Here is a 72089-nt window from a genome sequence, read left to right on the forward strand (position 1 = left end):
TTTTTTCTTTCTTCTTTTCTGCGGTTTTCTTTTTTATTGATGTTGTTGGTTTTTTTTTTTTTTTTGTTGTTTCTTTTTTATCTCGCTCTTTCGATATCCTATTTTTCATCTTCTTCTCGTTAGTTTCAATTTTTTTTTTTTTCTTCTTCTTCTTCTTTCATTGCGTTTGTCGCTTATTATACAGCAGCAGCAAATCCTGCGGAACGAGTTCATTTCATTATATAATTCCAAGTATTTCTTATTCTGTTTATTATTTACACGCGGTTTACACGTTTATTATTTATTATATCAGCTCGTTAAACGGTGATGTGTAACTCGGAATGTATATATATATATATATATATATATATATATATATATATTAAAATTTATATATTTACAATCGGCAATCGCATACCTACAAGATCCAAGACACATCGATAAAACGATGTGTGCATTAACTATTTGTACATTTGGTGTATAAATTATTATAATTGCCAATGATCAATCGATTCATTTAGAGTATTGCTGGACAGTTTTATGTACCTACCTACAGGATATTAAACGCACACACACACACACACGAATACACATATGCATTTGTACGTATTCGTATAAGTAGGCATAACTAGTATACATATAGAGTGCAGCAGATATAGCAACGCCATAACTCTTCAATATGCCGTCGATGTTCTCATTTTTCTCTCTTTTTTTTTTTTTTTTTTCTTCTTCCATTGTCTTTTCTCTCTTACTATATATTTTTCTTATCATTCAATCTCGTTTTTCTTTCTCTTTCCGATATATTATAATACATGTATTACTGGGTAATTATTAATTAAGTCGATTGATCGCGTGTCGGTCGGCAAAAAAATTTCAAAATCTGCAACGTTTCACGGTGTACAACGTTTTTTTCTTTCCATTTTTTTTTTTTTTTTTTTTGTTTGTCTGTTGTTTTTTTTTTTATATATATAATCTCTCTAACGTCTATTTTTTCTCATTCATATATTATTCATTTAAGCTCCCGTACTCCCGGATATTACGCGTGTATATAGGTACATATATACAAGCTGTTTTTGACACTTGTATTTATATATAGATGAAATTCTTTAATCAAACAGATTCGCGGACGCGATGTAAAATATCAAATCAAACAGTTTATTATGCAGGTGATATTATGCCGTTAAATTTATTTCTTTCGTATTTATTTTAAGTTGATATAATAAAACTAACAAGTTTATACACTTTATTGTATGTATATATATCGTTAATGTAATTAATGATCTTATTGCATAAATTTCAATCTGTTATTTTGTATTTTGATCTTATTTTGAAATCACGCTGTTCTTGTATATACATATATGCATAAATTTTCGAAACTTTCGTGGATTTATTATGATTATTATTATTATTATCATTGTTATTCAAGATTGATCCAGAATTTTACGTTGTAGGTATTTCAGGTATATCTAGTTAATCATGAAATATTCCATCGAATATTGATTAATTTAAGCATAAGCTCAGGTATATAGAGGCACATATTATAATACATAATATATATTTTAGAGATATATTTTGTGCATTAATTAAATTTTATGGCTATTTTATAAATTATATACGGTGATTAATCTTTTTTTCGTCTGCGTCTCCGTCTGCTGGCGATTTTAGGGTATTGAACTTTCACCCACATTCCGCGCCGAGTTTTTATATAATATATTATACAGTAGATTAAGTTATTACGTCATATATATATATATGTGTGTATAGATTCAGTAGCCTTATTGAATAGAAAGAAAAAATTAGGAGGAGAAGATTCAGCGTGTATAGAGAATATATCTATTACAAGTCTGTGCCAAAAAGAAAACGAAAAAAAAAAAAGAAAAAATATCGGATAGTTGAATTTGAAACTAGTCATTCGATGTATGCAGATTATGTTAGAGAACATAAAATAGGTATAAGAGCTTTTTTTTAAGAGGTTTCGTTTTAATCGGTTCGTATTTTCGGATTTACGAAACATGAAATTTTTGTCTTTTTAAAAGATTCGTGAGATTTTTAGATATTGAAATTTATTGCTTCATTATATCACATATCGTTATTACGCACCTAATTTGTTTTTCAAAAATTAGTAAAATACTTAACAGGCAATATACTTGAAAGCTTTTAAAAGTTATATATATTCAATTATGATTTTGAAATTTACTTTTAACGATTTGTGTTTAGATAGTTTATATATAGAAGTCAAGCTATCTACGATAGACAAGAAATAAAAAAATTAAAATCTCTACATTTTTCGACTAATTTTTTTACACGCGTTATTTAAATAGAAAATGAAATAAATAAAATAGGCTTCTCTAAATATCAATATTAAGAGCTCATATTCAGCTTAGATATTCTATTCGAGGTGAGCTCCACCGAAATTTTGATTAGCTTTTGATAAAGTAAAAAAAAAAATTCACTTCCTTGGCTCACCCTGATACCTAAGTATAATATTTAAGTTTGGCTAGTTTATTTGAGCAATTAACCAATTAAGCAATAGGCGGTAATGAGCATCGAGGCTATATCGGCAGGTCATACCTACAACTAAACATATAATGTAATTGATTTTACACCTAATAGCCGTCGGAACGCGGCGCCAAAGTTGTCTGGTCACTCTTTCACGCATAGGTTATTGTAGGTTCCCCCTAATGTACAATGTTTTTATGTGTAATCTATGAATTAATGGTATTGCATACGAGAAAGAGAGAAAGAGAGAAAGAGAGAAAGAGAGAGAGAGAGAGAGAAAGGCGCCTGTAGCGATACTTTGCGTTTAGTTACTGCGTATAAAGAAACAATATCGGTAATATCTATTATTCTTTCTTATTTATATATTTCTGATGTATAAGACTATGGTGGTTACATTGGTTTTTGGTTTCGAGCGCCACCGATTGCCCGAGGAAATTACCTACCGACGGACCTTCAGGGGGTCTGGCTTTAGACCCCGAGGACTATACAGCGTGGGCCTGACGGCCAATTTTGGAAATGAGATATAATATATATATATATATATAATATGGCAATGATGAAAAGATAATTGGTCATTCGTAAGCTTTTAGAAAAGAATTAAAGAATAAGGAAAGAAGGGAAAGAAAACTTTTTCACAATTCTTCAAGTTCTTTTATTAAAACTTTTTTTTATTTTATCAGACTTTGCAGTGCAATGAAAATTATCGTCGTTTATTAATGGTGAATATAGAAATATTTTGTCATCGTAGCAGTGCAATTTTTTTTTTTTTTCTTTTTTTTTTTCTTTTTTCAACGAATTTTAATTGGGAGAACGAATTGAATTTTTCAATCAACAATTTTTCAATTTTCAAACAATCTTGAATTTTGGAAATCTGATCACAGTTTTATAATCAAGTCATCCCAAAAACCACGGAATACCGTCTTTTTGTAAATGATGACTCAGCACAATAATGCGAGACTCAAAGGGTTGAAACATGCATCGTTAACTTCAATCTCACCTAATTTTATAGTTTCTCATCAATTTTTGTACGTTCCGTTAACTCGAAATTGGTAAGCTTTGCAAAAACTGTTTTCTAACTCTCGGTCAATGAGCTCAGGATTCAGCTCAAGATCCAGCTCAAGATTCAGCTCAAGATTCAAGATGAGCTCAATCGTGTTGTTGTTCAGTGGTTGAAAATTGTTTTGATAAAAGTATTTTTGATTACCAACAGATTTTGAATCTCTGTCTTGAAAACGTCGTCGATGAGTAGATACAATTCGAAAATCACTCGTCTAAATCGCAAATTGTGAAAAAAATTCTCTTCTACCTATAATAATTACAAGATAATCGTGTCTGTGATTTTAGATCGTCGATGAAACGTAGCGATCGATAATAATCGAATATTATCACGATCTATGTGGAATAAAAGTATCGAAAAATTAAAACTTCGTCAATACTTTCTACTCTATAGTTAGTTTAAGTACATATCTAAACGTTATACATATATCGTATAATCGAAACACGAAAGATAAATAATAATTGTTGCACAATTTATGAATAATAATTTTCAACGATTTAAGACTTTTCGAAACAAGTATAAATTATACTTATATTTTACGTTCGTCGTGCAGGCTTAGAACAATTTCATCGACAAAATAGTAAGACTAAGCAGTCGCTACTTCATACAAACCTTATTCTCGTCATATTTTTTCTCCATCTTCTTTCAAACTTCGCAGACACCAAAAAAGGGGGAATCGCTTATATATCGGGCACCATACAAACCATGGAATGTCACAGTCGGGCGCGTCCATTGTGTTTTCATCATCATCATCATCTTCTTCTTTTTTCGTCTTCTTTTACTCCGCGAACACGACGACCATATATATAATATATAACATGATATATATATATATATATATATATATATATATATATATATATATATATATATATATATATATATATATATATATATATATATATATATATATATATATATATATAGGCACAGTTTTATGGACAAAATGTCGAAAAAACGTTTCGATTCTTCCTGCAAAAAGTAATAATAATAATAACATCATTATTTCCGATGTTTCGAAGAGTTGGAACTTGTAATCTTAAAAAATAAAACAACCAAAATGGAACTTTATTCTAGTTCATCATCATCACCATCATCGTTTTCTTTTCTTTCAAATTGACGCGTGTAATCGTCCACCTTGGCGATCAGTCATGGAGAGACGGACACGCGCACAATTACACAGATAAATAGGAACACAGGTGTCATGTAGATATATATATATATATATATATATATATATATAGCTAAGAATATGTCGCACGCATATAACTTATGTATACCTACAGACGTATAAACGGTCCGCGGTTTGGGTAATCAATATCTCGAGATATGAGGTACTTGAAGGTAATTTTCCATCGCGATTGGGAATATATATATATCATATATATCATATATATATATATCGTACTTACCTACATCATCGGCACGCATGGATCATTCATAGCTATATGTATACTTATACACGGTTTATAGCAGTGGGGTGGGGGTAATTTTTTTGAAAACAGAATTTACGAAACGTATAATTTTTGGAAATATTGTGTACAAAAAAAAAAAAAAAAAAAAATACGTGGATATAAGTGCCAGGGTGATATATATATATATATATGTATATCGGAGTTAATTTTTATCGCGAAGCGTAAGAATATTTCTCTAATTCACCGTGTGTGCAGCGAGATTATAATGCCTGCCTACCTACCTACCTACCTACGTATCGAATCTTGTATCGATAAGATAATGATAATGTATAAAAGGAAATACGTGATCTGATGTAGGTATGGAATAGATATATGTTATATACGTTCTTATATATATATATATCGAAAGGTTGATGGAGGTGGATTTAGAGGTTCGAGACGTTGATAAGGGGGGGGGGGGTGCGTATAACGTATAACGTCGAGCATCGGCTCCTACGTCAGGCCATTATTGATAAGGACAAAAAGCCAAATGCTCGTTTCAAATCACTGATTTAATTTAGTTTTAATTCTCTTCCGGTTAAACTCGTCGGATATACATATAATACAATAAGATTATTCACGTGAGTATAATAATACGACGGTATAAATAAATACTTATATACCTATACATATATGCATATGCCTATACATATATATATATATGTATAATATATATGTGTGTATATACCATGCATTCTATCACATATGTCATTACATATATATATATATATATATATATATATATATATATATATATATATACATATATATATATACACACCCCATCGTGTAACGTGCGTGATTTTATATAGACCTCTGTCGATCCATCGATCCATCGATCATCCTGTTCTACCCGTCAGAAGTTAAAAAAACACGCGTGAAAATATCAACGTCGATTATATTCCTCTACGATATTTTATATACAGTCCGTTCGACGTTGCAGTGAAAATATATCGTCATTCGATTGAGTGAAAATTTTGTTTTTACAATATGTATATACAAAATTCGTATTGAATGTAAGATTATCTCGGTTATATATATATATATATATATGTATATAAATGTTGACGTTGCGGAAATCGCTTGATTTTTTTTTTTTTCTACCCCAAATTTTTCATTTTATACTTTCTCTTTTCATTTCAAACGTGGCTATTTTCTTTTTTTTTTTTTTATTCAAGTTTCTTTTCTTTTTTTTTTTTCAGTCAATATCGTCAAATTTTCCACAAGTTTTTTTCATCAGCTATAGGCAGGCAGTGACGAGTTTGCGTAAGTGTATATATATATATATATATATATATATATATATATATATATATATATATATATATATATATGTATATATTGTAGTATTTTAAAAGTGTAAAAAATTAATGTTTGCAATTTTTAAATTGGCATTATACTCGAGGTGCGAAATTATAATCGTCAGACACGTCGAAATATTGTTGAGACTTTTTTTTTTTTTTTTGCATCGAGTTGATGTTGGAGATTGGAAGAGAAAAAAAAAAAAATTTGGACAGTCTTTTTTTTCTTTCTTTCTGTTTTTGTTTGTTTTATTTATTTATTTGCTGTTTCCTTTGTTTGTATTTACATGAAGCGACTTGGTGTTTTTTAATATTGGCTAATTGTAATTGAAATTAAGCAGTGCTGCTGCGGATAGATTCGTATCTTCCATGTCTATACGCGTAATTAGACAAACCTAGGCTAGGCGTAGGTATTACATATCTATTTTGATCGTTAGCGGTCTAGACCTCTAAGATTGTCACTCTGATTTCGCTAATTAGTTTCGTATATAACTGTATAATAATTCACTTTTGCAGACTCGAGCCGTCGCCGCGGGGCTGTGAGTTTGCGATACCTATCGTTGAAGAATATAGAAATTTCGTTCTCTCTCCTTCTCTTCTCAAATTTCTTTTACTTTTCCGTAGAGCCCGCGCACGGTTTGAATATTAATTAAATACCTAATATTCACTGGAATATATACGAACGGGGTTGAAAAAAAAAATCAATTTTGCTCATTTTATTTGTTTTTTTTAATTTTTTTCTTTCAAACAAACAAACAAAAAAAACTTGAAAAAGAGCGAGGGTAGTAAAAAAAAAGAACAAAAAAAAGATGAAAATATTCAGCCAAGACCGGAAGCGTACCTATATACACAATTGGCGTGTAATTTTGCGAACAATAAAATTTAAGAGGTGATGAAAAAAAGGAGAAGAACCTTCTCAATGTTTTTTTCTTATCAAATTAATTAACTGCTGCCGGTTGTGTTTCGTGTTTCATAATCTTATCGCGCTGAGCTGGTATACACGGTTTCGTATATCTTATCTTTTATTGTTTTCAAGTATTTTATTTGCCCTAAACCGTGGCTGCGACCAGAGAGAGAGAGAGAGAAAGAGAGAGAGAGAGAGTCAGATTCAAAACGAATTTTTGCAAGTCTTGATTACTCGGTGAACAATATATTTAGTTAATTCTGGCCGAAAGATTAGTCGCAGCGTTTTATAGCAGAAGGACTGAGCTCCCGGTTTTTTTTTTTTTTTATCATTCACATGTATACATATATATATATATATATATATATACGTATAATATAATTTTTAGCGTTATAATAACGTTTTTTTTTTTTTGATTTTTTGTTTCTTTCTTTCTTCTTCATCTCAATCATTTTTCTTTTGTGTTTTCATACTTTTTTATATTTACGTACATGTATATACTCGATAGAAAAAAACGAACGAACGAACGAAATAGAAAAATGAATTTCGCCGAGTTATCGAATGAGAAAAACTAAAAAAAAAAAAAAAAAAAAAAAAAGGATTCCCAAAAAAATCTCGCATTTTACGGATATAATATAACTCTAATATATATATATATATATATATATATATATGTTATTATACTTGACATGTTTTTTAAATCAAAGATCAAAGTTAAATGGTAATGATTTATTTTTTATCTATCTTATATTATTACACGTATGTGTATTATATCCATGCATGTATCTATATAATATTCAATATCGATAGAATCGAAGCTTTGTTTTAAGTTGCAATTCTTCTTATCACCGCGTTACATACCGCGATAACCTTGCGAGCTGTATTAGGTATATTTATGCGTATAGAAATACGAAATTATATCGTTGATAAATATATTATATATATATATATATATATATAATTTCAAGCATATAGCCTTGTTATTCTACATAAGTATACCTGATCTCCACTCGTTTTCTTTATACATACTTTGATTTATAATGAAAATTTTTTACGCAATTCGATGTATAATTAATTATTATCAATTGAGTTATTTCATCTTATACCTACTTGCAGTGAGGAAATAAGAAGAAGAAAAATTCTGTCTTTCTGTAATAATATACGTTTAGTTAATTTGTGAGGATAATAAATTAGCTTGAAAACAAAATGTTTCTAACTAACATTCGTTGGTAAACTATATACGTACGATAATTTAATTTTGAAAAAATTTAAACAAAACTAAGCTTAGCCGATTGAAGATGAAAAAGAAAGAAAGAGAAAAAAAAAACAAACCAAAAAGTAACAAGCGAAGAAAGAAAAAATGAAAAACATTTTCAATTAATAAATAAACAATAAGAAAATATATATATATATATATATATATATATATATATATATATATGTTTATAGATCGATACATCGATTATAATATGCATGCGTGTTTTCTATACCTCTAAATTACGTATATATATATACAGTGCAGGTGATGATGACGATGATGATGATGATGATGATGATGATGATGATGATGGTTAAGATCTCAGGCGAGTAGAGCGATATGGACAATCATCAATCACTATAGAAGCTTATTTTCTTAGAGGAACTGATACGCGATCGGTAAATCTCGGTGCAGCCTGGCCAGAGGTTGGCTTTGGTACTTCACGAGTGCCATGGCATGTGGGTTATATCATACGTGTCCATACGCACATACCTTCTCTCTCTCTCTCTCTCTCTCTCTCTCTCTCTCTCTCTCTCTCTCGCTCTCTTTTTTTTTTTTTTTTTTTTTTTCATTCATTTCTATCTACTCAGTAGCTACACAATCAATTAGAGCCTCCAGCTTTCCCGTTGATACGATTGTGTGAGTTTATATATCGTGAATCGTCCACCGATTCTCGATCACGAAGTCACCTCCTCCTCCTCCTCCATTTCCGATTAATGGAACCACATCCATAATACAGTTATTCGATAGGTATATACCTACTTCGTTTATAATCTATAGCATTGGTCAATATTATAAGTAGCGAGAGATACGTATTAATAATATAATCCCTACGGGAGTTATAGGTATAGGTGATAATAATAATCATTCTTCATATAATGTTATTATTATTATTATATATATATATATATATTTATACGTACACGAAGCGATGAATTTTATCTCCCGCACTTTTTTTTGTTCTATCATTTTTTTTCTCTTCGCAACACCTTTTCCATTTCTTTCTTTTTTTTTTTTCTTCTTTCTTTCTCATCGAATCCATCACAACTCGCGTACCTACAATTTTCGATAAATTGGTTGCCTTATTTTTTTTTTTTCTTTTCTTTTTATTCTTTTCTCGCTACATTTATTGATATTTGTATAAAATCAGAGCGTATAACGCATAAGATAAACCGCAATTGAAATATTGAATGAATATTTTGATCTTTTATGCAGATTGTTGTGTATGCTTTTTTTTTATTCTTACTATTTATAATGTATATAATTAGAAAATCAGAGTGTCCTACATTACATATGTATATATGTATATACCTACATGTATACCGTAACTATCCTACACGAACAACAAAATTCTACGAAAAATACATACTCAATAACACTGTGTGATAATTTTTGTTTCAGATAAGAGGAAAAAAAAAAAAAAAAAGGACAAAACTCGGGAGAGGAAATTCGGATCGGATTATAGATTCGCGTTATTATATATAATCGTTTATAATTTTTCGTTTCTCTTCGGTTCTTTCTTTAAATCATACTTGTATACTCCATAAGTATATTATATACTCTATATATCCTTCTCTGTCTCGGTATAAAACAAGAAAAAAAAAAAAAAAAAAAAAAAAAAAAAAAAATTCTCTTCGCCGCGTCTTTATACTCCAGCCAAAGAATAATAATAATAATAATAATACTAATACTAAACTAATAATAATAAAAAAAAAAAAGAGAAGAAACAATCTATCTTTCTCTCATCCCCTGTCACACTTTTCTATATATTCCACTCTGATTTTATCGGTGCAATCGCGAGTCGATAATCGTAAAATAGTATAAGCTATATCGGTAAAAAACTTGGGAGCACCGTCGTCGAGATCAGCAGCGCAAATTGTTTAAATTCTTTTATTCGTTCACCCCGAAAGTCGAGGGAGAAAAGCTACGAAAATTCTGGACATAATGGACATGAGCAGCGAGTCGAGCTCTACCCGGTGGTACGAGCCGCCCAGGGGATCCCTCGAACCTCCGACCGGCTCCGGGTCGTTGGCTGCGGGTGGGGCTGGCGTCGCGACGCCCGACTACAGGGGATACTACCCTCATGCTGCACCCACGCCTCACCACTCAGCCGCCGCGCACGCCGCCGCCGCCCACTACGCCCACAGTAAGTATACATACATACATACATATATATATATATATAACGCCTACCTCGTGACTCGAATTCGCCATTTTTTGCACGATTCTAAACATCCCGTTTCTCGCTTTATTCTCAAAGTGGCGAGAAAATGATATATATATATATATATCTTTCTATATATATATATACGTACCTGTCTAAGGGATGTTTTTACCTGATCATACTGAAAAGTGAAAAAATCATGGCTTAGATATACTGCTTGTGTGATCGATCATATGATCAATTTTTTTCACAGAAGATATTCTCTGGAGAAAGATCGATGAATGGATCTGGATGATTATTTTGGTCTCAAATGTTTTTTTTTTTTTTTACTTTTGTCTCTTGTCATGTTTTTTTTTTTTTTTTTTTTTTTTTTTTTCTTTTACTCTGGCTTTCGAGTTGTTCGATCGACGACATGGGGTGAAAAAAAAGTTAAAAATAAAAACGATGATCATGTAGGTATCGAGAGAATCGACGCTGCAGCTTTTTTGTACAAACTTTTAGAAAACGAATTAATTTTTGATTATATCGTTTGAGCGTTTCTAGAGTTGTTTGAATAACAAAATAGAAGAGAAAAAAAAAATAAAAAAAAATAAAAAAATGAAGGAATTACTATATTTGTTAAACGTTTTTTCTCAGCTCGAATCGCATCTCAGCGGAAAGTTATCAGGCTTGATCCATCTTAAGATCATCAAATATCTGTTTTCTTACGTATACATACGAACCAGAGCCAGGATAGACGAATTATTAGAATCTAACGAACATTAGTGTGTGTGTACATATTTAGAGAGAGAAAAAAAATATATGACTAATAGAAATAGATCATGGACACGGAGGGAAACTATTATTCGAGTCAAGTGATACCTATTCGTTTGATTCAACTATATAAATGCGACGATCAACACGATATGCTTACTTAATTCAAGAAAATCCTTTTCTTGATCTTATAACAGAATTGAGTTGAATCACCTGAACATTTCGTTAGACCGATAGATATTTAATTGAAACTAATAAATATATAATTCACCGTCTGTGACCAAACAGATTCACATAGTTTATTCAATGACTTTTTTCTCTCTCAGTGTCTGTACAATATAACACGAATCTTACTCGTATACCTATAAAAAATGTCGAAGTGTATAATAGGAAGGACCTAAAAGTTTGATCGAAAGATATTATAACCAAAAGAATATAAGAATCATAAAAATCATAAGGAAAAGAAACTCCGTAAATAAAAAGACAGTATATAAGACAGACAGCGAGAGAAAGAGAGAGAGAGAGAGAGCGAGAGTGATGGGCGGTGGGTAGAAGGGGGGGCACAGAAAACGAGGGAATAAGAAAGGGCTTGAGGAGATAAAACAAGTCAACGGACGGCCAAAAACCTGTGGTATATATAAAGAGAACGAAACTTGATCCGGTCGGGCAGATCTTGGGGCCCCAGGAACGCGATATCCCTGATTCGTGCCGACGTGCGTGGATCATACTGCGGCCCTCTGTTGGCCCGTGACGCGTATATGGGGGGGGGGGGGGGGGGGGGGGGAGGAGGCACCACATTCCTCTAATCGCACCACCGCATCATTTCTTGCCCTGACTTACTTGCGTTGGAACAGTATAAATATTACACACCGATATAGGTACTCCATACGTATATATGTGGACTCGTATAGCGTGTGCAACACAAAAATCATGTAGTTGCAGCTGTGAGTTGATTTTTTAACTTGTCGTTCGAAATCCTTATCACACGAGTCGTGAATCTTTTGTTGGAATCGAAAAAACGTGGTTGCAACTTGATTTGAGTTCATTTTCATACGTGATGTGTAGGTTATGTATATACGAGGTTGGTGTGGAGATGAGAGAACTCATTCATATTGCTTCTTTCTTTATTCGGTTCATGGATCGGCAACACTGTAACTGTTTTTTGATAATCTTAAATCCTATAGACGCAGACTTTGCTCATTGTATTAGGTTCTTGTGGTGCAGAGGAAGCTGGAATCTTTGTATGATACCTTCTTACCTATCGCTTAATTCTGTCATGGGAATACATCCGTTATATCTATACGTACCTTTCTATACACATCGCAGTCGTATATTGAGTTCATTAATTCTTAACGAACGTGTGACATGTGATAGATTCTACAAGTTAAATTGTGGCGTTTGCAACGGGCTGCCTGCAGGTCGGAGTATTTGTTTGGATCACTAATTCTACCTATAATAACGAGCATATCGATACGTCGTAGGTTTCCTATCTATATACTCAAATATTATACCTATCACCTATGTATAAAAGTATATTTGTAACTACTTATACTAGGTATGTACTTGACCACACGGTGACTTTCGACAAATACCGGTGGATCGACGATTAGAAATCTCTGTTAGACTCTCCGCCGCGTCGTCGTCGTCGTCACTAGCCTTATCGATATAGATTATTCTATGATAAACACAACCTATTATATGTACCTACCTTTAACGATATATTGTTAGAAACTTGACGTGTATACCTAGTAGGTATATATAAAGTATAATACGAGTGGGTATATGGTGACAGAATTAACTGTTATGCCACCTGAAAGTTATAATCTAATTATCGCCATGATGGTTTTGGACTTGGGAATTATCCACCCTCGAATCAAACTCACTGTGATAATAATCTTCTGTATATACCGCTGTTTCTAACGTAATATTAGGCACCACTTTTAGATACACGTGTACAAAGTGTTTCAATAGCAACCCATTTTCGAAAGCACACTTGAACAATCAACTCTAATCCAAGTATCTCATGTACCTACTGGCAAAATGCAGTATACTTGAAGAAAATGCGTGGATTCAATGATCCAAGGATCACGATAGATACCTTGTACAAAATGCTCCTGCATCTGCAACATGGAAGGTTGCAAAAAAGCTTTGGACTGTCCGTTCTTAACCGATCATCTCATACCGAATACCACGAGCTTGGCTTTCATCTCGACTTGGGTCTCCGTTTCTATGACTGCGACTCTTTGCTGGATTATAATAGTTCAAGTCAAGCTGATGTCTATGGGTGGCATCCGCCAGCTGATGGCAACACCTACCGAGATAGATTCACCAACTCGGGATTCGTAATGTAAGCAAGATGAGGTTAGGAGGTAGGAGCAACGCGGACCATATAACCTACCTACCTTCCTACCTTCCTACCTTCCTACCTTCCTACCTTCCTACCTGGCTGCCGCGTGTCGCGTCTCTCGTCTCTCGGATCTCTCACGCACACGGGTATCACACCCGGAGGGCTCCAGAAGAGACGCCATCTTGCGCGGAAACACGGGCCAACGGAAGGCGGAGCCAAGTCAATGTTGCGACTGCTGCTGTCCCGGCATGCCTCGCTCTGCTGAACCCGTCCTGAGGCTCTACCTATCTGTCGCACGTCTTCCGTTCCTCGGATCAGCGCTTCACTTCGAACCATTCGATCATTCTTGTATGGGTTTCATGGGGTTGTGTCCAAGTCTTCTTTCTATAGTTCTTATCATATCCCTGAAAGAAAAACGACGAGATTTTGCAACTGCGAATCCCATGGTCGATGGTAAAAGTTTGGAGATGAAGAAGAAAGTTTCGATTCTTTGATTTTTTTTTGATCGGGATCTGTCGGGGCTTCCACGACAAGGTTTCACTAACAGTGCCCGACTGGGGCCTGATCGGGTTTTAGTCGGATTTCCCCAAAAATTTGTTTCAAGATATTGACGCGTTTGGCAACATGCAGGGTCTTCTATTATATTCAGGTATTATTGTAGTATTTGAAAAAGGTGGGAAAATTCTCAGGTGCTTTCGTTGCACGTTTCTTTGGTTTATTTGTATCGCCCCAGAAGCTGCCGCGGATACGAGACGCGGGTTCAAGGCAGTTCACTCAGTCGAGACGAGGTGTAAGGTTCATGTAAACGTGGTCTATATAGGGCTATCTGCACACCTCGAACTGGTCGACGGACAGGCGCCAAACTGGGTAAATCATGACGAAAGGAAAAGAGAGAAAAAGAAAGGAAAGAAACAAAAGCTGCAACTCGTAAATTGCCTTTTTTATTGTCGTCATAAATTACAGGTTAGACATTGTAATTCAACAGGATTCTTTATCGGGTGTCGTACGCTAGTTGATTCTAATCTATTCCTCCTCACTGTATATATACTTTGAATTACACTTTGATTCTCTTCGCGGAAAAACAACGTTTCCATATACTGTCGCTCATTTATTTATTTATTTATTTTTCTCTCTTTAAATTCAATTCATACAACCGTAAAATTCGGTATTAAAATCGAATTCACACTTGTGTGCGTGTTACATTATCAGCACAAAAATCGCGCACGTGCTGCAATGATGGATGCACTAGATAAGAGAAACAGGTATTAGTTTGACGCGAATTTCTTCGCGAGAGAAGTCCATTGTGTATAGGTATATATACCTACTCAGGCAACTGCTACACACCAATATCCTCCATTATTCAGGATGAAACGAGCCACAAGGTCTATTCAGGACGAGGTGCCAGAGCAATTATTTAAAGTAGCTCCTGGTGCTTTGATCTCCTCTTCAATACACGCTTCCTGCATGTCGAGGTGCCAGTAGTAACCGATTATCGAAGACCCGTTGCAGCGTCGGTGCAGTCACAGTAGCCGAAACGCGGTCCAACGCGCATCCCTATTCACACAAACCATGCAAAACCACCCCCTACAGAGGGGGTGAAAAGGATTGCCAAATCGTCGCGTTAGCTTTATGAAATACGATCTCGTTAAACTAAAAGGAAAGACAAAGCTTTCAATGCAGAGTAGGAAGTTCCATGTACAGAAATGTTTAACAGTGAGGTGATCAATATTGCACCGCGATAATTTATAACTTGATTCGTCAAAATAGTTGCGAAATTGACGATAATCCCGTAAAGAAGCCTCACCACCGCCATGTTGGCGCGTGATTTTCATCCGTTTCCAGGTAGGTACGATCCGGCGGTAAAGATAAGCCACGTGGCAAAAATATAGCCCAGATAACGACGCCGAGAGTTGGCCTATACATATTTATACAACGTATGCCTGTTAACAAAAACGTTGGGAATATTTTACTTATACATTATATATCGGTACTATTTTAGTGAAACACAAGTAATTTCGAATATCATTTCGCGGAACGAAATATTTATAACAAATGTAACCCGAAACGTTAGAATTGTGTGCAATACAACCCATATAGATTAAACTCTGTTTACCCTACGAGCGAGACAAAATTGTGAAAAGGGTTTGAGAATAATGGTCTGAAATGGGGCGACGGGAGGGGGGAATAAAACGCTGTAGAGGCATATAAAACTGGACAGGTTTTTAAAAGAAATATTATGCTCATTAACCGGTGTTGTGACCGTAGATAACACGGGTATGATGAATCGCGGGTTTGGTGCCTTATTTAGCAAATCTATGCGAAATTTCATCGTGAAATACGCGAATATGCATATAATGCGCAAACTGTCCCTCTATTAGGACACGTGTGTGTGTATTAGGAGGGTAAAGTCCATGGTTTCAGGTTCGCGGGATATTCGAGGGGTGCGGTTTGAGTCTAAATTAATGTCGGTAATTCAGCGCCGTTGGTAAAACAGTCTTGTTATCAGCGTATGCCGTGAAGGTGGCCTCATGCTATGCGTGACTATACATGGACGACTTATAATGTTGGCGAAGGCAAGAAATGCAGTCGATATATCGATTCGATGCTCAGCCAACTTCACCGCGCGGCTCAGCTCGTGTCGTAATCGTCGTAGAGGTATACCTAGTCGGTAATAATATGTTGCATTAAATACACCCTAACGATTATTATATTCCATAGGTTAGGTTGATCCTAGATCGTGATCTGCAAAGCAGCGTCTAAAACTCGCCTGTATGCAGAGGGTTCGGAAATATATTTTAGTCGAGCGAGGTGCGAACCTGCAGAGTTAATATTTGTCTCGACGTGAAAGTTAAGGGCTTTTGGAAACTCCAAGGGGGTCGTGTAGAGGCGGGGAATACTGAATTAAATCGCCAATGTTCGCATTGAAATTTAATGCGATTTTAACAACGCCATTGCCGGCGATCTTCTCCTCCCGTCTCGAGTTTGCAATCAAACTAAGATTAACCGAAAAATTGTTCCACCCCTTCAGCCGATCCCGGTTTCTGGGTCGGCGTATGATTACCCAATTCTTTATCTCTTTCTCTACAGCTAGAAATTATCAAACTTCATTCACACCCAGTTTTTATCTACCGCTATTTAAGCAAAATTTTATCCACGGTTTTGAAATCAAAAGAAAATTTAAAAAATGGCGAGCAAAAGGACAAAGTTAAATGCCTCACTTGTACCTAAAACTTGTAAAGTTTCAAAATTTCTAACCTCTAATATGTCGTTTTACACGGGTAAAAAATTCACGGTGTTAATAAAAGTAAAAAACAGTCAGAATCAATGACGTAGAGAAATTGTTTCCATTGCGTCGAAATTGCTATACGTGAAACGTTGAAGAGGCATATATCTAAGGATGATAATGATATGGAAAAAGTATGGAATGACGAGGGGAAAAATAGACAACATCGTTATTATTCCGAGTTATTAGTTCACCGTATAATACCTGCAGCAATATGTATACCTACGCCGATAATGATCAGTTGGTTATATATATATATTATTGTCATCACTATAAGGTATACGACGGTGTTGTAGCCAACTTTTCGGAGAGCCTTGGGCCCGGCTCTTGACTCACGGTAGTTACGGTAACAGACCATTAGAGCTGGACGTAGCGCGTAGGTAGCAACGTACATGTGACGCGTATTGCACGGGATGTGGGGACAGGTATGGTGTAGGTTATACAGTAGGATGATTTGTGGCGTTATATTATGGTTGTAAGGCACGACGGAGGTACGTACGCGACTAGCGACGTATTTGATTCTTGAAGAAGAAGAAGAAGAAGAAGAAGAAGAAGAAGAAGAAGAAGAAGAGAGGGAAGACGAATGTCTGCAGCCGAACCGCAACCTAATCGCTGATCGTCCAGGAAGTCACTCTCTCGAATTCTTCTCACGTACTTTTTAACTGCCTATAAGTATGCTCCGTTATCGATGAAATTCTCGGCAGAAAACTCGGGTAGGATCTGAATCTCGAGTCGCCGAGCATCGTTGCACGATAAATGACAACTTAAATAAAGATCGCTATCCATCGTATACTGTCCGTCGGTTTATTGCGGAAGATGTACTCAGATATACACTCGATGAATTATATACCTACTTACAACTCTTATGTTATAGGTATCTACCAACCAACGTACGTCCGGCACGCTTTCACATGGGTACCCGCTCGTGCTCTTTGAACCTGAAAAAAGTCCCCCCCCCCCCCCCCAAATTTCCCGTGTGAAAATTGTCTTCGTTGTAGGGTTCCTGAAATTTCGAGGATTTGGTAGGGATTTAGCATGGCGTCCACTGTTACCGTAACGCATCTGTATTAATTCCCGACCGGGGCCAAGACGGGTATGACTTAATGGGTTTCCGCAAAAATGGACTTCGAGTATTGTGGCTGGGATCTTCAGACTGTGCTTAAAGCCTGAAAAGTCGAGGATTTAGTAAGGATTTAGCATGGCGTCCACGATTACAGGTATAATTTAATGGGTTCCCACAAAAATAGATTTTGAATATGATGGCTGGAATTTTCAGACTGTGGTTAGCTGAAGCCTGAAATGTCGAGGATGTGGTAAGGATTTAGCATGGCGTCCACTGTTACCGTAACGCATCTCTATTAATTCCCGATCGGGGCCAAGACGGGTATAACTTAATGGGTTCCCGCAGAAATAGATTTTGACTATTGTGGCTGGGTTTTTCAGACTTGGGTGAGCTAAAGCGATAAAAGCAACGCTCGTTTGCCGCACAAGTAAGACCGAAGTCTGTCATTATAAGTGCGTGAAATAGCTCGTGCGTGCCGAGCTCAACTATAAAGTGAACGAAGTGTGTGATGTGTGTATATATATGTATACACATATCTACACAGTTAAATTCATACCGTCTTATTAATAAGGTGGAAAATTGTTGCAAAGTTCCAAAACATGACAAAAAAAAAAAAAAAAAAAAAAATGGGGCCTGCAGAAAAAAGCAAATTGACGTTGTAATTTTTAGAACGCTTCTGAAAACAATGGAATGTGGGAATGAAAATCGAATTGAGGTTAGAACAGCACGTAGGTACTACGCGAATATCGTCCCAGCATTACACAGTCTAAAAGATTCTTCTACACGTTAAAGTTCACGTTAATAAATACATCGAATGTGTAAATGAAAACGCGTCCAAAGTCATGGTGATTGAAATCATGGTCAGAGGGTGGTAAGAGACTCTTGCGAAGACGAAGATCGGGTCTTCCGTTTGTAACATATTGCTGATGTATAATCGTGTCTTTGATTACAGGCAGAATGTCGAGCGGCGGAGTGACGAACGGAGGTGGCAGCCAAGTGTGCAGACCGCACTTCCACAGCTCGGTGTTACACCCATGGTTGTCGGGTTCGAGCGCGGACAGTAAACCATGGGGTTTCCCATCGACGACGGCTTCGACCGGAGCGACGTCAGGCTCAGGTGAAGACAAGCCCCAGAGTCCGTTAGGTTCGTCGCTGCCACCGACGTCGAGCAGCCTGACGAGTCACGGTGGAGCGGCGTCGGGTCACCACCTCTTCTCGTTCCCGCCAACGCCACCTAAGGATGCGACGCCGGACAGCATAACGACGAGCACGACCTCCAGTTCGAACAACAACAACAACACGAGCAACAACAACAACAACAACAACAACAACAACTCGAGCTCCCTAGGACTCGGGGGTGGCAGCAGCGAGTACCAGGCGGCGGTTGCTCACGCCGCTGTGATGGGGGCGTTCATCCACCACCAGGATGCCCTCGGCTCGACTTCCGGTAGTTCCTGCGACGTGAAGCCCTCGGTGATGCTGGGTCATCACCACGGTGCCTCGTCGCCACCACATCAGCACAACGGATCCGGGAACTCCGGGCAGGTCCAGAAACAGCGGGAAGGTAATAACCAATCTGCATCCGGGTCTGTCAATCAGGCTAACCAGCAGCAGCCTGGTGCGGCCGGTGGTGTCAACCACCAGCAGCAGCAGCAGCAGCAGCAGCAGCAGGATTACCAAAATCAGGGCGCTACCTCACCCCGGGATTCCTATTCCACTTCCCACCACCCATCGGCACCCTCCCAGTACGATCCCTCCGCTGCGTACAACATGTATCAACACCTTCAGTACTCCGGTCATCACTCCCACAATCCTCACAACGGGCCGACTATATTCTCGGGGAGTCACCATCCCACTACCGGCGTACCCGGAATTAGTCCCGATGCTAAACTTCTCGGTTCGCACGGGAACACGCCTAACTCGCCCGGGTCGCAACAGCAACAGCAGCAAAAGCCAAGGAACAAATCCAGAACGTCCGCCGGTAAGCGGGACTCTATCAGAGATTTTTTATTTTTTAATTTATTCGTTATTTCATATTATTATCATTATTATTATTATTATTATTATTGTCATTATTAATTGTTATCATCTTGGTCATGGGCTTTCATTCTTTCTTTTTTTCTTTCTTTCTTTCATTCGTTTGTTCTTCTTCTTTATTACTTGCTTTAGTCCTTTTCGGGATTCTTACCTACTTCTTTTTTTTTATTGGGTTTTTTTCTGATTGGTTATTATATGGTTTTTTGGTTTTCTACTCATCCTACACTATATGTTTCAATTTGTCATTATAATGCTCTTTGGGTATAGATTGTTTATTTTTAATAATGTCGTATCGATTCTTGAAATTTCACTTTTGGTTTTTCATTTTAAAAAGCTTTCGGTGGCGGTCATTTTTCAACGCTTGCTGTCAATGCAATGTTTTTTTTTTTTTTTTTCTCTTGTTATTTCACAATTTATCCCTTATGTTTTCCATTTTTTAGTACCATTCACACGTCATGTTACATACCTATATTTGAAAAATGTTAAAAAATTATTATTTTATTTTCTCTCACACACGAGCGTACCATCGATATTATTATTGGTATTATTGTTATGATCATTATTGTTAAATTTTTCTTTTTGTTGTTTTTTTTTTTGTTTCTCGTATCAAACGAAACATCATTTATTTTTCCGATTATTCTTTCACGTTATATTTCTTATTACCTTTGTTATTATACATATATATTAATGAATATGATATATATGGAGGGCACACGATTTTGTATTTTGGCTCACTGGTTTTTTGAGTGGCACCCACGAACGCGCACGACACGATGAAGCACTTTTTTGATGTGGTGTTGCTACAGTTTTTTCACAAGGCAAATTTCAAACCATATATTTATATACGTATTTATATGTGTTTTATTGATTTATTTATTTAATTACTTACTTACTTCTTTTGTTGCGTTAACACAAAGTTTTATATACCTACGTTAACGTTAGAAGTCGAATTTTCGCGATCGCGTTTATACATCATTAACACAGTATCTCACGCGATATAATAACTATATAAATAAATTCCTATACAAATAATTTACAAAGCGTTGACCAAAAAAAAAAAAAAAAAAAAAAAAAAAAAATCAGATTCGAGGTAATTAGTATCGTCGTGTTGTTTTTTTTCTCTTGTTGTTTGCTTCGTATTAACTTACTTTGAATTACCTACTCGGAATTTCCGGGAGTATTAATAGAGATGATCAATTATATCGAGGGGAGGGGGAAAGAGAAAAAGAAAGAAAAATAGTAATTGAAAAATGTAAAACTCGCAGTTTACAATAAGTGATATGAGATATATGTATAAACTATATACCAAGGAAAAGAAGAATAATAAGAAGATTATAAGATGAACGAGAAAAAAAAACAGAAAAAAATAACGCGTTTAAAATGCCGGATACCGCACGATTGCGGTAATTGTTCTCCTAGGTGTATGTATTATAAATATATATATATATACACAGGTATATACCTTATATAAATAGGTATAATATATTGTACCTAAGCTAGCATTATACCTGACGCGGTAAAAATCGTATATTTCTAGGAACAATGGGATTGACTTCACGCCATGTAGAAGAAGACCGCTAATTAAGTAACTTACAACACAAGTTACTAGTATATATATTGTAAGTGCTTGAAAACCGTGCTGCGTGTATCTAAGAGGCTAGGAGATAGTAGATTCTAATTCTAAAAAAGAAGGAAAACAAGAGATAAATTTAAAAAAAAATAAAACGTTGAATAAAGAAATTTAACAATGCCGACGGTTGTTTCGCTGGGAATACATATATACGTCATAACGTTTGAAATTTTGCTTCTCACTCGGAGAAAGAATTAAAAATTAAAGTACCAACGCAGGTTTTTAAACAAATCAAATTTGATGTATGTTCAGCGTTTATAAGGATATATTTTATTCGGAAAAATCGTTCCAATACCGCGTATAGTGCAAAATTAAAATTTTGTTTAAACATGGAACACCATGGGTACACAAGATAACAAAGAATTCATATGAATAGTGGAGTTACGATAATTTCGTGGCAAATATTTTGCAATTTTATTATACCTTCTCCTCTCGAGGAGGAGAGAAGTGAGATTATTATCGCCATGATGAGGGGGGTGGAGGCACGAGGAACCCGTGCAGAAGTGTGTAAATTACACGCAGAAGAAGCGGCGAGCTGCTGAGGGCGGTTTGAGAATTCCATAACGTCATTCAGGGTATACGTTATACCTGTTACTTCTTATTCTTATTCTTATTCTTATTCTTATTCTTCTCGTTCGTCTTGTTATTCTTGTTATTATTTTTTTTTTTATTCTTTTCTCTTTCTCTGTGGGAATTACTTTTGACGCTTTCGAATTGTTAATGACTGGTAAGCTAACTGTTATTTTTCACGCGTTACTATTTTAACGCCCTGGAGCCTAGCCTGTTGTACGATATACATATACATATATCAATGCGGCTCTTGTAGGGGTTCCTCCAACTGTCCGCCCATCTTATAAACGAAGAAGGTATACTCAATTATTCGAATCAACGATCGATAGTATATATATATATATTATATATGCTTTAGATACCCCTCCGTTCTACAACAGCCTCGCCTCCGAAATATACATAACCTCGGTAAAAATTATTATAGAACGATATTACACCGCGGGTTTGAAAAAAGAAAAACAAATTAAAAAACAAAAAAAAAAAAAAAAAAAAATACTAACACCATACAACGCGAAGTGTATTAATAATCAAGATATCTATAGGAGGACCTTTCAGACCGTAAAATATACATATAAATTTGATAATGTGCCAATAAAAGCGTGAAGAAAACGAAACGTTTATTTATTTATTTATTTATTTTTTTTTTTACAACACACTTCGAACGCTTGTAGAGAAAAAAAAATTCGCACGGGTTTGAATATATGTATATTCGGGTGAAAAGATGAAAATTTTGACATATTTAAAACGCTCCCGAGTTCCTTTCCGTTCCAGCTAACCTTAACAATTTATATATCTATCTATATATATATATACACTTCACCCTATGGTTTCAACGAGGTTACTCTCACGCAATATATGACGACGGTCTTTTGTCGTATAACCTGTGCGGATATATAGTGCCTGTAACTAACATCACATCCGTATACTCCGAAATTTGAATCGCGGTATACCTGAGCTAATCATCAAATGATCCACCTACGCACCTCACCTGTCCCGCCATTTGTCTACGCCTAAGATGCCGCTTTGCTCTGGTGATCGCTTTTGGTATGTCTGTCTGTCTGCATGCTACTGGGACTGCTTTTTAACTATATATAATCAAGAGTGGTGAAAAAAATAAGGGAGAAAGAAGGGAGAGGGAGAAGAAACACAAAATAAAATATAAAATCATTAAGGCTTATTATTATACTGTAGAGAACACTTTGTCGTTTTATCGCAAATATTATATATATACATATATACGCAAAAAATATACCATAAAAGTCAGAAAACCAATTTGATACAAAACAGTATAACTCAGTTGAAAACTTTGCAAAATTATACTTAAAACTGTTTTGTAGAAAAACGGTTAGATATATTCGTTGCTCTCAGAACTTTCGTATCGAGATATGTTTTTACTCCGGAAACTTGAATCGTATCTCTTGAAAGTTTGCGGGCAGCGATTGCTGACAGGTGACAAAAAAAAAAAAAAAAAAAAGTAGAAAAAAGAAAAGAAAGAGCCCCGTGACGATTAACCAGATCTTTTCTTTTCCTCGGCATCGTTTCGTCCAGAGGGTCGCGAATGCGTCAACTGTGGGGCGACCTCAACTCCTCTTTGGCGACGAGACGGTACGGGACACTACCTGTGCAATGCCTGCGGCCTCTACTACAAGATGAACGGACAAAACCGGCCACTGATTAAGCCGAAACGCCGCCTGGTAAGTACCTAAGCCTATAGATCCTTAGTCGGTAAGATATTCTGTAGGAATCTTGAGAAAAAGTTAGTAAAAGGTTCAGTCAAAGCTTCAAGGATCGATCGATACGCGTCTGCAGGACCTCAGAGCTTTGGAACACTTGAGTGAATTGAAACACTCACTTTTCGTAGGGAAACGTCCTGGAAGCCAAGATATTATTAAACCATGCAGGATAACGTTAGTTCAGCATATGTACTTAGGTATATACCTACTTGCGGGGAGTCGAATGGAGTTCGCCAACTGTTCAGAGGGAACTCGATTCGCCAAACGGGTAGAATTGCACCACGCGATGTTCGACCCTCTTCCTTATTCCACCACCACCCCTTCAAAACGCAATCGGGAAAGTCGATATCAGTTTTGGTTGGTGTTGAAAGGTGGTTACCGAATTCAATTCTCGCTTTTGCATCGCGTTTGCATTAACGATGATCCATGAAGTGGATATCCTCTTCCGCACTGAGTTCTTTCTTCATTATAATTTCATGAGAACTTTTCTACTTCTGGTATACAATATAGTATGAAAAGCAAGTAATAAACGCCACTGAAGAAGAGACGAGTTTGCATACACATATGTGTGTATCACATGCATTTTGTGCTACCGGGGTAAAGAACCGATTCGACCGGTTTATGCAACCATCAGTCAAGTTTGTATCGATCGACGATGTGTACCCGTGTCGTTTTATTCTTCTTCTTTCTCTTCTCTACTCTCAATTCTCGCTCTCTTGTGTATACCACTGTAAACTGGAATCTAAAGTTATTCAGAACCACTCGGGTCACGAGTGTCTCATAAAAAACATTGGCAATTCATCAACGTCCAAAAATTCCGTCCGGTATATATGCCTATAATAGATATAGTCGCGTAAAGCGACGAGTTCGTTGCACCTTCGAACCTCTGAATGGATTAGAGATGCTTTGACCGATCTTCAACGACATTATCACGTCTTCCGATATACCGATCCTCGCTATCTTACCTTATTTTTACATTTATTCTACGAAGCTATGATAAACCATAGAAATGGAAACGTTACTGTAACGACGCATGTTTAGTGAAAGTCGTTACTTTGCACCACTCAGCAATATATTTTGAAAAAACATTCTAATAAAATTGCGCAATATCTAATGATTTTTTCCTCATTTCTCGTTACGTTAAGTACTTTATCGAGTCGTCAGTTCTCAAGGGTTGAAACTCGATCGACTTACACACACAAACACACACTTTGCACGGGGAACGAATGTGTAGCAATATGTAGCACAAATATTTCGACGTGCGTGGTGACGAACTGGCCCGCCCACACGTCACTCATCCGCTCACATGGGCTTCGACTAATACGCGAAGATTGACCATCGGCCCCATCCATTTTACACGCGCACTACAGAGGACCGATGAAATATGTATATCGATTTAAAATAGCGGGTGCCTGCGACTCGCGCCAACGCAGCCTATAATTTCGACCACCCTCATTCTGGGGATGCCATTGTCCGAGTCGATTTTCTCTCTTCCGTTGATTCTCTCTCTTTTTCTCTCTCTCTCGTAACACCAGTTCGTATATCGTCTTCTCTTCCTTCTCGATTGGTTTATCAAAAATTTACCACCTCGCGCAGTGATTTCACCCCCCCTCCTCGAAGCCCTCCTGTACAACCACTTCAAACATTGTAATAACTGTAATCCGGATGCTTGCGTTAATGCAAGAGAAAATGATTGATGCGCATCCTCGTTCAAATGTTCTTCCGTATTGGGACACGTAAATCGATCTAGATCTAGATCCAGAGTAGACCGTATGTAATCAGGGGAAAATGCTCGTTTACTATAGACTCGCTTTTTTACTCGTACGAAGGCACCCTGTTCATCCACTTGGACAGCCTTCCATGCGCTTGATGTAACGGGTATTCCTGTCGAGGTGAAAGAATGTGTTTTTTTTTTTTTTGTTTTCTTTTACAGTAAAATAGTTAGATCGTTTTCGATCGATGCTCCAACGTCGTCAACACCCCTCGTGCATTGATCATAATATTCCTTGAACTAGGAAATCGTCGATGATGTGAAACCCTCGTTGAATCGAGGAATCGTGCACGCGCCGAGTGGTCGGTGAACTGTTGTAGGTACCTACTCTATATAGTACTGGAGAAAGGGTCTCGGTATATAAATCGATAGTGAAATGAGCTTAAAATCGTTGTATGTAAAAGTGTTTGAATGGCCCTTGAAATGAGACGCGTTGCGTGTATGCGATTAAACAAGCTATACGTAGGTAACCATATATATATATATATATATATAGATGATGTTTCGATGCATGCATGTGCAGTCCGAAAACTGCGTCGCGTCGCCACGAGTTACTGCGAGTCTGCTGCAGTGCGTCTATCGATATAATAATACCGCGACTGGGAACAGAGATGACAAACAATAGCTGCCTGTCGAAGGTAGAAAAGGAGACTTATGGGAGAAACGGCGAAGGGGAGAAAGAAGAGGGAGGGAACGACCTCACCTTCGTATGCCTTTCGCACAATATGTATCATTTTTATACTACCAACCATGGGAGCCCGGACGACGGGTCACAGATGTGTCGCCCCGAAAAATAGAGCCTGATACCGATCTGGAAAACAAAGCGGACACCAGGTATACATACCCTGTGCTGCACTCCATACGTGCCTCGATGCTCCCTATATGTATAGCTCTATATTGTACCCTCCTCCACCTTCGCATGTGGGTATCCTCCATTCGTATGTCCGTATGCAGCGTGATGATGATGGGGTAGATAGCAAGGGTTGAAACCCCGCGCCGTACCGGCCATTGCCGCCATTTTTGATTCCAGTCGAGATACCGAATGAACAGCTGGGAAATTTTCACTTTTTTTTTACACCCCTCTGAGAACTACCGACGATTTCTCTCTTATATTATACATGAACCAACGTTATGTTCTCTCCTTTATTCCATCGCGCATTTATACTGCATTGCGCAGAGTTTTTGGGAACCACGATCAGCTCTCGTCATACCTTCTACCAGCCTCTCAAAATGGCGCTTGTACTCTTTCTTCTTGCATGCATTTCTGAACTTGTTGTTGGTGGAAAAAGCTCGAAATTGTTACGGTCCATGATTAAAAATTTAAAACGATTGTGAATAAGGAAACGATTTAGTCAGTGTCCATTTTCTGTTTTCTAACCTTAAAAAATGATCCGATAAACTTGTAGAGTTCAATCAATTTCAAACGCTTATAGATACATGACTCGTTGAGGTTCGGGGAAAATTGAAATCACCTTGAATTAACGAGCTTTATTTGCCAAGGAATCACAGGTGTGAACGCGCGAGTAGGTACACGGACGCGGGTGTTGCATATGAAACGGAAGAAATACGTCTATAGGCATACATGTCCGTGTAAGTGAAAATGTTTTGAGGTGAGAAGAGAGGGCATAAATAGTGGTTTTAACATTTGTAACACGGATCGACAGAGCGTGCTTGAAATATTTAAATCCAAAAGCACGTACGTACGTACGTACGACGGGGTGCATGGAGAAAGAAAGAGAGAGAGAAAGAGAGAGACTCTCGTGTGCAAGAAGACAGACGCGTATCGAGCATGTAAAGAACCACCGAGACGTCAGGTAGGCACAGAGAAGAGAACAAGAGAGAGAGAGAGAGAGAGAGAGAGAGAGAGAGAGAAGGTGAAGAAGAAGTGAAGAAGGTGAAGAGGACAAGGAGGAGGAGGAGGAGGAGGAGGAGAGAGTCAAAGATCGGCTCGGAGACCGCGCCCCGTAGATGACACGGCGTCTTGTCATTTTTAAACGGCAGATGCTGGACGGCGCGAGTATATTTCGCGACAACTCCGAAGATGTTTATCTTGGCTCAGGTAGCCGGGAGGGTTCTCAAGGTTATCTACCTTGCATCTACCGGTATATATACGGAAAATTGATAGTTACTGCCTGGTTCAGGCTGCATTGTTTGCGACGCGACGCGCCTTCCACTTCCACTTCCACTTCCACTTCCACTTCCACTCTTCTACTTCGGAGGTGTTAAAGGCTTTGTGCTGGAGTAAGATGACGGCCGCTCCCGATCCGGAATAAATCTCGTCTCTCGCCTGAGGCTTAAGCCGAGCAGAGTATTCGGGACTGTTTCACCTCGTCGAGGTTTAACTCCTCCGAAGACATCGGCATCGACGTCGAAACGATCTCGCGGAATCTAATCAAACCTGTTCATCCCGAGGTTCGATGTCAAGACTCAAGGCCGTGTACGTGGCCGTCGGTGATGATAGTCTCTGGACATCAAGCTGAACGAAGGAAACTAGTGATTCAATCGACTTCCTGTCTTCACTCCTTACCGTCCTCGAGTTGGCTGATAGCTTGGTTGATTATGGAGACTGATTGAAATTTGATCGAAGTAAAAACTCCGTTCTTAGACTGATTTTTTCTTGTAATACTGCAACTGATAGGATAAAACAACGCGACGAGCTTGGACGACGTAATTCGTGTAATATACAGACCAGTAAGCCTAAACTCAACGACTGATCGTGGTTGTGAAGGAGTAAACAACGCCGGCTGAATTATGTACCAGATGCAAATACAGATCGTATAATCATTCACGGCCGTGTCGTGTCTACCTACGTCTTTTCGATTTCTTCAAAATTCAACTCACGAGCACCGGATTTACATCCCCCGACACTTATATGCGGATCACCGTATAACATAACAGATCGACCTATCCTTATGCTATCTTATGATCCTTAGGCCGGCGTATGTACTAGCGACGACTTCAAAGATCGCTTCTTGGTAGGTAAATTTATGCGTGTTACAAATTTATGCGCCCACCTCGGAGCTTACATCAGGCAAAAAGCTCGTGCGGATCTCACGCATTTTTACGAATACCTACCGAGCAGTGATTCAGTGAACTCTGAAGTTGAAATATCATTCAGTTTCGGCATAGCCGAGTAGCTACTCGCTAAAATCTCTTACTTCCGGTTTGTTTTACGTCACTCGTTAATCACGAGGTCCATTTGAAAAAAAAATACTCAAATGCAGATGGCGCTGGCCGAGAATCGTCGAGTTCTCGAAGATGCGTAGCTTCGTCGTATAGCTACTGCATAGAATGTTTAATGATACAAAGTGATTAGCTTGTCAGCTACCAGAATCCTTACCCTGGGGGCAAATTATTTCTCATATTTATGCGTTCCATTCGAGTTCGCTGGTGGAGTTGAAAAGCAATTTACAAGTTAATAGCTCGCCGCTCGCCTCTTGTGTCGAGGCTTATCCTTCGCACACAGACCGACTAGCTTCGGTGCTCTTCGCCTGGACGTGAGCCTAACTACAACACGCGTAGTTGATGCACGGCACGGTGCTGCAACCAACCATCTCACTCAACCTCCAGGGCGCATATATCTCGTGTACCTACCCAGGTTGCTGCCCATCCAATCGTCTCAAGGCGATATTTCTTACTTCCGTTAATTCCAGGGAAAACGACTCGCCGCCGCTACGAACAGTCATTCCACTTCCAACCGATGGGATCTTCACCTTTCCTTCCTTCTTTTATCATAGCTTCACTTCGGAGGTGTGAAAAAGGCCTGAATCTTCTGAACTTCAATGCGGGTGCAATAGACTTGGGACGATTGACTGATAGTAGTCCTAAGTTTTGTTTCCAATTCACGGCTTGCTGTGTATAAATCATGGACGTTGGATTCGAAAAACGAAAGTATTCCTCCCTCTCCGTGCAATTGTTTTTCAAACCAATGACGTGAACAACTTGGAAAAGTGATGAACCCTCTTGCATTCATTCTGACGCATTCAAGGCCCATTACAGCGATAGACAGTCTCGATATTGGACAACTGCTATTCGGAAAGCTTAATTACCGTTTCGTTTCGTTTCGTTTCTGTTATTGTAATTACAACACGAGTCCCCCGCGTTGGAATAATGCATTGATACCTGCAACCGATGGTGCTTTTAGTACACAGTGTGGCTATTTGCGCGACGGCGTTAAAGATTTCGGAAAATCGCCCGAAGGGTCTTGAATGCGTGCCGACGAGGCGTAAGTAATCTGGTGAAATAATAACCGGCGAGTATTTCAGCCGACCGCTTTCCTCGCCCGGTTGTAATCGTTTTCCCAGGGAGAAGCTGCGAGAATAGTGTTTGGTGGGCAGGGAAACCCCTTCCAAAATCTCCTACCGTCGTCGGCCAAAGGCATTAGCTTTTTAGGGGCTTTTAGGGGTGCAGTTTTGGGACCGGATCCCAACTTATCCCAGCTGCGTTCTATCATTGGTCGCGATCTGGCTTGGCAACCCTCCCGTCCCCGGGTAGCAACCCCTGGCAATCAAGGGCCAATCCCATCTCCCTCGAAACGGCGAGGGGAGCGACTGCCGGGTTGGGATCGGATAGGAAGACGGGCACTCCTCCCTCCCTCCCTCCCTCCCTTCCTCCTTACCCCGTCTGGTTTAGTCTCGTTTAACACCAGACCAGCCTCGACGAGAAATTAAATTACTGCCATGGTCGCATTGCCGTGGATTACCGCGCTGCTTAATGTCCGCATCGTCGCCCCGAGCTGGGCAGCAAGCTCATCGATCGACAAAATCCGTTACCCCCAACGGGATAATCATGCATTCGATAATTACTCCGATCATGAAATTAGTCACCAGTCCATGGATTTGCTGTAGGTAGATACAATGATTGCTGCCGCGATCCGATCCTATCAATTTCAAAAAGCATTCACATGTGTAGGTACCTTAGACGAATCATCTGATTTCACGTTAACCTACTCGTTCCATTGTGGTTTCACAAACGGTTATTATCGAACGACGACTTGAATTCTTTTTGTTCTTGTTTTTCTACATCACACATGTCCGTGTAACCAAAGTCTTGGTTTTGTTGCAGAGTTGATTAAACGTTTCTAGTTTCGATTGCCTATCTTGTCTGGCTATGGGTATCGCTACGTAATGGGTTATACAGTATAATGATGACGGTTAAGAGCTGATATACCTGGAGTGTATTATACTGAGCTCGTTACAAATGGTGGAAGGTCAGGGTCGAGTAAGCGCGTGTTTGAAACTGGTTTTCAAATTACTGTGTCAATACACCCGAGTTTGTGCTAAAATTACATCGAACACCGATAGTCGGTTGCATGGTGTATCAGGCTTTTGTAACGGTTTCTCTTGCCGCTGCATGCCGGACTAGCTATGCACTTGCATGCAATTTCTCCGGAACTGAATGCGTCTGCCCTGCTTTCGAAGATATTTGAAACGTCTCAGTACAAGTACGTGTATGGAGAAAGACACCGTGTTCAAAAGCCAAAAAACCATCCCAGACCAGAACGGTGTAATAAGAATTGATCGAAGGTTTTATACAGAAGGGGCCAGAGTTTGCGCAGTGATGTAGAGTGGCTCTGAGACGGTGAAAAAGAAGATAAAGGTGTATGAAAAGTAAAAAGAAGACGAAGAAGAAGAAGATGAGGAGGAGGAGGAAGAAAAAGTGAGAAAGTCGAATAAAAAGAAACGGGAATGGTGAGCGACGACGGTGGCACGGAGGAATAAATCAGTTCGCTACGGGCGTGAAAATCAATTGCGAGACACCCTCTGCAGGGGTTCGAGGCTTGCGGGACCTCCCCTACTCCATTTTTCCTCTCATCCTACGTAGTCTGCTCCGTTATACCAACATCCTCGTATAATATGAGAGGGTATTCCTTATGCCTGAGCGTGTCGCGTAGAATTTTCGCTTGTAGTTACAACGGCCCGATGCACACACATCGTCTCTTAACGCCGATTTTCATGGGATCAAAACTGCCACCGGTGTTCGTTGTGCTACCATCGCACAAAGTCAATACCCACCTTCAACCAGAGCGCAAACTCCTCGCTCTGGCCAATCTCCGGCTTCCTACCTTCGCGCATGACCACGGCCATACCGTACCGACTTCAACGTCCCTTACAGAAGGGCGCAACTCCTTCCGTCCTTCTTCCTTCGACTGTGATTGGAATCCTCGTATGATGGGTAACGAATAACGCTTTCAGAGCACAAGACTCGAATGTTGACACGAAAATAGTATCTAATCGTGGATCTGAACGGTAGAAACATTTTCGCATTCGTTTATCCATTTCAGCATACATGATGAACCGAAATCGTTGATGGCCTTAAGGGTGGATTTGATGTACCTGATTTAGGCAGAATTGGTCTTCTTCGTTTGTATTTTATCTCAATTATCGTGATCTGATTCCAAGTCGAATTGCAATCTACTGGTTTAGCTGGAAATTTTCGCGCCGTTATGATTCTAAGGGTGTGGTTCTGGGTGTAGTACAGTTTATATCTCACGGTTCTGGAGGGTGAGTGACAAGTAATGGCTGCCGTGGATTTATTTATCGCCAGGAATCCCCGCCCGCGAGAATATCGCTTCGTTGAGGAAATGGCCCACACACGCATGTGGTCTTCTGCTGCTGGTCGTGGTTTCGACTATTCACGCTTCTCGGCTGGTGCAGCAGACGGAGTCCGATTACCAGTAAAACGGAATTGCACCGTTAAATCAAATTGAACAAATATCTTGGCCGCACGCCTTGCTGCAATGCTCGCACACAAGAAACGATTTATTGTTTACCCACACACGTGGATAACACCGTGGGTTACAGATGGGTATGTAAATCGCAGGACACGCAAGATTGATGGCGGTCCGTCGGAATGACGAGCCGTTGTACCATTAAACCATGTCACAAATTCGTTCGATTCATTCTCACAGCCATGTGTTCGACCAACGACAAGTGTCCAATATTAATTATCCTTTAACGAAAAATTCTGCGTAAACTGCACGACAGAACCACGTGACTTACTCTGTACGTACATATAAATTAGCGAACGAGATTGAGAGTTGTGGTTTGGAATGACGAGATACGAACTACTGATTCAAACTTGAATCCAGCTATAATATTATCCTGCGGTCCGCAGAGTTGGATTAAAAAATCTACAACAATAGAGACAACGTAATGACCCTATAAATAATTGATAATATGCTGTATGGTGGGGTACACAACGGCTCTCGTGCAACATCAGCGCATGTCTGGCGTACCAATTTGAAGCTTGTACGTCTGTCCATTTATTTGTATCTGTGTATGCAGGTGATATTGGCACCGAATGATGCAATAATACGCCCGTCTGGTTACCTGATTTATACTTGCTCGGGCAATTCGTCTGAATTCATTGACGTACGTAGACAATTTGTCGAGTTAATTGAGGAAAGATTGGATTGGATTCTGTTTCCATCCAAGATTCATTGGTTTAAAACGAGAGTTTTTAAAAAGAAGTTCTTCAGATGCAAGAGAGAAAGCGACAGAGATAGAAGCTTTTACTTCGAAAGAATGAGAGACAGAAGGGAAATTACTTTTAGGTGAAAAAAAATTCTATATACGAGGATTAAAACTCGTAAGCATGTGAATATAATATTTTGACGGTATAATAACTGTTTTTTATCACGTGTATAATTGAAGAGAGAAATATAGAGGAAAACAGAGAAGGAAGTAAAAAAAAAAACAACGAAAGACATGAAAACGAGATAAAAATTCCTGCCAACTTTCGCGAATGATTCAGAATTTCGAAACTGGTTCCGTTTGCTGGCGATTCAAAAGAATACCGACTTGACTCGGTTATAAAACTATACTATATCGATATTGATTAAGACAGTTATTGTGCTCAATACTACACATTTTGCCGTGTCCTAGATTTCGCGTCTCGAAAAACTTGTTATTAAATCTCGGTAGCAAGCTTGAAACAGTAATTGACTGAAATAGTAGCGATTAGTCGTAAGAGAATCACAATTCGGGTGACTAATAACAAGTATCAGATACAGCGTGTATTGTAGATTATCTCGAACCACATCAGCGCACAGGAATCGGACCGTGCAGCCTGCTCTTACCAGTCGATTGAAAATCTTGGCCAAAACATAAGTATGATCGCAACAATAGCACCGTCTGGGACAATGAGAACTGTAACAAGAATAACAACGGTGACAGTAACCATAATCATCCAAGTTGGAACGCTGCTGCAGGTATCATTGATACCGCTCGGCAGTATCAAAGTGGCAAGGCTGGCCACCTTGCCCTAATAAGCCGAACAGGATATCCATCGATAGGTCTCCCCGCGTGCCGTTATTGTCTCGGTATTGTGCCTGCGATCGTGAAACATACACAAAGACAAAGTCAAAGACAAAGACAAAGACAAACAAGACACGTGGACGGAACGTTGCAGCAGCGTGTGAATGCACCTTCACACTTGCGAGTCTTGTGGATAGATAGAAAAGTTGCACAAGACTCCCACGTCTCCCATACTGGCATGAAGGATACGTTGGACACCGTAACACATGCAATGCACAGTGTATAGACCGTAAAATTATTCAGGTGCTCGCCCAGCGTTCGTGTTGCGGTCGCATATTCGCATCAGCTGCGGGGACCGTACGTACCTACGGGTTATCGGTTGGCTAGAAAATAACTGCGCCATTCCGAGTCTTGGTTATGGTTGCAGACTTATGACCTGCTGTGCACCATTCATTGTCACACTCAGTTTCGTTGCTCTAAAGTCTGCAGCCTTGCAGACATTCGATACTTGACGAAAGTGTCTCAATTCATGAGGCAACTGAGACGAGTTACCTTGTTTTCGAAAACTCGCGATGCTTTGGATGAAAGCAAATCTCGACCAATTAGTCGCTGGACACTGAATTCGGGACAAGTCTGACTGTGGTCATTGAGTCACTTAAGCGACTTTACGATGGAATTGCATGTATAACTGCTGGTCACTTTGTAGAAAGGACGCTGTCCTACTACTCCAATTAAATGAGCAAATTTCAACGAAATAAGAATAGCCATTTTTACCGTATATCGATTCATGGTCAGTTCAGTTTCGAAACGGTACGGTTTACAACGTGACGTGGAGAATTTGTTTAACTTTATAACGTGTATAGGTACCTATCGTATCCGAGTGTCCGAGCAGCTGTATAATGAAATGTTGAAACACATGGTAGCCCTGAGATACCAGGTTTGGAATGCGGTTCGTGGATTCATTTGAATGATTGGAAACCGATTTGCCCCGCTATACTCATACGAACGATCTGTATTTTACCGAAATAACCTTAATGATAGAAGTAACAGTGCAACAGGAAAAATTCATAAAAACGGTCACGATTTATTGCGGTCACAAATACAGGGCGGATACTTTATAATTAAAACACGACGATTGGGACCAGGAACTCGTGAGCTCCTCATGGATTCTGAGGCTGGGTGTAAACTGCCTTGTTGACCACTAAACGGTCACCTTACCTATAATCAATTGCCTCACGAGTAACGAGTTCCGATTAAATCCTTCCTCGATTTTCCAAGTTGCAGAGTATAGTTTTAAAATCATTCGGAAGCATCGAAGTCTGATGTAATTACCTCGTGGCGTTAATTGGAAAGCAATTGATCGTGGTGCAGTATTACGACTAAAATAGTCAATTGATTAACCTACAACTGGCAACAAGTACTTTGGTATTGTAACATTTCTACAATTAGTCCAAGAAAAATTTTATCCGTAGAAGAATTATAGCGATGTAACCATTGATCACAGTGATCAGTGACGTCGTGTCACGTTTTCCTTGGAAGGATTCTTCGAGGTTGAGTCCGCACCCGCGGGGTGAAGGTGGCCTCGTTGAGTGAAGTGCGTTATCAGTGTCATTGACGAGCCGAAACCGAGATAGAGTATAATATAATGTTCGGAACACCCGTTGCGTGGATAGTAGAATATCAACCTTCCTCTCTTTCTCTTTTTATCCCCCCCTCCCCCCACCCGTTCTATCTGTGTATCACTCTCTCTCTTTCTCTGCCGGGTGTGGGTGCGTGCGAGTGGTCCAGCCTCGCGGACGGAGGCTGGGTGTGGCCGTGACGAAAAGTTCACTGGAGCAAACAGACGGAGCAGGCTCCGGTCGCGTCCCTGGTTGCTGGAGTGAGCTATACTAGTCGTGCCACGACGGCGTTCCAACACAGGTAATACAGGCGCCCGATAGCGAGACACGAAGGTATTCGATGTTTAGGTTCAGGTTCCTATCGCCGAGATGATAGCTTGACGGAGAAAGAGAGATAAAGAGAGAGAGAGAGAGAGAGAGAGAGAAGAGTGGTTGTTCAGGCATATGCGAACACACAGAGGGACGTTATTGGAACCCTCACGTGTGATACAGGATTTAGTTGTGCGCCGGGCGTGCAGAAACGAAGCATGGCATGGCATGGCATGGCAGGAGAGAATTGAAAAGTAAAACTTGGTCGACTTAAATAGGCCTGGCCAAGGTGAAAGTAGCTGTGTGTGTTTTTTCAATGTAAGTATATATCATGAGCCGCGTGTTCACGTACACCGCAAGGTGAATACTGACAACGAAACGGGACGCGATTACGTTTCGTCAATTTTTGTTATCCAACCCAGGCGGGAAACCGATTCCGAAGATAACGGATCTGATCTTCAAATGGTAAGGAACTGATGCAGGAAATGGTCCTTTTGGTTTAGGCTTGTTCCGGTTATTAAAGCGATGGTGATGTTAAGGATGTCATCGAAATTGCCTCCAAGTCATGGTACGTTTAATGGCGGAATCCTCAAGCTCGTAAAGTGGTAGTCCAACACTTGAACCATCCGTTCCGTAGATCAAACTTAAATCACGATCATTCCGTCGAATCGATGGTGTTTCTGCAATTGATATGTACATCAGATCCGGTTATTATGTCGTTATACACATACAGCTTTAGGGTTGGCGATACACGCAAGTTATGCAGCATTGCGCGTTGATTTAACTCCGATGATGCCTGTCATGCACGCGGCTTTACGCGTGTGGGGAAAATCATCAGTGAGGTAATGAGAATATGGTAATGAGAATGTGTACGCAGTGTTCGAATGACAGTCGGCTTATTACACGAGTACGAGTCCAGGTATACCGACAACTGGTATATACTGGCGGCCATTATCTAACCGGGCACTGTGATTGCGGTCTTTGTAGAATAATAGGTACACATTGCAATTATATACTCATGATGAAGATAGAGAGAGAGAGAGAGAGAGAGAGAGAGAACGCCTCGCGAGGCTTGTTATTTAAAGCTTTTCAATAATCCGACTATTTTATATGATCATTACCATCTTTATTACTGTTCAATGTTCACTAAATCACTCCTTGTGACTGTTTATCGCTCTCTTTTTCTCTCTCGCTCTGCTTGTGGTTATAGCCGCGTTTATTGCCGACCACGTAACGTCTTGGTATCAACAACTCATTTGTTATAAGGAATAAACTGTATACTATGTTGAAGTCCGCGACTGCCTTGAGTTACTGGATGTAGTTGCCTGATGCGAGTAAATCCATGTTACTTTTTCTGAAAACTGAAACTGAAAATTATGACAGTTAACTAATTCAACTCAACTCAACTCGTTTTCTCTTTCCGGAAGACAGCTTCTCAGGTTTTTAGTTTTGAATTAATCTGCTTGTCCCCGAAAAGTTGATGGGTAGGTAGGAGGTATAAGTACCTACACGCGCGATCCGATATATCCACCGACTCTGGGAAGTCGAACGGTAGTCTCTCCTCTCCTCTTCTCTCTTTTCCTCTCCCTTGCTCTTCTCGAGGACAGTGATCCATGGTCATTTCACTTTATAATCGCTCCACACGCGGCGCGACGCGGACCGTTGCCAGAGAGTGGAAGGCCTAATCTCAATATTCTAATCCCATTCCGTACGAAAACGGCTTTTATTCAAATACGATACCTCCGAGAGTTGACTCAGAAAGCTGCCTCCTCCGCACCCGCAACTTCGAACCCCCGCTTGCTTATATGCCAATTCGCATGACTGTGTGTTGGCTCTTGCTTCATGCCAGTGCAATGTGCAGCATCGGCATCGGCATCGGCATCGGCATCGGCATCGACATTATCGCAACAGCGCTCTTTCTTGCCTTGGATATAGGAAGGCCCCTGCTCTCTGCCTCGATACTCGCTATTGAAAGATCTCACCAATAGATTTATATGCACGCGCTGGCTAGGCTAGGCGATCCGAGATCCCATAGTCCCTGTAAACCCAACCAAGTGAATTATAGATACATACTCACTAGTGCATATCCAACCGCACGTTGTATTGTGGAAAATCAGCTCTTCTCGCTCGTTGCGTTACGTCTACCTACCTCATGCAGCCTTTGCGAAAATAGTAAATCTCTAGCCACTCTCATGATATGAGTTATTGCCTTGATACCGTGGCTTCTGCGACCACTTCTCAGATGTATCAAGTTGTAGTCTACAAGCACAGATCGCTAATCCTCAATTCCTAAGTCAAAGGACTTGAAAAAAATGACCTGCGAAAATCAAACCATTCTCGATGCTACCGCATAGTGGTCACTTGTTCTTATTACACTAATTTTTAATGCTTTCTCTCTACTCTCTACACGCGTGGGTTGATTCTTGACGTTGGGCAGCGAAGTGGTAGCAGTCGGCTGATCAAAAGGCGGCCCTATACCGAAGATGATATTTAAAACACCATGTGTGTGTGTGGGTACACATATGGTGGATACCATCCACGGTATCGGAAGTGTGTCGGGCACACAGTGGCCCCCGTAGGTACAGCCAAGTTGGCCAAAGTCATAAATCTAGCTTCGGAACACGTCCGAAACATTTTACACACGTTTGTAGAACGCACACAAAGACAGTAATGCAGATAGAGAGTCGGTCGGTCGATTCTCTCGATCCACCATGCAGAGCTCTTCTCATGAGTCCCACTCACTGCTACCTGACCATCCGAATTATACAAGCCCTGCATCGCCTCGGGGGTTACGATCTATATTTACGTAATCGTATAATGTATATCTAATGTAATCTCGACGGTGAACCTTGCCTCTCACAGACGCTTAGACCATCGTCGGCACACCTCGTGTCGTACCTCGTATCATCCATCGTATGGGATTCACTGAGTGCGGACCAATCTTAGGATCAGCCATTTAACGACGAGTGAATCAATCATACTTCTGTTTCCCAAAACATGTACGATAAAAAAAAAATGTTTTCCCTCAATTTAGCGATACTGAGGATGATATGTCGGATGGCAGAGAAGAGATGAAAAAAAAAAAAACAATATATGAAAAAGACGAACGACCGGATTCCGGGCGGTGACTACTAGCTGTTTGTCCAGCTTGATGAGGGTGCATGGACCCGCGTGATGATAACTAGATAGGAATTTCAACGGTAAATCGAACGTGAAACATCGGCATATTGGTCTTCTGTGCAAGTAGAAGATCCTTGCGGTGGCGACGCGTCCTTCGCGTCAAGTTTGCGAACTCGGTTACAAAAGAACGAGGCTGAAGCTGATAGCCATGGTAGTGAAATCCGAAGATCAAAAATCTGTTCAATATCTTGAACCCTCGATACTTTTATAGAATTATGAAGATGGAGTTGAACTGCGTTTTTCTAATTCCGAAAAATTTAACACGTGCAGTTGATAACTTTGACTGCTAGATTCAGAAATACGAGCCAAATACGGTGGCGCAAAAAAACAGACTATTTTTTTTTTTTTTTTTTTTGAGTCTCGTGTGACAAAATGTTACTTTTTGATGTTATAAGAGCCCACTCCAAAGGACAGCTCGAAAAAATTTTTTTTAAGAGTTCGCTCCGAATTTTTTCAAATGTCAAAAATCGTCAAAAAATTAAATTAAAAAAATTGTATTTTCAGTATTTTGTTTGATTTTTAATTCATATCGTGGTGTATTGTTATCGATTCTTTCTTACTAAATGAAAGAAAAAAATTTATGAAATTTTAATATGAATATTAAAAGGTCGCTCGAAAAGATCTAAAGAAATGCACGAAAAAATTGAAAAAAAATTATGAGCCACCTTTCAAAATTCAAATTTTGAACTGAAACTTTCGGAAACTTATTATTTTTTTTGTCTATAAAATTATACCGTGACGAGAAAAAAAAAAATCGATTATCGACGATTTCTGACGTTTTAAAAAATGTGGAGCGACCTCTTAAAAATTTTTTTTTAGAACTTCTGTTTTTTTGCGTCACCCTAATATATAAAATAATAACCATCGTCATCCGCGAATGCACCGATGTAGATATTTGCCGGTTAATATACTACATAATAGTATATTCCACCGAGTTCCACCTGGTTGTATACCTTGTACACTTAGATCAGACTATATAACCACCTCCTCGATCGTATATCTATCCGAACGAAATCGTTTCATGGACCATAAAATCGAACGGTTCCCCAACTCGAGGGGATAGGACAGCAGCCAACGGCGCTACTTCCTTGTTCAACAGCGATGGACGAGTTTGATCTGCAGAATTTAACGCCGGTACTTTTTGTTGTGTAATATCTGGGCGGATGAACTATAAAAAATTACAAGTCTGCAGGATTTTATCAGCCTCGCTGTGTGTAATGTGTACGTATTGTATGTACTTATATACATACCTAGTTCAGAGTAAACAGGTATCCTTTCTCCATCGAGAACGGAATCATGATCCTTTAAACCCAGACGTACCCAAAAGAGCGTGAAAAAAGGAAACGGCTGGTGAATATGAAAATTCATAAATTCGCTTGACGGTGTTAAACCGAGCGTAGTTCGAACAGTATAATACTTATCAGGCCGGGATGATTGTACCTTTGCACGCGGGATGGATCAGCAGGATCAGCAGGATCACTGATAGTAACGTAGTCGCAAGTTACTTAGTCGTTTTCTACGCAAACTTGCACCATGCATTCCTGTTAAATCTATATTACAGGCGTAAACGCCGTGCGATGGCGATGCTGCGCGCGCCGCGTATTTCCAACCATAAGAAGAAGAAGAAGAAGAAGAATAAGAAGAGGAAGAAGAAGAAGAATAAGAGGCCAACGCGTTTACGACATGGTCTGCATAGTGGGACTCGTTGAACTGCACCGCCATTGCTGTGTATAATACACAACCGTTGCCACTTTTCACAGCTCGTTAGCAGGGGAGCAAGTGTGAAATGGGAAGTTAAAAAAAAAAGGGAAAATATGAAAATAATTGAAACGAGGAAAGCGAAAGATCGCGAGTGAAATGACCAAAGAAAGTTATTATAATAGAGCTTACGGGCTCTCAAGAGAAAGAGAGAATGATTTCGTCTCCTTATACAGTATAGGCGTGATGTTATTTTTTGCACGCTAGTGAAATTATGTGCACTCGTTATTTTTAATTAATCTCATTCACTTGTGCAGACGGACTACATACCTACTCTTCATCATCCTCACATTAATTAATCCAAGGGTGGATTATTCCTATGCGTCAACGATCACCTGCAGGATTACAGTAAATGCATGACACGATGATAAATATTTAGTGTAAATGTGATTATAGGATGCAGTTCAATAAAATAATAAATAAATAATATTTTTCTTTATTTGTGCTACCGTTTTGGTAGCAAGTTCGAGTTTTCCTCCTCACGAGAGAAGAGAGATGAAATTGTGGCATTATTTGAAAAAGAAAAGTGATACACTGCAGCGGTGCAGGGTTGGATGAATAAAAAAAGAAAGAAAGAAAGAAAGGAATAAAGAAAAAAAATTAGGCGAAGATGAAAAAATCTGTGGCTTATGTAAGAAGAAGAAGAATAATAAGAGTGACAAAAAACAAAAAAAAAAAAAAAAAAAAAAAACAAGTAAAAAAGCAAAAAGGATGAAAATGAAATACCCGCTTCAGCGAACACCGATCTTCTCCTGCAAAAGCCTACAACTCCGCCACGGGAGTTGGTGGACCTCTTGTCCCACGCGACGCGGGCCAAGTGGTCCAGCAGAGAATAAGAATAAGAATAAGAATAAGAATAAGAAGAAGAAAGATAGAGAAGAAGGAGGAAGGAGAGCAAAGGATGAAAGTTTACCGAGGTCCTGTTATATATATCGCTTAAACTGTGCTCTCGTTGTGTGGGTACACGCATAATAAATACACGCTAAAGTCTCTCTCTCTCTCTTTCTCTCTCTCTCTATCTCTCTTTATCTTTATCTTTCTCTTTTCTCTGTTTGTTCGATTTTTCGTACGGCAAAGAAGCTGCTGAACACGAGGGAACATTGCTCGCAATTTAAATAAATTCACGAAAGGGGGGGATAAAAAAAAAAAAAAAAAAAAAAAAAAAAAAAAAATACAAGCGTCAGGGAAAGAGGAGCGAATCGTGGGTTGCGGAGGGGGAAGGGGGGGAGAAAAAGAGAGACAACGACGTGGCTTTCGATATGTATGCACTGGTAGTTATATCGGCCCGTCCAACGGCAGGCAGGCGAGAGAAACAAGAAGAAACTTCCGTCCTTCTTTACCGCGCAACCTGCACACCAGACACATGCATGTGTGTGTGTGTGTGTGTATCTGTATCTGTAACACACGAACACACCATGTGCTGGTGGTTTACAATGCATGAATATATATGTATATTGTATGCTTATATATATATATATATATGTGTGTGTGTGTGGATATATCGAGCGTACAACTCGAGTCCTGAGGAGTTTTGCTACGGGTGTCTCTGCTGCATTGCCGGTTTATCGAAATCAAGATCCAAGGCACGATTTCGAGCTAATAAAACTAAACGTATTGTGTCGCCGGAGATCCTAAATTGGTTTCTCTTTACAGAATTACAATTCCCTCGATTCTACGTATACGTATATACATACATACGCCTATATGCGTTTTATCTATATTGTGTATACTGATGTCTCTGTGTATTGAACCGAGATTTGGTTACATATATATATATGTATATATATATAATATACATATGCCAGTGATCAAAATTTACCTTACTAACCATTTTCATTATGGCAACTCTCGCGCTGACGTCACGCTAACAATTATCATCAATCGGATAAGACGAAATAAATAATAACTCGTCGATTTTGTATAGGCAATTATCGTGAAATCGTACAGAAAAAACAAAAATACCTAAGTAAGCGATCTTTTCGTATCGCTGTAACACTCGTCGTCGTCGTCGTCGTCACAACGAATTCTTTGCTTCTCGACGTTTTCTTGAAGAGGGCTAGGCTGTACAGATATTACCTACGTGACGCTGTCTAGCCAAGGCGAGGTCCGTTTCGTCCGAGCTAAAAGCTTAGTCGAGTCCACCTGAATCAAACCGGCCTGACCTAACTCAATCTAGCCAACTTAGTAACCGCGTACCTATGCCATGTATAGCATATATTATACAGCAGTTGGTCTATAGATAACTAGACTGTTTATCATATAGATTGGCTGGCTGCTGGTTCACTCTGCTCTCCTCTCATCGTCTCGTAATGGCCACTGCAACCTCTTGCTTTATCCTATCTCGATTATCCTTCGGTATGTGCCATAATCTCGCTCTATATTATACCCAATCCTCCCTGCCAAATGACAGTCACCTTTAATTTGAAGTTTTTCCTTCAAATTTTTTTTTTACCTCAACTAATACACTTCCGGACATTAAGTCTTCGGAATCTTCTCCAAGTCACTTTATCGCTATCGCATCTTACTCCCATGGATGTCACGTCAACTTCTTCAACTTCAGGACACGCGAGTCTCTTGTGTGGAACAAAGTACCGACGAAGGAATTGATGCGCAAATTTATCCTATCCTTGCAGGATATCCACCTTAAGTCGAGTTCTGGGTCCGGATGGGACTCAAGGCACACACGAGAAGTGTACAAAGCGAACAACGACACGCGCACCGAGCGGTTAAGTCGAACGTTATAGTGTTAGGAATGTGGTACCACGACTTGTCACAGTCGCACACCATGCCGATCGGAGTCTGGAAGTAGTAGGTACCCACCATAACCACGATGATATCGTTGCTTGGTTGTAGTCTGTAGTCTATAGTCCTGCGTCCAAGTGTTCCGCACGATTCGACTATCCGCGTGTCCTGAGGGAATAAACGAAATTCATGAGAGAAACGGTCTACGCCGTCGTCAGCGTTCCTTGGCTTATCGGCACGTCGTCGTCGGTGTGTACAACAGAAGCGTTTAGTCGCCGGTTCGCTTTCAAATTATACCCGACAATCGTCTCTCTTCTTTCTCTTTCTTTATCTCTTGCTTCTCCTCCCGATGCCGCGATCTCCTTGGACCAATTTGTATCTCGATTCACGAACAATGTACTCCTGGACTATACAGTGAATTTAATCCACCTCCTCAGCGTCACCCTGAGGAGTTTCGAAGAGGGTTTGGTTAGGTTAGGTTCGCATTGTGTGTAACCTTACGGCGAACGATTATTATTGCGCAGGTGATATATATATATATATATATATGTATATATGACAAGTGCCGAAATTGGGAACTTTCAGAGTAATCTTTTTTTTTTCGTCATTCGTTCGAGAATACTTGTTGTTGTACTACAGATTAATTGCCAAGGTTTGAAAACACCCGGTGGTGCTGCTGCTGCTGCTGCAGCTTTCGAACGGTACGAGAAAACCGGTGCTGGGCGGGTATGTAAGCGTTAGATCGTATTTGTACGATAAGATACGGAGCCCCCGATACACAAAGTGCGATTTAACGATCTGTATCCGCAAGTTATCGCGGGTACCAATAACACAACCACCTGTACACCGTCACGTAGGTACCTACCTTATACCTTATACCTTATACCTCGATGTATGTATAAGTGGGTATTGTGGGTCCGCATATCTTCATATCTACGAATACTTATCCGTACACTTATACACGCAGGCATGGCGATGTTATTTATATATATATATACACACGTACTTACGTGCCACCAATCTGTATTTTAGTTGGCTCATTGGTTACCGGCGAGTTGCACAATCAGATCGATTTAATTCCCTTTGTCCATAGTCATTGCTGGTAATTAACAATCGTCATCATCAGCCGCATAACTTCGAGTCAGGCTTGTTCACCGATTGTTGATCGGTAAAAAGAAGCACGGAAATAAAGAAAAATAAAAAGCATCGAAGCAAGGTTAAAATACTAGTCAAAAAGTAAACGAAAAAATAATTTTATTTATCGGTAATTGGTGTCGTTGCGTCTAACGGCTTTAAACTTGCGCCTTGAAAATATAGGAATTCATTCGACACAGATATATTCGAAGAGAGAAATTACAAGCCGAAATATCGATGAAGTAGTTAAATTCCCGATGGTGTAGATACTTGGATAGGTAATATATAGCTTAGGCGTGGGATGCTGTTGGGAGGAAATTTCAAACATGTCGGAAGATCGTGGCGAACGAATCTGAACAGGATGAAATCGAAGTTGGATAAAAACTATAAAAACTAGTTTCAATCAGTAGGTAATGTGTTGTACACGTATGTACATGGGTACATGACAGTGATTATTATATACCAACACATTGCGAGTTTCTTTTACTTCATTGATAATTTTTTACAGTTAATTAAACTTAATTAATGACTTACCGATCCCGAGTCGAGAAGAACGAACGAACGCTGGAGCTGAAGCATCTCTCAGCATCTATTATTTCGTTGGATCGAAGATATATGTACATAGACATAGGTGTGTAGCTACTATATATCGTCGGGATGTGTTTAATTTTATTTCAGACTCTTCTTTGTAATTTTTTTTTTTTTTTCTATTTTTAAATTCATTTTTTTCTCATCTTCCACTCCGTATTTTGCTCTGCTCCAGTTCGGTAGCGAAAGCCATGTAGGTGGTCACCCACACGAAGTCGGAAAACTCGCACGTACATGCAGGAACTTTGGCTATTAATCACCACATCGGACTAATTAATAATGGTTAATAGTCCAGCCTCGATGCACGTCCGCATACCTACCGATATGCTTAAGGTATCGGTATTATACCTTGTACAACACACGTGGGGCACGAGGTACATCGATATCCATCGGTAGCTCTCCCTGCTCTCCTTATCTTCTTCACATTTTCATCTCTTTCACCTCTCACGTGACCTGCGGACGAAGATCGCAAGAAAAATTCATACAATAGTGACAAATAAGCGAGATTGAACTTCCGGATTGGTGTGTATAGGTATAATTGTTGGAGAGTAGCGCGACATCGATCGTGATTAAACGAGAATAACTACTATAGCGAGAAGATAGAGTTTGGAAAAGGAAGGAATAGGAAAGAGAAAGAAAAGGAGCAAGAGTAGGAATTGTGAGGAATTAAAAAGGTGATGGCGGTTGCGGTGGCGGCGGCATCGGCGTCCTTCTTCTTGTTCATCTTGTACTTCTTCTTCTTCATCTTCTTCTTCTTCTTCTTCTTCTTCTTCTTCTTTTGCTCGTCGGCATCGCGCAAGGGTCAGGCGTGGCAGGAACGCACTCGGTATACGAATATACACTGACTTTTGAGGTATGTCATATCCGTCAGTGTCCCGAGGTGGAGGTAGATAGGTAGGTAGGTATAAGGTGGGTTTCTACCGTGCGTGGTATAGGCATGGTGGCAGTGGGCAACTTAACCGGTTCGGAAACTTTCTGTCGTAAAACAATTGACCGTTATGGTTATAATTAAAGCGGCCTTTGATTCGGCTCAACACTTGTATAAAAAATAGGAAAAAGATTTGCATCTTTTAAACGGTAGCCGTTTGTGTTAGTCTTATGGGAGTTTCAACCACCGCGAATTATCTAGACAAGTGCCAATTACGTGTCACAGGTCGTTCAATCCTCTCTTTGGATCCTATCGCCGGACAGAAATTTCTTCGCCTAACAATTTGTGTCGGTGATGAGAGAGAGAGAGAGAGAAAGAGAGAGACTTTAATCGCCCAGCTATGCGTACACAATGCCCTCGTTGGTCACTCGCTTGCGTAGAAAAATTTCTGACGGGCAACATATTGTTGGCGAGTCAGTTTTCTCCTCCTTCCCTTTTTCTACGTCCTGCCTTGTGCTCGATTTCTTCATCTACTATTATCATTATCCAAGTCTTTTTTTATTCTACAAATCTTCAGCATCCAGCTATCTCTCTCTCTCTCTCTCTCTCTTTCTCTCTCCGTGCCTTGTTGATCCCTTCAGGCTCGTTTCGTAAGCCGTTACTCTAAAATACTTGTAGTTTTATATTGCACTGGCTCTCTTATTTGTTATAATTACAAATACAAGATCCCACCACGCTGTCACCAATCATCGCAATCCTAAACTTCCGGCAAATCAAGATCATTGAGAGATCGTCGTTTTGCAAATATTTTCTGAAGGGAGGAAAACGTACCTTCCAAACTCACCACGTATGCCTTCCTATACCAACCTACCTTCGGGGCATCGGAGATCTAGAGCAGATAGACACCCCTCCCCCCCTTTTTTTTTCCCCATCCATTCCCCTCCCTCCTCCCCCCCTGCGTGGTATATTGATGAGGTGGCTGGCTACTGTATTGATTCGCGGTATGTTTAGGGGTTGGTCCGTTGTTCGTTGGTGCCCAAGTCCCAGGGCCTCCAGGGTGCCACGTTCACCCTTCGAGAATTCTGTGTAGCGTCTGAATACGCTAGAGGAGCATAGACGATGCACGAACACGGTCGACGGCGAACGTCGAGTAACGATAAGATCCTCGTGATAAGACATGATTACACACCGACGAGGTTCGAGCAACGCCGCCACCCTTCGACACGGGCCAACTTTCGCACAATCACTCGCCTAATGACACCCTTCGTCTTCTCTCCATTCTATCCTAGTAACACGAACAAGCGCGATTTGTTTTTGTTGTTTATTCGAAATTGGATAAATTTTTTGACACTAAATTTTTGCATAAACGAAAAAGTCTCGCGAACGATGAAAAGAACATCCTCGATGGAAATGAATGTATACATCGGTTGAACAAAGAGATTAATTTCGTCGTAGAAAAGCATCGGAACGTGGCGTTCGGATTACAAAGGGAAATTTCAATAACTTTACCATTATAGTCATACACACATACATACATACATATATATACATATTTCATGGTCGGTGTTACAACTGGCTACAAAGCGTATCCACAATGGACTGACTAGTATGCGGGGCCGCAGTTTGACAATAGTGGGCAAAGTTTTGTGTTGCTGAGCTGTTTCAGGGCACGGCGAATAAATACCGTGTCATCTTAGGGGTTAAGTGGCCCATAAGGAGCGGGTAAAGCGGACGACGCCAGACGCACACAACTACTCGTTCAACATTCGTTCACACAGATGTTACAGAGACTTCTCGCTATATAGTTGCCCCTCAGGGATAATAGACCTTTTTAGTTAAGTGTTTGGCACTTCGTGACGAAGGCACAGGTGCGAGGACCGTTCTCGGTCCCGGAGGAGGACTCGGGGCTGCAATGGGCCCCGCAGGACCCCGAACGAAGGATTAAATGGACCCGGAGCCAGGCGCTTTACTCTTCGAGTGAAACTGTCAGCTTGGCTTTTTGATCCTTGAAGCTTTTGACTGATTTTTATATAACCTTCGCCCCCTTCTTCGCCCTTCAAACGCGCTTCCCGAACCAGGGTGAATCGCATTTTTTTCAACCCCCCTGATACCTACTCCGTTTCTTTCGTAGGTTGAACGTATTCGTCGGCTTCCTTTTTTATCTTCTTTAAGTTATTTCGGGTTTTTTCTTTCAAGTTTTTCGTTTTTTTTTTTTTATAAAACTCTCTTTTTTTTAAACCGTTATTGTTTCTTCACGTGTAATGTACATTAAGCGACCGTTTTACAATATGCAGGTGTGATATCTTTTGCTTTCTTTTCCAAAAACTGTCCCTGCAGAGTGCTGCACGTAGGGCGGGTACGAGTTGCGCCAACTGTAAAACGGCCACGACGACATTATGGCGGAGGAACCAGGCTGGTGAGCCCGTTTGCAACGCCTGTGGACTCTACTACAAACTTCACAACGTGAGTAAAACATAATTTTTTTCTATAACAATATTACATACATCCATTTTCAAATCTTATCCCATCGATAAACGGAGTCCAAAGTGAAGCGTCAACGTTTCAAACAACTCCATCGACTTCTCATAATCGTTCTTTCCGAGCATTCCACTCACCGTATACAAAAGGAATAGCTAGTAAATCGTTAGTTCGACGATCTCACGGTGAAGCACAAGCGAGAAAATTCTTCCTTTTATCAAAATCGCAACGAACGAGCTAGGGTGAAAGCCTTGCAAAAATAATTGACTGTCCCTCCGCTTCGCGGTGACAGGCGACAATGGATCAGGATCCATAAGGATAGACACTCGATGTGCTGTTGTGTCAACAATGAAGGACGAAGGGTGTACGCACCTCGGTTCCTCGAGGATGGAGTCGTGCTCAACGGCGTGTGACACAGGAAGCGTCGCGTCGCGTCGCCACTAGCTGTAGCGTCGGCGTCGACGTCGCCGACGGCACTCCAGAACGCGCAAGGATGATGCAACGCTGCAGGCGGCGTCATTTTAGCCACTCGAGGCGTTCCTCCGACTCCGTGACAGTTCAGGATCCGTTATAAACGATTAAGCTTTCAGTTTTTGCCGACAATCGGCAAACAAGGGAGGCTATTTCACGATCGTTTTGTTCGACTTGCGAACGGAAAACGGAAGTATTTTACGATCTATTGACTGCATTCTGTCTGTGCAATGCCGACGCTCCCCCTGGTTGATCGCTTCAACCGAACACTGTTTCCCTCCCCCCTCCCCTCACTCTTCTTCTTCTTTTTTTTTTTTTTTTCTCTTCTGCAACTTTCCTAGCCGGAGACTGCAGTTGCAGCGACAATTTCACTAGGACAATTCGAATTTCGGACGGAAAGACCCACCCAACCAACGTAAAAGGTTGTATACAATAACGATTCTCCGTTGTATTATAATGGTAACGCGATACTTTCTAAACGATCCTTAAACGATCCCCCGTCCTCCTCCCCGCCTTTTGTAAACGTCGCAGTTCGCTTTTCCGTAATGACACACCGGCTTCTGCGACAACCTTTTCAAATCAAACGACGCTCGCCGAACTTGTACGGGTATATCGTTTACGCTGGGGCGGGTGCAACGAACAATGAGTAAAGAAAAATGTAGCCATTTGACCGAATAATGTTCGAAATCTAAGCAAAAAAAAAAAAAAAGAATAAAATGTTCATTTTCGACGATTTCATTGAATAGATTATACCGTTAAACCGTACAACAAAGATGACAAATAACAGCAATTATGACGAGAATATCACAGAATGATTTCATCTGTGACGTTATAAAGGAAAGAGAAGAGAGAAAAAAAAAATCATCAACAAAAAAATAGAAGAGATGGTGAAAAAACTTGGTGGAAGAAGGGAAAAAAAAAAAGTCAAGGAACAGATTACGGCGGATAGATAGTCGCGGTCGTTTGGTGGAGGTAGAGCTGAACGGACATGAGGTAGAGGGTTAATTTCTCGATGACGCTAATTGGGCTGCGCGTTTCCTCTCCGGTAGCAAGACATCCGTCACGCATTTAGACGTTGTCAGTGAGCGTTTGTCTCTCGATGCAGCATCGAGAACAACGAACGGGTCTGTTTACCGGGAAAGATTTCGAGTGCGGTGAAGAGATGAAGTTTAGGCTTAGGATGTATGTACGTCTAAAGCGGGCAGCCGCAGCCTCCGTCGCTTCCCCGCGCATTTAATCGTCCGTCAAAAATTTAACGTCGGCTTTTTGTACCCTCACCGCGTACGTAGGTACGTCATATTTTATATACGTGTATTCGTGTACACCTACCTACGTCGAGCCACGATCTTATCCGTCGGGGAAGATCGAATCTCATCCTAACCGCAACCGTTTTCACTTTATTATTAACCTATTTTTTTTTTTTTTTTTTGCCTTCCACCTTCGCCCTTATTCAATCCAGTTTTAATGCCGTTGCTTTTTTTTCTTCAATTCTATAAACAGTCGCTCATTTCCTCCCCTTTATTAGCTTCGGGGTTAATTATTGCGGCTATACAGTGATCTGGAATATTATCTGAGTTATCTTGACTAATATCTTCGGTATCTTTCTCTGATATATGCGCGATACATCGGTTTCTCTGAAAACGACAAGATTCTAAATGTCGACAAATTATTCGGTCGATTGACGATAAGATAGGTTGAATTTTCGAATCCTGATTGATCCGAATCTTGGATTGTCTTTCTTTCCTGACTTTTTTAAGTTAGACATTTTATCGTATGGTATCAAAAGACAAAAAACAAGAAACAAACAAACAAACAGGTTCGAAATCGCGCATGCGAACCAGAATCCTTGGAGAGGGTTTAAGGACGAGTAAGGACGAAGGAGAGAAACAAGGGGTGAGGGTCGTCCGAGGATCGCCATCGCGTCGGTGGTTGATTAAGGACGGCGAATAAAGCCCTGTGCAGGCCAGACACATTTCCTGGTAATCATTAATTAAGCAGAAGGCCTGCATGGCTCTTGGCTGTACAGCTGAATGCTGATCCCCGCGCCTTCGCGCCGCAAAGTTTCTGCACACGAAGACACGGTGCACGAAAGAATGATAAATCAACCCTTCGGGAGCTTCACCCTTCACTGTTCCACCATTAGAATTTGGCGGATGACCTAAAAAATGTCGAGTACCAGCCTGGATATTTCACGGTGCCGTGAGAACATAATATACAAAAAAAAAACAAAAAAAAAACGCACGCCGATCAGAGACAAGGTCTTCGACTCGGAGATGATGTGATGTGGTAGCTGGAATTGTGAACGTAGCACAGCTGACGTATTTTATCTCTGCGCTGTAAAGTGTTGCATGTATATTATCGTGTATGTGTGTATACATATGTATATAGGTAGTGGTAATGCCTGTCCGTAAGGAGATACAATATAATATAATATAATATAATATATAATATAACATAAGTACACTTATATTGTAAGTATGTGGGTATATACCAAATACGAAAGTCAAGCGCGACTCTATGAATCGTGAACAGGCTGGTCGCCGTTGACATTAAGCCGACATATTACAGTCTTGCGTTCAAAGCCTATCTATCTCCGAGAGTAGCAGGATAGGTAGGCATACACGGACACGGACACACGCACACGAAACCATCGTGGGTATATAGGTACTGGCTGAGATCTTGTCCTGCAGGTAGATGTACGCGTTTCCTTCACGCTCTTTTACGTCAACGTTTCTACGTGTAGAATAACTCCGCATCCGCGTAGGTATCTACGTCTAGTGTCTAGCCGACTAGCCGACTAGCCTCCAGGGCCCGCAATGCCGGCACCACCAGTCTCGGCTCTTTGAAATACCCCGCGATTGATTGTGACCCTGCACTTCGAAGGCTGCTGCTGGTTCGGTTCCCACCGCTGGTCTCCGACCCGGGATGGACATGGGATTGCGGAGTTGGGAAATCTTTCTCTCCTCGAAGGCCTTCCAGCTGGACCCATTTTTTGTCGTCTTCATCCTCCGCACGTGCCACTATATTGATATCCAAAGCGCGCGGATGCGAGCTTGAGGATGAAATTCCATAACCCCACAAGATCACGATGAGGTTCGTTCGAGGAACGTTACAGCTTCGTCGCATCTCTCGACACGAGACGGATAATTGTGGGTACATATGTAATGTGCAAGTTGCGAAGATCAGTTGCTATACTTCTATACACATAGCGGTTACACTCGAGGATGGAGAAGAATAAGAAGACGGAACTGAGAAGCCGAGGGACCGGAGAGCAGCTCGACAGATCTGGCGTCGTTAAGATAGAACCTCCGATAACATCCATTCCTATCCTCGTGCAAGTCGCGCCGAAATACAACCGGCGCGCGCGCTGCTAACGGGTGTCGAAAACGCAGTACAGAGACACACTTGGACTCAGCCTCGACGTCAATCCAACATCTATGAAGTCAAAAAGCCTCTAAACTCGACTCGGGACACCTACTCAGGAATGGTTTAAGGTGCTTATAAAGACGCGTTGTACAAAATTCTTATACCACTTAAGCGATTAGAGTGAAACTTGGGCAGTTAATGCCTCATTTTGGCAAAAAATGGAGCGTCTTTTTACTTTTTTAAAATTTGGAAAAAAAATTTACAGATTGGTTACCATCCACATAAATTGGCCAAATTTTCACAGCTGCACTGAATGGATCGAACTATCCGGTATAATGCCACTCGGCGGTGATGAAATACACATTTTGAGCCCAGTCCCATGAGATTTGATGGTGAAATGACGAAATGGCAGCTGATCTGGTTTTCGATTACGAAGTACACCGAAATCTCATTTTGGCGACATTTGTTACCGACATTACGCACATGCCGGTAATGTATGCGTGTAATGTCGGTAAAAAATTACCGGCATGCATGAAAGGTCGGTAACAAATGTCGCCAAAATGAGATTTTGGTGTACTCCGTAATCGAAAACCAGATCAGCTGCCATTTCGTCATTTCATCATCAAATCTCATGGAACTAGGCTCAAAATGTGTGTTTCATCAGCGCCGAGTGGCATCATACCGGATAGTTTAATCCATTCAGTGCAACTGCAAAAATTTGGCCAATTTCTGTGGGTGATAACCAATTTATAAAAATTTTTTCCAGATTCTGAAAAAGTAAAAAGGCGCTCCACTTTTTGCCAAAACAAGGCATTAACTGCCCAAGTTTCACTCTGATCGCTCAAGCGGTATAAGAGTTTTGCATCCCCGCGTTTTCCAGGTGTACAACGTGTCTTTATAAGCACTTTAAGAGTAAAGAAGATCGTACACCATATTTTGTGACCACCTTCTCGAAGTTTATCTCATCAATTTCCCAATGCATGACTAAAGTCCGCCATTGAGAATGTTTGGAAAGAAGTTGCCAGTACACTTCATGCAGTTGTTATTGAAACAACCAGTCTTCAGGTACACCAAAGAACCCCATAACTGTACCATCAGTAACCAAAACCTCAGTGGTAAGTGACTAAGATTGCCGAACCCTACACAATAAAAAGCAGGACTGATTAACATCGTTTGGATAGAAGATGGTGAGCGAGAACTGGACGATCGAAAAGCCTGAGAATTTGGTTCGAACTCCATTTTTGTCCAACTCCTACGCATGGGATTATCCTGTTGCAGGCGGGTGGAGGTGGCAAGGAGGTTGTGCAGTTGAGACATGTCGGATGTGGAGAAACTGTGGCGAGTGGACCGCGTAGAAGAAGAACGCGACCCGGTACACACGGGGAGAGTCACGCTCGCCAAGGAAACGGCCGAGCAGTATAATCCTAACGATCTTGCGATCCTTACCGCTGATTAGAGCGGCCGGCGACAGAAGCGTTTATATTTTTAGCGCAGTATATTTCGAGACTTGTGTTATACATATGTACCTACGCCTATATATGTTATACGCACAGTGACCGGCTGTTGTGACAGTTTTGACGGGTTCATTTTAAATTCCCCGCTCTCGCGATTATCTTCACAGCTTCATAGCCGGCCCTTTATAAATTCACGCTTATTATGCCACCCCGACGACATTTCCGTGCTGCCTTAACTAATTTGCAAACTTTTTATACACCCGTTCGAACACTCGGAGATATTTCAAGACCGTAAATGTGTTTTTTCGAATGAATAATCGTTTAGTTTTGGTTCACGGATCAACCGTGTTGGTGTTACTTAGTCATGTTCATTTTTGGGACTAGCTGAGTCGCGTTTGTGGTTAATTGTGGAAGTTTCTATCTCTAGATATTCTGTTCTCTCTGTTCTACGAGCTTTCCGATTGGTGGGAAAATTTGACTCAAGTATATGTATATCGTCGTTATCAAGACCAATTTTTAGAACCAGGTTACATCGTAATCATAGAAAAATTGATCAACATGTCGGTTCAACGTTCCGAAAGTCTTCTCAAACGTTGTTGTATAATTACCTTCTGAACTCTGATGAAAGGTGATTAAAGAATTCACATCTCTTATTTGTTCTACTAATTTTGTTAAATAATTAAAATTGTTTTTTTTTTTTTAAGAACTCGTATTCTAACGAAGTCGGAAATCATTTTTTTTAAATAATGGAAACTTCAATGTCCGTCTGAGCAATTGGAATAACCAGACTAAAAGATTCGAGGACAATTAGGCTGAACTGACTTTGGAAAGGTTTTTGTACAGAAGGCGTAAGCATACCTTGAGATTTTTCGTTGTTATTATGTTTGACTGCTTTCACGGAATTGTATATAGCAACGGAATTAAACAATGATTTGAAAAACTGTTAATATACATACACAAGACGAAAGTTTGGATAGTTGTATGATATTGATTTCCAGTTTTCATGGCCATTCTAATTAACGTTCGGAAAATTTAGAAGTATCTCTTTTACCGCAGGTCTCTTATGTATCCATGTATATATATACATATATAATCACTTTTGTAAATAATATGCGAGGAATGCATACTAATTAATTAACGTCGTCCGTGACGTGCCACATATTAGCTATATATGTATACACAATTAGTAATGATATTTTTCAACGCGATGGAAAATTTTTCCAAAACTTTCTTTCCCAGCTCTTGTTTCTTCGCTGCAACCATCATCATCATCATCATCATCATCATCATCATGCGCATCAGGAGATTGAATTTTGATTGCTACTCGCGATAATACAATTTCCCGCGAGTTTCTGACGGAAAACGTCATCATCGTGGTTATAAGAGCCGGTCTTTCCCACCAGGGTACATCTTGAGAGTCCTTCTGTCCTCAGTCTTCACCGATAGGATCTGAATTCGTCGTTCTAATGCTCGTTCCTTGATAAATATAGAAATACCAGAGGCGTGTTGGTCGCCATGCATCATCGTGCGATGCTTCCACGTACCCATCACCCATCATACCTACCCCGAACCATCGTTCGTTCGTTCGTTCGTTTTTGATCGGGGTGAGATAAGAGCATGTAATTTTAGGACTTTCCTCACCCGCTTGTTGCACACAACGAATACGATGCTGGTATCGCATCGCGACTACTGACTGACTGACTGACTGACTCGTCGAAGCTTTTATCAACGCTCGAATCGCGGCTCGTGCCAAAACGTCTGCTCCGACTTCCTCGGGAGCAAACCGGATGCGAGACGACCTCTTAAATTGTAATTTACTGATCCGAGATGGCACGTCGCGTGACTTCCGGTATTGAGACGGAATTACGGCTCGCAAATATATCCTCAGTTATGCAGGGCTAAACGTTCCCGGTGCGATGCGGAGACTAATTCACGATCAAGCGGATGCGCGAGGACCGCCAAGGCGGCTTAATCGCTTCGTCGGCTTCTCTCTAAAGTGCTAATTTCTCTTATCTACTCAGTTTTATAATCGCTCGTTGCGTTGTCTCGTTGTGTATAGCTGCGGCTTTCTTATTTCTACGCTTCACCGTTCGTCGTCGTCGCCGCTTAAAACCACTCGAGAGAGAGAAACACTTTTCTCGATACGATACCATTTAATCATTCAAGATGACGAGCCGACCGACGTTTCCGGTACCCACCTGAATCTAAATTCACAACGGCACGATGCCGCGCAATTATATTACCGCCAACTATACATGCATACATATATATGTATATATATATACACATACATTAGGGTGGCGCAAAAAAATCGACTGTTTTTTTTTTTTTTTAGTCTCGTGTGACAAAATGTTAGTTTCAACTTCGATTGCTTCCAATTGTCGAATGAAGAGCTCAATCAAAAGGGATCGATCCATGTTACATGAAATTATCAAAACATATAATCGTGATTTTCTAAAGCTGCGTTGATCCGTGAGAGAGAGAGAGAGAAAGAGAGAGAGCGAAAGAGAGAACTGTTGGTCATCCGACGGGGATGAGCGAGGGCCTATTAGCATTATGGGAATATGATTTAATCGCGTCTATGGAGGAAGTTGTAAAATGTTTTACGAAGAAACAGCGTAAAATCTGTACCCCCATGATCGTCGTCGTGGTGCAGGACAGTAATTGATATTCGTTTCACAGAATATTATACAGCCATATATATACACGTTCATCGATGTCCTTTGCTCATTCTACTGCGGATGGACAAGCCGCCGCGCCCGTGACGTAGACAACAAATGCATTAAAGCGGCGTCAGTGATGAACAGAAGGATCCATGGATCCCGCCATACCCACGAACGAGTGATGAATTTATCGAGGAATGGGCTGTAAGTCGAAGTATACGTTCCAAAAAACGCCGATCGGTGTATCCATGATCCATTCCATTCATCTTCTATTTCGGGTTTTCACGAAACGAAAAAGCGAACGGAAAAATTTCTCGTTTCACACTTTTTCCTTCCCCAATAAAAAAAAAAAAAAAAAAAAGAAAAAAGTGCCAAGCCTTGTAATCCAGCATGCAGAGAACGTCGATCTACAGGTTCTTGCGTCGTGTGCGATCACATCGATCTGCTCGTCGTCAGCGGACGGCATTCGCAGATCCTCTTTTGTTCACCAAGCCTTCTGCCTTGCATTTATCTTCCTGATTTTTCAACGCACATCGCACTTTCGGACTTACGCACACTAGAGAGATCGATACATTACCTATTAACGATAGGAACCCATCTTATTGTATTCAAATTGCGTCTCGCCGTCCCGCGTCTTCTGCTAAACGAAATCGATACGTTTTACGCTGTTATACTTACTGAATTCGCGGCTGGACATTGAAATTTTTATTTTCATCTACACTAAGAGGATTTCATTGATCTCAGTCATTTCTATTATTGCACTAAATACAGTGAACTGCCAGGACGACAATTACTATTTCTCGACTTGACGGAGTATTGATCGTAATTGGGCGTACCAACGTGCAAATTGAATGCTTTGTCGGTCGGGCGAAGCTGCATGTAAGAAAGATCGTCTCCAACGCATTCAGCGAGATGTGCAGACAGCGACGGATCTGACGGTTTAATTCGTGAAATTTGGTCAATTGCATAATTCCGAAAAGTGTCATTGACCGTCTGGCAGTCGGGTGGTTCAGGGTTGGGTGAAACGGAGTTGGAAAAAAACCGAAAAAATGCGGAGAGAAGCAGGAGAGGGAGGGAGAAGAGGAGGCAGAGAACGGAACCCGCTATTCAGTACCAGGAACCTCTTTTCCTACGTTGTCAGTTGCCTCACGTCTCGCCTCGCCGACTACAAAGCAGAAAGCCCGCCCGCAACGCGTTTACCCTCACGACACACGCGTGTCCCTCTCTCTCTCTCTTTCTCTCTCTCTCTCTCTGTGTGTCATGTATGTATCTACCTTCTTATTTCGCGGTTGAATATCATCATCATCATCATCATCATCGTCGAGCGTGTATGTATAAATGCCATGAGTCGTATAAATTGCTCGAAATCTTCTTACGGTTCCGTCGCTTCGACGATGACGTATCGCGTAACTCACTCTCGGCGTTTCGCCGTTGCGAAGCGGGGAATAATTCGCTTCGTACATGTCGATTTGCTAATTGTAACCGACTATATGATACCAGGAATCTGAGAGATTTCTTAATTGCGTCGGTCGTCGTCGACGTCTGCTGATGCAGCAGCAGCCTCCGTGTCAACTGGCTACACTTCATTCCGCCGGTTAAATCCGGTATTCTTCATTCCTTGCTAACATTGACCGCGTTTTCTCGTCAACGCACTATTCGCGAATGGTGTTTAAAATTATTCATCCCTACTCTCACGTCGAGAAAAATTCGCTAAGTAATGCAAAACATTGGAGTCTAAACCTGAGCACCTCTTAATGTAAATAAAAAAAACAAAAAGTTGTCGCAACACGACGAAAACGACTTAAAGTAACCGTAATTAATTAATGTTTAAAATGAATTCATTCGTCGCAGCGTCTGCAGCCGTTATAATAACGAGAAATGAAAGGCGGAGTAGGTCGTTGCTGCAGGTAGGTAAGGTACTTACCTACATCGACCTATTAAGTATCGGATATTCCTCGTCGCGTTTGTAGGTGCCCAAGTTTATTCTACAAGGTAGATACACTCAAGCGGTGTTCTGTGTTAGGTATAAATTCGAAGCGTGACTAGAGAACCTCTCTCGAGATGCAGGCGCGTTGCGTCAGCCTCTCATTGTTTCAGCATTGTCTGTAATATATCCTTGGGTAATATCTCTCACCCTGGCTCACCTCACTCATGCATCGTATACACAACTAGTGGCCGAACACAAATATGCCCAGAGCGACACGTCAATCCTGCTTCTTCTACTCCGACGTCCTCGAACATGACGCAGAAGATTCACTCCGGGGCTTCCCAAGGCGAGAGGAGAAGAATTTCGAATTTCAAGGCCACTCCCAAGCCAAGACTTTACAGGAATCGTGCCAACTGAGCAAGTCGGTCAAAATTATCTTCATTTTTTACCCGAATGCAAAATATTTTCTGCAATTGGCGGTGTTCGGTTTATAAAGATCCATAGATCGGATCCTAAAAAGTATGGGGTTCGAAGGTCGTTCACCTCGGGGTGCAGGCTAGATTGTCGGATAATTTTTTCCGCGTCTGCAAGCGTTTGCTATCTCGTTAGGTACTCTCGGAGCGTATTTTCCACCCGTCAAGACGGGGTGCTGCGGGGATGTTTTTTCCGCCGTGCGCTGGTTAGTTCGGCTGCGTTTCGCCGCCCTTTATTTTTCCAACTTTTTGCCCATGAAGAGTGAGGTTTTTGCGCCACCGTCGCCGGCGACAACAGACAAGCGTTTTCTCCGTCTAGTCCTGTATAGCCTTCGTCCCTGTCTGGAGCTCGTCTAGCCTCTGGAACACCCTGAGTCTTCAGACTCTAGTCTTCGACTAGCAGCCGGTCTATTTATACCCACGTGACACATCGTGTGTACATATTTAGCTGGTGGATTCGACTCGCGGAATTTTTTGATGAAAAATTTCAAAAAGCCCTGCTTAGGTGTAGTAAAACCAACCTCAAAGAGTATTTTCTTTTATAATTTCAGGTAAACCGACCACTAACGATGAAGAAAGAAGGAATACAGACGCGGAATCGAAAGCTATCGTCGAAGAGTAAAAAGAAGAAGGCTGGCGGGTGTCTTGGCCTCGGTGGCGTCATGGGGGACATGATCAAGGCCGGAGGCCACCTCGACCTCGACAACAAGCCGTTCCACTCCGGGTTCGGCTCACCGATGGGTGAGTGTCTTCACTCCAGAGTTTCCAAATTTTCTCGCATTCCAGGTTCACGTCGAACGCCGAGTCTAACCGTCGTTTCGAACCCTTTATTTTGCAGGCACGTCGCAGCATCATCACTCGATGCATCCCGCCATGCAGCACTACATGTATCACACGGGGGTTGGAGTCACGGGAGGACTTCACCAGGGCTTTGCTCCACCTCCGGCACCACCGCCGATTCATCCTCATTCCCATTCGCATTCCCACTCTCACCACATGGCCAGTCTTCAGGGTCTCCAGTTGGCCGCTACCACGAATGCCATGGTGAGTTGATTTCAGGGTTATGTTTTTCATCTTCGGACTTTCAGCGAAGTCATTTACTCAGATAGAATCAAAAACTTAACTCTGTACGTTCATCCGTCGCTTCGAACGTCGCCGATCTTAGTTTAGAGACCGATTTTACAAAAATCTTGACAACGGTCTTCAAAGCGAAACGGAGTCAACGAAGGCGGTCGTCATTTTATTTTCCTATTCTCTATTTCAGACCGGGTGGAGAACAGAGTACACATGAATCGCGAATGGCGATTAATGCAGGACGCAGCCCACCACTTTGACACAAGCTTTCTAAAACTACGTATGACGATTGAAAGATAATGTTGTTTTTCGTTTGTTGTTTTTTTTTTTTTTTTTTTTTTTTTGTTACAAGAAAAAAAATTTTCTTCACAATCCCAACAAGAGGAATATTATTTACGTATAAACTATATAGCCAAACAGTGGATAAAGTAAATGAATGAATAAGTAATTTTATCGAGAAAAAATAAAAAAAAAAATAAAAAAAAAAAAATTGTGACACACACGTGTGGAAACTGCGAAATTATTTTGTACATATGTATAGTATAAATATAGGGCCTAGCGCCCCGGCCCCAAGTACAAACGAAGTCAGCTATTGTATCGAGTCTTATATTTGTAAATAGTGAGATATAACGTTAACATGGTATAATGTATATGATAAGTAAGTATAAATATTCGCATCGTTGAAAGCTTCAAGTGTCGAGGTGAGTATGTATAGTACGTACACAACCTGTACCGTACACCGTCGCCTCGAAAGACGTGCACCTTATCGCGACTTTGAGGGCATGAAGCCCGAAGTTTGTGCGTAATTACGGGAATTTCACGATGCGAGGTTGCACTTTAGAAGTGAACTATTTGTATGAACTAGTTTATAAATTTTAAGTATCGTGCAATTTTAAGTAATAATACAATTGTTACGTACGGTCGGCCGGTCGTCGAACTAAAGTCAACCGCCATATTGGTTCCGCGTTATCGACTACATTCGGCAAAATTCGCTTCGTACTGAGATGACATTCCGTGGCTCAGCCGTGTGGAATATCCCAGGCGGATGTTGGAGGTGTGGATAAAATACCGATACAGATTTTGCTCTGGAAAAAGCATATGGCGATTGGTTTCAGTTCAGGGAAATCCCCCCCCCCCCCCTCCCCCCCCCACACCGGCAGCGGTTGTACGTATTCGTGTGTTGTACCGTCTAGTGATAAAAATGCTCTTGGCGGTTACGATTGATTACAACAGATCGCGAAGGCTGATGATGTATGACTCAAGGTACATAATTATCATGCGTACATAATATGATGAAATTAATAGCAATCGCCAAGGAGCGTATAATATAGTTTATAGTAAACGGAGAATTGTAAATTTTGTATCTTCAAGATTGTGTATCGTTATACATGCATACATATATTATATATGTATACATATATAATACTTAATATTGGTAAGAATAAAATCTATAGCAGTAACGACAACATCAACATCAACAATAACAACAATAATGTTAATATATTGATTAAATTATCCTGCGATAATAAATATTATTATACATGCGTATAGATATAACTTTAATATACATATACATATATATGTATAAATGAACGGAAGTAATTGTGCATAAATAGAATTTAATTAAAATATTAAATTAGGTAGTCAGAGTATTAAATATATTATTATAATATGATATAATAACTCTCTTTTGAGTTGAGACCACATTGTGATTTTCGATTTTAGAGTTTACTTACTCTATTATAGTGTAATTAAATTACTGATTGAAATTCTATGTTAATAAACACAAAACAAAATGAAGGGAAATATCTATATATGTATATATATATACATGTATGTATATATGTATACATATAAATATATATGATTGTATTATTGTTGACGGAAAATTATAATGAACTCAAGGGGTGAAAATTGAAACAAGAAAAAGGAGAAAAAAAAAACACATAAAAAAAAAGAAAAACATCCACGAACGATTCTGTACGTAGGCAATTGAAGCCCATTGCGATTTTCCAAAGGACTGAAGTGTTGTAGAATTTTTGAAAATCGTAACACAGAAATTTGATACGAATCTACACATATGCATATACATATACATGTACATGTGCATATATATTTTATACACAAATATGTATAAAAATGTATGCGTATGTGTGTATGCGTGTGTGTGCGTGTGTTTGTGGTGTGTGTGTCTACATAGTATTACTAGAAATTAGACTGTAGACTGTATAAAAAACCGATTTTTAAACGGAAATAAATGATTCACTATATATATATATAGTATATACATAGTATATATATATAGTATATATGTATATATACATACACACATATATGTATGTATGTATATATCGAGAAAGAAAAAAAGAAGGAATAGAATAAAAAATGAGATCAAATTTGAAAAAAACTAAAAAATTAAAAAAAAAAAAAATTAAAAAAATAACCGAGATGGCGAGTGTGTAATGGAAGGCGACGGTGTAAATGTATGTAAAATATTATTGTAAAAAAGTTTTAACTTAAAATAAATTAAATGATAAATCATACCACTTGAATTGAGAAATTTTTTTTTCATCACTGTGACAACGATAATCTTCTCTTTTTCCAACTCAATATCAATTCCGCAGAAGGCTGAATCGGCTAATCCGCGTTCACTGGCGATGATTCAACAGATCCTGTATTATGTATCCACTCATCCAGAACAAGCCGTGTAAAGTTAAACGATTAATTGACCGCATGCTGTGCAGTTCGTTCGCACTGACTTTCTTTGCCATTCGCTGAATCGATGGTTTAAAAAATGGATGACTGACAGTTGGAACAGCGAGTGTAAGTTTTCAACGGAATGTTATACGAATGCTGCACCGCGACCGATCGTGACGGCAAATAACGAATAGAATTTATGCAACGTTAATTATTCGCGTGTATTGCTTTCAAGGTGATTTTTTTTTTTTTTTTTTTTTTTTTTTCATCATTCTTTAATCTTTTGCTCATCTCCGTTACATCTACAGATAACCTCATCCTCCCTGTGAAAAATAATCATCATACTTATATATAGTAACTTTTCAGTGGTATTACCACTTTTTTCATATATATATATATATGTATTCTTTTTATCTTGCCTTAGAATCATCGAGTGAAGATCGATCGTTTATTACATTATTATATATCCTTGATCGAATAACGAAACATAGATATTCAATTTTGCTAGCTGTCAGTCTCGAATTACCTAATCTTCGGGCCAACGCGCGCGATTTGGTGTTTTTTCGAGTCTACAGTTGAAGCTCCGAAATCAGGAAGAAGATAAAACATAATTATACGCTATGGTACATTGATTTTTACCAATATAGTAATATACATCATGTGTGAGTAAGGCGTAACGCTAAATAGTGTGAGACCGGAAAGGACCGATATTCAAAGTAAAGTCGGATTGATTTTAGCGTTACGTAAAGACGTTTGTTTGTTTGTTTGCTTTTTTTCCTCTCTTTTCTCTCCGCAACCACATCGACGCAACAGGATGTAGCTATCCAAGCCATCCGCTGTTACACTGACATTTAATACGCGATCGACCGATCGCGCGAGAGTCTGCATCCTTACTTTCGAATATTTCGTTAACTATTTCTAATTACTTCTGCACACCAAGGCGTAGCCAGATATCGATTTGTATATGGACCAGCGTCGATCTCTCGTTGAATAAAAATATAGCCACCGCAGAACGTGGAAACTGATCTCTTCGTATCGAAAATATGTGCTTGAGGGTGATAATAACTGGACTGTTTTATGTTGATCGTTAAATTTATGTAGATTGGAGAGAAAAGTTGACAAATTAAGTCCGATTCTTACTGCTCACTGGATTAAAAGAAGAAAGAAAAAAAAAAAATAATAATTTGCGGGTAGAAACGTGAAATTTTAGTGTATTTTGAACTGCAGTGGAAGTATGGTGATCGATGGAATTGGGTTGTAGGTATATTCCGGTCGATCGCAGAAGCAGATAGTCGGTTAAACTAGGCTAGCTATTGCAATGTATGTTACATACAAGTATGTATTGCATTTGCACATGCGCTGGGCGCTGCATTGAGAAGGGTAGATCACGATGAAAAACGAAGTCCGTCCTCTCTCCGCGTGTTCGTAACGCGATCGTTGCTGCAGAAAAAAAGGAGAAAAAGAAGGGAAGAAGAAGGAGAAAAAAAATAAAATAAGAAACGTTCGCGAAGCAGAAAAGTTAATCCGAATCCCGAGGGGTCTCCTGCAGCTCGGGATCGTCGAATACTGCGTTCGCCACCGAGTTGTTGCTCTCATTTCACGGTGAATTTAATTTCGAGGCAAACCTAAGTCCGGGCAGCTGTCGGTCAGAGGGTGATCCGCGAACTCGGGAGAAAGAAGGCCGAAATCCAATGGTGACCGGGATTTGTCTATAATCCTGCTGGGATCGGTCACCAAGGACCTCGACTTCCAGGCTAACGGAAGAAACGGAGAACATCTTGTCCCTGCATCCTTCGAAGCCTCCCGGTGAACCTGCAGAAAAGCAATGTTTCGAATTTGGCTTGGATCTAACAACAATAAGGTCTACGAGCGCGATATGGACTTTATTGACTTCGGGGAATCCCTGAGCTTTTGAGAGTCTTTTTTTTTTAATAGTTGACGGTAAGCCGGGCGTCAAGCCGTCGAATGAGAGTCCGGTGATAAATACGACGACTCCAGGGGGTGGAGGTTCACCGAGTGGAAGAGCGCCGGATGGCACTCGATCACTGCCTAGAAGCGAGTCACTTCGACCGGACAAATCCCTCACGTATCGGGCAACAGGGGTCAAGGATGGGGTCAGCATCACGTGGAGTGTGAAACTAGGGATTAAGGTGCCCACGCCTTGTAGCTCGGCCGATAAAAGTGTTCACCTATACATGCACCGAATCAATCGTGAGGCTCAAGTCGATAGAATAACTCCGCTCCTTTTCATCCCCCAATGGGATCCAAGACAGCAGAGAAGAAAGCGAGGGAAGATGGAAAAAAAATCAACAGCTCGAGAAGCGTTCGGGTTCAAAGCAGCGACGCCTTTGGTTTCTGTATATGTATAGTTATAACTTTTCATTGACGATGCATCTACAACTCAGCTGCACGCAACAGCATCCTTACAATCGAGATGCAGCCGCTGCCTAAAGGCGATTCTCGCTGTCTCGTGCCGAGATGACGGATACGGGAATCTAGGCGACGTCGTTATTGAGTCAAGTGCCTGTCGCGTGATGCCGTCAATTTTAAATCACGAATCACGTTCCGACGTTAGACGTGCCAAACGAAAGTGCCGTAACGAGATATGCGTGATTCCATGTTTTCTGCTTCCTTATCTCTCGTCAGGCCTGAATCATTGCACTAGTTTACGACCTCATCATCCGCAGTCATGTTCTTGTAACAATGCAGTCGTCACTTGATTTCCCGACTTCGAATAAACAATCCAGTAAACAAAAACTAGTTTATTTTCGCCTTGTTTCAGCGGATAGGTCAATGGAATTGTCTCTCCACCTTTTCACGAGGTACAAATATTCTCACGGGTTTTCTCCGCGTTAGAAGTGACGACGTCGTCCGCGGATTGCGTTCTGAATTCGATCGATACATCAGAGAAACTGTTTAGACCGCGTCCTAATGCACCGTAGAGAATCGGCATTAGGCACCTAACCGGTGTTTTCTCATTGGCAAAGCCACTCCTGTCACGGAATTTGAATTCCGAACCATTCACGTCCGAGTACGCGATGTGACCAAAGCCCATGGCCAGCTGTGTCGAAGCATTTACCGACCCACACAACGTCTCGATGCCGAGCTGTGATCCAGATTTCTAAATTTCTAAATAAGAATTCCCCGAGGTTCGAATCGGCTGTCATAAATGACCGCGAGTCGTCGTGACGTCAAATAAACATCGTCGTTATTCCGCGTGTTCATCACCATACTCGTATAACTCGCCATTAGCTAGTCTTATGCGGAATGGGCTTCATGGGCGTTGGAAGCGAGCCACCTGCTGACGCCGCGCTTCGTTGGATTTGAATTCACACAACGTAAGCTTTATAAGTTCGAAGCGTGTCCCACGGACATCAGAAGAGCCGCGCTTCTCCGAAACGCAAACCTACTCACTCACCACAAGGCTGTTGAATCGTCGCAGGCTTGCCATTAGAAGTACAAGCCACCATTAATTCACTCACCGATTTGACGAAAGCATCACGCGTCTCTCTATTCACTCGATTCAATTCATCGACTACCAGAAGACCGAAAACTTTGACGCTAAGACCAAAGTTTCCCAAGCCAAGCCCATCGATGATCAACGTGAAACAGCACTTGACCATGGCCGATGATGCTCGCATACCGATGGCACCGATCAGGCTCCGATCAGAACTCCTAGATCCAATCCTAGCGCCGGTGCCATCGGCCGTTATTGGGCCGAAGGATTCGTCCAAGCTGACCAGGCGCTAGAGGTGCTCGGCAGGGGGTGCCCTCAGGTGTTAAAATGTTAATACGTGGACACGAGACTCGCGAGTCAGCCACGTCCGGAGTGGGAGGAGGTCGTGGATCGAGGGTTATGTGTTACAGCGGACTCATCGACGTGAGAACCAACCTGTCACCCACCCAACAGTGGTCTTCAATCGTCCCACGGCAACTTCATTGGCCGGAAGAAGAATTCAGCCTTAAATCTGCAGATGCCATGTAGACCGATTATTCATGAACTGAAAAGCAAGTACGAGCAAATCGAAGTCTAACTCCAAGGTGTTCGAACTCGATCAGGAAACTAAAAGAAGATTAGGTATACCGGTCCATGAACTCAGAAGCACAGTTGCGTCGAAATTAAGTTGGAGACCAGTTCCAAGGTGTTCGATGATTCCGAGTGGTGGTTCTGGACGGCGTATACCGGACGTTAGTGTTTGGGGATCACTGGTTCGGGCTGGAGGAGCTTATTTCGCTGGTTAATCACCGCAAGGTTCGGTGCGAAGAAGGGACCGGTGAAGTGCAGCGCTGTGAAGAGAGGTGAAACCAATCCTGAGCGTGGTCCGGCTATTGGCTTGGCGCTTGGGCAAACGTATATCCACGACGTGGTGTTGTGTCAAGTCATTGTTGCCTCATAACGTTCGGGACGCCCCACTCAAGGGGAACCCATCTCTCAGTTCGAAGCACCCCCATCTCGCCCCCCAGAGATACGATAGACCTAATCATTCGACAATTATAATTTGTTTCCTCAATGGCCATTGTCCGGTCTTTTGATGCTCCTCTTTCGCCTCGTCTTTTTTCCAACGTTTTCGTTTTTGCTTTCGTTTTTCCCTCTCTCTTGACGCGCTGTGCGCGGCAGAGGCGGACACTCTTCTTGGGGAACCTCTTCTGTGGTCACCTTTGCCCGAAAACAGGTATGTAGAAATAAATGTTGATCACGATGGTTGAAGGCAATTTAATTTAATGGTAGAAACAACTACACTCGCGATGTTACTTGAAACTGTCTCTCCAGCTTGTCGAACATTCGATTCAATGTCGATACGTTGAAGAAGGTAACGAAAGTCCCGCTTCCTTAGCGTTTACAACTTTTCATTTCAGCGCAGCTTTGCCAAGCCAGAGGGTTTTGAGGTATATAGTAGCGAAGAATTAACCTGGGGTGAAAATGCTTCCCCCCTCCTATAACTCCCGGGTTGGTTGACAAAGGGAAGATTACTGGCCAAGATGAAACCACTCGAATCGGCATTGGCCTATTCACGTAACAGGATCAAATTGGAGTGCAGGTTTGTTGGAGGTAAAAAAGAAAAAAAACGAAAAAAAGCTGCGAAATTATAGGTGGTGGAAATCTGAAGAGCAAACAGGAAGAGGTTGATGTAGGGATGGGGATCAATTCAGACGCAGGAAATCGCTTTAGAAGCATTTTCAAATCGCTTTTTCCGTACACGTTTTTGTCCGGGTCGGTTATACGAGCGGACGTCCATGTGGTTGAAGTGGTTCGATCCATTCATGCGGTATTACGAACTTGTGTGCATAGGATTACCGGTTTCATTCGCAACAGTTAATCCCGGAGAATGCCAGAGAGGAGGGGGAGTAGAGAGTCGCTGCTTAGCCTGCAGGACTACAGTTGTGTTTGCAAATAAGATTTTGCGGTTGGTCGAATTCGTCGCAAAGTTACACAATACAGACTCTCCGATGATCTCAGGTTACCTGCAGCAGCTCATGCGCCGCTGTCGCATGGATTTCTCAGACTTCTTAAGCGGTGCAGAACTCAAAATGATACACTTTCCGAACCGAGTTGTAATCTGCGAACAGCTGAGGAAGAAACGAGCCGGAGTTCCGAGCTTTGCCAAAAAACGGTGGTCCTAAAATCGAAAACAGCGTTTGTCTCACACTAAGTCTGAAAGTCTTGATCCGTTTTCAGGTCCGAGGTTGTTGAATTCGGTGCATCTCTAGATGAAGTTCGCGCCTATAAAGACATCGTTGGATGTTTAAGTCCCGCGTAGGCGTTCGAGGTGGCTGGCTGGTGAACAGCGAAAGCAGAAATGAACTGGGAAGAAGTGATCCTGCAGCAGGACAACCCGCTAGTTAGGATCTCGTAAAGTCGCGACGTAAATTACCCGTAGCCGTTCGAAACGGGGAGTGTTTGCGATGACCCTCCTCCCGTCGACGCCCTCGCGTTCATCTCCCCCTTTTTCATCCTCCTCGGCAGCTTGCGCTGAGATGTTCTCCTCGCAGCATCTCCTGCAAGTTGAGAAAGAAACCGCTAAATGAACCGCCTAACCTTCTGTCTTCATATATGCGACTACAACCTGCAGCCAAAACTTGAGAGGGAACTTCGGGATGCGCTTACATCGGTATACATCGGTAAATATTGTTTATTGAGACGCTAGAGGAAAAGACATTAATGTCCGATTTGAGCGGTGTGGGTATACGCCCTCTGCTCGAAACGCTCTTTCAGTCTTGCGAAATTCGTTCCTCAGTTTCGAGCTTCGGCGATAATTTTCTAAAAATAAACCAGGTGAAGATTATTGTCAAAAAAGATTTCCTATGTCGGGAAAGTTCCACCCCTCCCCCCCCCCCCCCTTCTCCCTTCCGCACTACTCGCTGGTATGAAGACCGAATATCTTGAACAAAAATAACCTAATCCAACAATATAGATACACAAAAAATTCACACGGATAACCAATTACATATTCCAATTATTGTTTTTACTAATTATAGTATTTTGAGAATGAAATCTGATATCTGTAATCATGATAATTGATTCTGAAACATGAATCATGAATTGTCTTAAATTCGTATAAAAAATAAATTTTGAAAAATTGAGATATTTTTATGATATTCTCTTGAATAATTAATTATTTGTCAAAGAATAAATTAAGGTTATTCTTGTCTCGAGTTATTTTTTTACAAGTTATTGTTGCATGAGTTATTAAGTTCGGTTACCACCCCCCTCCCTCAGCTTTTATCTAAATCTTTTTCCTCGACAAATCTTGCCTACTTAGTTATCGATTAAATAATTACCCGAGAGTTACATAATATAGTTATGATATACCTATAAGAAGTGAAATGGGCATAAAAGAATTTATTACACGGGTCTTTTTGGTGTATTTTTTGCTCCTATTGGCCGATGTTTTTACCTTTTCTAACACTTTGTTGTTGTTATTATTATTATTATAATAATCCTAATTTTGGTCTTCTACCCTTGAGGTTTTTTTTGTTGTTGTTTTTTTTCTTCCATCATATTTTTTTTCTTCACTCTTCATTCTGCTGTTTTGCCCGGTTTTTTTTCGCCCATCATGGAATAATCGAAGAAGATTGATGAGGACGAGATGACTGGCGATCCTTGACCGACTATACACCACGATTCCTTCCTCTTTTGTACGTTAAAGATGGCATGGGTACAGTCACGATGGACTTTAGCATCGGACGTCGATGCGCCCGGGCATCTGCACGTACGCACCGATTCCTCCTGCGGTATAGAGACCCTGGGGCCTCACCTGACGCGCGGAACATCGCCATTTTACGCTTTGTTATTCAATATCCTAAATCTAAATCTCCGATATTTATTACCCAGGGATTTTGATGAGACGAGTCCAAGTTTGAGGAAACTCGTAAAACAGATTGAATCATCCGCGGGGGAATGGAGAAAAAAATTTTGATTCTGATTAAGATAACTCGCTGGTTATAAACAATCGAAGATCGTTGTATAAATATTTACGCTTAGAGGGAGGAAAGGGCTAATTTATCGACTTTGGCGTTTATAACTTCGGTTAATCTTTATTCGAGGATTAGGTAGGTACCTACATGCCAACCTGGTTAAGGTCAGCCGAGATGGATCCGTCAGAGTAAAGGGGCCTCGAATTTAATGTGTGCTCTTTTGTTTTAACTACCGGTACCGCCGGAGATAACCTGAAACCTGAACGACAGTTTGAGAGACCGGAGCTCCGATGAGTTCACACGAGGCGAGTAGGGATGAGAAGGGGCCTGAGGCTCGGATTGAAGAAGCTACGAGCAGAACCCCTAGCGGGCAACAACAAGCAGCCAGAAAAATGGATGGGCTGCTAACCGTGCCACCCATGGAGCCACCCATGGAGATGCCAGTCCCGGCGTCATTTCATCTTTTATTTATCAAACCGGAGCCCAGCTCGAGAATACCCGGCATCGCCGTCAATGTTTTTAATCACCGACTCTTAACTAGGTGTTAAATTCCATTATACTACTTACTACACGAGTTTTAGGTTAGAAAATTTGCGGGATTGGATAATTCGTCGTGGAATAGCTGCGGTTTTGTCTAAGGGTCTGCGAATCATTCCAGTTTTTTAAATACTTCGATGCTTTGAATACTTAAGACGACGCTCTAGTCAGTTTTTACCGACTGAGTAAAATGTTGCTTGTTTTTAGTATTATCCAAGCCCACGCAGTAGTTATGCGAAAATACCACGGTCTGCGATATTTTACACATAACGCCGAACAAATTGACTAAGAAAGTTCTTGGTTTCATGAGGTAATAACTCCAGGAAATGTATTCCTGCGATAAGTGGTCATTCGATTATAATACGAATACATTTCTTGGTATTATTGTTTTTGTAGCTCGATATTTATCTTCGTCGTTGTACGTAGAATTGCGGTATTTTCATTTCATTCAAGCTTTGATTACGATAAAAATAAGTCACATCTAACTCGGTCGGTTAAAAAAACCTTATACTCAAAATTTTTCAAGTATCAATTCAAGTCTTCGAATTATTCGAATTATTCAAAAGTTCAAACCGTTCGATCAGACTCGATTCCACGCTATCCGTGCACCCCTATTTTTATCCCTCTTCGCCCCGTCAGCGTAATGCGATTATTAAATAGATTATAGATTCAAAATCAATATGGGCAGATAGGCGATCCCATTACACGCATCGCCGCCTTCCAGCCCTGGATTGGCTGCGGAGGATTCCCGCGCAATTTTCCACCGACTGACCACAGTCTCCCTCCCCTCCTCTTAACCGGGTGGGATCAGTGGATCATCGCGCTGATCTTCACCGAAATCTATCTCGCGGGGTCAAGCGTTCGCTAAGAAGTGCCGGTGCCGTGGCTTCGCCAGCGAACCAACCCCCATAAAGCTCTATGGGATTTTCTCGTGAACGTGTAAGTGGTATACATATACGTACAACAACCGACGCGGCGGTCAGTGAAAGCTCCTGCTTGCCCTTTGGCCACCGCTATTTCAAAGAACGACTTACTTTTCTCCTACTCTTCTTTTTTTCACATTCGTTTTTCAGCCGGCAACATCCCAGTCGGCACCCCATGCAGCGGCAGTTAAAGTCGATCCAACAATTACCCGATTCTTGATAAAGGTGTTAAACTCCATGAATTTTCTGGGGTACTTTGATAAGTTGGAAAATATTTTAGTTTAAGTTGACCCCTTAAGAAAATAATAATATGAGCTGTGCAATTACTCGAGTAAAAGATTTCCAAATAAT

The 72089-nt window shown here is 40.6% G+C and overlaps 1 protein-coding gene across 2 annotated transcripts; it reads left to right on the plus strand.

Annotated features, from left to right (window-relative positions):
* Positions 1-10293: 10293 nt before the first annotated feature.
* On the plus strand, positions 10294-60491 carry LOC124409035 (GATA-binding factor C-like). Of its 2 annotated transcripts, none has more exons than XM_046886426.1 (7): positions 10294-10598; positions 19015-20043; positions 23848-23993; positions 48588-48722; positions 59643-59832; positions 59930-60135; positions 60356-60491. In XM_046886426.1, the coding sequence occupies exons 1-7, from the start codon at positions 10397-10399 to the stop codon at positions 60380-60382; spliced, it is 1935 nt and encodes a 644-aa protein (XP_046742382.1). In that variant the 5' UTR covers positions 10294-10396; the 3' UTR covers positions 60383-60491. The 2 variants fall into 2 exon arrangements, with proteins under 2 accessions (XP_046742382.1, XP_046742383.1); XM_046886427.1 differs by having other exon boundaries at positions 19015-19626.
* Positions 60492-72089: the final 11598 nt, after the last annotated feature.

The sequence above is a fragment of the Diprion similis genome, chromosome 8, assembly GCF_021155765.1.
Source record: "Diprion similis isolate iyDipSimi1 chromosome 8, iyDipSimi1.1, whole genome shotgun sequence".
NCBI classification, from domain to species: domain Eukaryota; kingdom Metazoa; phylum Arthropoda; class Insecta; order Hymenoptera; family Diprionidae; genus Diprion; species Diprion similis.

Bases quoted from the DNA above. Each gene is read 5' to 3' on its own strand.
- LOC124409035 (XM_046886426.1), top strand. From the start codon at position 10,397: ATGGACATGAGCAGCGAGTCGAGCTCTACCCGGTGGTACGAGCCGCCC. The intron at 23,994-48,587 runs GTAAGTACCTAA...TTCCAAAAACTG, and splicing joins TTAAGCCGAAACGCCGCCTG to TCCCTGCAGAGTGCTGCACG. The intron at 48,723-59,642 runs GTGAGTAAAACA...TTATAATTTCAG, and splicing joins TCTACTACAAACTTCACAAC to GTAAACCGACCACTAACGAT.